General features: G+C 38.2%; 2 protein-coding genes across 6 annotated transcripts; one reads left to right on the plus strand and one right to left on the minus strand.

Moving 5' to 3' along the window:
• Nucleotides 1-11,816: 11,816 nt before the first annotated feature.
• LOC148871185 (uncharacterized) lies at nt 11,817-34,787 on the minus strand. 5 transcript variants are annotated; one of them, XM_088967460.1, is made up of 4 exons: nt 31,092-34,787; nt 22,119-22,290; nt 19,031-19,181; nt 11,817-12,510 (listed from the first exon to the last, which is right to left on the minus strand). In XM_088967460.1, exon 1 carries the CDS (start codon nt 34,525-34,527, stop codon nt 31,234-31,236), a length of 3,294 nt encoding a protein of 1,097 aa, XP_088823586.1. In that variant the 5' UTR covers nt 34,528-34,787; the 3' UTR covers nt 11,817-12,510; nt 19,031-19,181; nt 22,119-22,290; nt 31,092-31,233. The 5 variants fall into 5 exon arrangements, with proteins under 5 accessions (XP_088823586.1, XP_088823587.1, XP_088823584.1 ...); XM_088967458.1 differs by lacking the exon at nt 11,817-12,510 and adding an exon at nt 13,981-14,748 and having other exon boundaries at nt 31,092-34,744; XM_088967457.1 differs by lacking the exon at nt 11,817-12,510 and adding an exon at nt 14,782-17,142 and having other exon boundaries at nt 31,092-34,744.
• A 12,536-nt stretch (nt 34,788-47,323) lies between these two features.
• On the plus strand, nt 47,324-49,426 carry TBL36 (TRICHOME BIREFRINGENCE-LIKE 36). Its single transcript, XM_088967263.1, has 5 exons — nt 47,324-47,759; nt 48,001-48,172; nt 48,273-48,454; nt 48,645-48,803; nt 48,890-49,426. Exons 1-5 carry the CDS (start codon nt 47,431-47,433, stop codon nt 49,188-49,190), a joined length of 1,143 nt encoding a protein of 380 aa, XP_088823389.1. The 5' UTR covers nt 47,324-47,430; the 3' UTR covers nt 49,191-49,426.
• The last annotated feature ends 22,663 nt before the right edge of the window (nt 49,427-72,089 follow it).

The following is a 72,089-nucleotide window of genomic DNA, read 5'->3' on the forward strand; positions in this document are numbered from 1 at the left end:
TTTTGGCCATATCTTTTTCGTCAATATGCCCCGATACACTCCAATACGCACCCGATACGCCTCGATATGGGTCTAATATGCATTAAAGAAAAAAGATGAAACGTCTGATTTTCATATATATATATATATATATATATATATCCTGTATCTATTTTTCAAAAAATACGATACAATACGCCTCGGGCGCATGATATTGAAATTTTAAACCTTGTTCAAAACCACAAGCGAGGTAAATGTCATAGTCAAAACATAGGGAGGTTTAATGATTGTCAGAAAACCCGGTGGAGGTTTTTATATTTTACCCTTTCAAACAACATCCCACTACCCTATCAAGCCGATATTAAATTCCAAAAGTCCCCCCGAACTATGGGGATGTATCACCTTACTATCTGAGCTATGAAGAGTAAATCAACCATATTACCCCCACTAATTTGACAAGTGTGCTGAGAATATAAAATCTTCTCACCACTAAACAAGGAGAAGACTTAGACAATCCCACTGTCTCAAAAGTCAAAGAAAGGAAACATTTCCAAATCATTTCTCTTTTCAGTTACTTATTCTACTACACATTCTTTCGTCTCTATATCATAAAACCAAACAGGCCACTTTTTTCCAAGGATCAATGTATCGACCTGTATCGATATATCATATTGGAAGGATACCAATATGCTGTTTTTAGGGGTTTTTTAAAGGTTTGTTTTAAGCATTAATAAATGTTAAATGCAGCACCCTTTAATTTTGAAATACATATAGTTGAAAGTACCAATACACCCCTTTTACTGTATCCAGGTGTATCCATATTTTAAACCTTACTTTTTTTCCTATTGATTTTGCTCACCACCGCTATCCTCTCTATCATTTTCTGCCCTGAATCTGGTGGGACTCTCTTGGCCTGTGAGTCCTGCAAGAGTGCAAGGAAGAAATTCAGGAAAAAGAGTGCAGAATCAGTGTCTTTTGATGAACCAATCAAGTTCATCAATGGCACCCTTTCTTGTTCTAGAGTTTTCCAAATTGGCGTGAGAATATCGTAGGTGATGAACATCTTCTCCTATGCAACTGTTTGTTGTGAGTTATTCCAATGAGATAAAAGCACTGGCTAGGTTCTATTTTTCCTTTGTATCAATTTAAAAAGGGTTTTATCTGATTAGGTGATGGAGATATTTTACCTTTTTGAAGGATTAAAGAAAGAAAGCAAGTGAAAATACAAACAAAAAAGATAGTTTCTGCATAAAGATTAGCAAGTGAAAGTAGAAACACAACAGGTAAATTTCATTAAAATAAGGCTCCATTCACTTTTCGAGAAATTACTTACTCGGGTAAGTGTTTCTTGGGAAATACTTGTCTAGGTAAGGGCATTTACCCATGTTCTTTTATTTCTAAGTTAAATAAGGCAATGATGTTTTAGCCATAAAAAGCCATTATTAAAAGGGACAATTTTGTCCCATCCAAGTGTTGGCAACTTTCCCCTTAGGTGGGAAAGTTACTTACCCATGTGGGAGACGAGTAAGTGATACCCAACAAAAATAAATTTTCCATGGATCCACATAAATCTTAAAAAAAAAAGAATATGGGTATCTTGGTTAGTGGGAACCAAAATCCATGGACCTACTTTTCCTCCTCTCAAAATCCAAAAAATGAACAAGCCCTTAGAGTTAAGTACAATGGGAGAGATAAGCTCTTAGCTCTCCCATTGAAAATAAACATAAAACAAGCCAGTATCATTCAATACGATTGAGCCCATAACAATGAACCCCTATTCACCCTTGTTTAGCTAAGCCATCAGCAAAAGAGTTGACACTTCTTTTGACCCAAAGCACTTTTACTTCAATTTCCTGTGCTAGCACATTTTCTTTTCATTGCTATGTTCCAAACCCCTTCATATCAATATATGATGGTTTTGTTTTGGTTACCAAGAGATGGAAATTGAAAATACCCTTATTCGATCAATCCACTCAATCTTAGGCTTCTCAACTCTTAGAATCTCATAGAGCCATAGTTACAGAGTCCAAATCCGAACTCACAGTGCTTCATTCGGTAAAAGCCAAAGACGAGACAAAGATAACAATGACACTCAGTCAGGCTGCTCTATTCAAGACTCAACAGATTCAAGCTTAAAATCATTGTAGACGGACAAAACTTGTTCAAATAGTTAAAGAGGGACAGATATCTAGGTTTGCTTCTTCTTCTTCTTCTTCTTCTTCTTCTTCTTCTTCGTCTGCTGTTGCTGCTACTGCTGCTGCTTCTTCTTCTCGTTCTGTTCTTGACTTGGGTTTACAATTCCTTTTATTGTTGGGACTTGAAGGACTGTTTTGGGTTTGCTCACATCGATTACTCATTACCAAAAAATAAATAAAGAAAAGAATTAATGAAGAAGACCTGACATAGAAATTGAATAGGGCAGGTTGTGAAGTTTGGACTTTTGGATTGAGTGGAAATATACGAAAGAATTTGGATTGAGTGAACCTAGTAAAAGAAGAACTTACATTTGAACAAAGCAATTTCTTTGTTTCTTTTTCTTTCACAAGTAAGAGAACCAAGTTTGGTATTTAGAAGTAATGTCACCACCCCAACCCCAAGGTTAGGATGGCATTATGCAATTTCAGCCAACTAGTTTTGATTTTCATGGCAATTACTTTCAATTTTGTGATGTTAATTTCTCCATGGTCATTTTATTATAATCTCAATCTAACAAGTTTAGTGAAGCAATTACAAATGAAAGAGCTAAGGCTCTCTCAAGTTTTAATGTTAGCATAAATAAATATCATGAAACAACAAATCAAGGCATTGTTTGTACCAAGCTAAACTTAATTAAAACAATAAGGAAATAATTGAAAATTTACAAAGTTCTTTTCAATCTGACTAAACGAGATAGTTAATTTCGTATCAAATATAAACTTATACAAAACACTTCAGAATTGCAAGCCTTGATAATTGGAGACTTTTTTCAAAATCTTAAAATTTACATTTCTTCCATTGAAAGTGAAGTTTAATTTCTACAAAAAAAAAAATCCATTGATAATTTTGGTTATGGTTTAGTAGGTACTAGTGTGCATCATCAACTGCCATATTTTTTTAAAACCCAAGCATAAGAAGGATGGGTTTATATAACCCAAAACTTTACTCTAGGTGGAGGGGAGACCACTTTAAAATTTTATAAAAAGGATGAAGGCCTAATCAGAGCACTTTGTTTGAATTCAATCCCATTAGGGCTTGTTTTATTTATGCATTAATCAAATTAAAAATCTACTAAAGATTTTTATTATTTGTTTGGGGTAATTTTTTTTATTAGAATAAGAAGGTAAATTATTCTAGGTAAGTTAGATTCATTTGTCCTTCCTTTTAATTATTTGTCTAAATTTGTAAAATATAGATGCCAATTGCCAAAGATCTGAATAAACGAGAAGCCTTAATTTCGTTTTCATTAAGTGCTAGGGAATTAAAAAAATCATTTTTAAGTGAAAGTATATTCATTTCACTATTTGTAAAAATAATTCTATTATTTCCATTTATAATTTGCCATTTTTATTTGATTTTGTAACCAAAATTCATCACAAGTTCTTACTAACTTAATGGTGAGTCCTAATTGTTTATATGTTTAATAGGTGATTTGACCATTGGGAGAGCAAACCAATGTTTAGTGTAATATGTGTTATTTAACAATTTAACAAATCACAAGGTTTCTTTTTCCGTAGGAATGCCATCATCCCCTACCCATGATCACAATGTTTCATCAACAAATGTTCCATCAATTTCTACAGGACCATCATCTATGTCTAGTCCTTCCCTTATAATCATGATTGGCATTGTAATCTTATTATTGAATAAAACTGAATAACCATCCTTACATAACTTAGAAACTGAAATCAATTTTTTTCTAGGTAAAGTTACATAAAGACAATCTTTTAATGTCACAATTCCTTCCCTAAAAATTAAATCTACTATTCCAATAGCAGTAACTACAATAGTTGTAGTCATCCCCAAGTAAAGCATAACCTCATCATCAATCAACCTTTTACTTTCCTTGAACCCCTTCAATGTATTACATGCATGAGTGGAAGCCCCGGAGTCAATACACCAAGATGCAAAAGTAACCAATATATTGGTCTCTATGACAAAAAATTTGAAATTACCTTCTTTGTTCTTATGGGATTCCAGATACTGAGGACAATTCCTCTTCCAGTGCCCAATCTACTTGCAAAAATGACATTCATCAGATGACTTGCCTCTCTTTTGCTTCTTCAGTTTGCCTCCCTTTCTTTGAGGTTTTTTCTTACCCTTCATTTTCTTCTTTCCAGATTTTCCACCTTCAACAAGCATGGCTACCGGTTTATCCTTCTTAATCAATTTTTTCAACGATATGAAAGCAGTCCTGTAAGAATTGAAAATGGGTGTCCTCTTTCAAATGAGGTTGTTGTTGTAGATGGAAGCTTTAAACTGAAGCTGCTGGGTTTACCCCTTCATCTCTGGCAAAAATCATCCTTGAAGAATCTAGTGCAGGCGATGGGCGGTGTTCTTCTGTCGTATAAGACCACAGATTTGAGGGCAGCACACTTGAGAGTTGCTGGAATGAAGCCTGAGGAAGTTCCAAGGTTAGTACAAATATGTGCATAAGGCTATTGGTATAAAGTCTGGGTGAGTTCGGAAGTTGAAACGTTGTAGTGGCTAGGGAGGTCGAAGCTTGAGGGAGATGATGATGTGGCAAGATGGGTTACAGTTGGCAGGTTTGACAAAAGGAAGTTTGAACATGTGGCAGCCGCTGGAGTGAAGGTTTCTCTGAATGAAGAAGTTGAAAAGTCAAAGGCCAAAAGCAAAGAGGCATTTGTGGAAAAGTTTTCAATTTTTTTTGAAAACCAAAACAACTCTACCACTATTTTGTCCTATGCGGACTTCGTCAAAGGGGTAACCAGGTCAGACCAGGGAGGGGGGTTCGGCCCAAGACTAAGTTCGAGCTACGCACCACACTCTCTGAACCAATTGGTTCATTTCCGGGTCGAATGGTTCTCACTGAGCTTAAGGGCCACAATCAACTTTTGGACTCATGTGACCATTTAAGTGGTCACATGAGTCGAATCTCTACTTAGTTGTTGATAGACAAGAATATGGGTCTATCTTCTTCACGTGGCTCGACCCCTGAGAACCGAATTTTTTCTTCAGGCAACCAGAGGTTATCGAAGAGGAAGTTGGGCTAGTTACCGGTGACAAAACACATAGAAGGCGACCAGGACGGATCAGAACGAGAAAGGCCAAACCCAAGGTACTCCAGGGGGAGTAAGGAAGACTGTGAAGACGAGGATGACAGATGGGTAAGTTGCAACAGTTCAGAGGAGATGTCAGACTCAGATGTTGAAGCTGAACTTCAGTGGGAAGATCATCAAGGAGAGTTGGAAGATGCCATGAATACTGATATCCTTTTCTCAGAGCACGTCGTAGAGGATCCTTTCTTGCATAAATCTTCCACTAGGTGCGGAGGGCTGAATGTTGTCGAGCATGCCTTAGAAGATGAGGGGGAAAACCTAACACCAAGTAAGGGAGAACCAAACTAGGAGAGTAACTCAAGACAAGGGACCTACAAGAGGACTTCGGCTACTCATCATAATTTGAGCAGAGACGGCACAGACGGGGATGAGTGACAAAGCTTTGGATGTACGAACAAGGGTGAAGTTAGCCTAGGTGCTGATCAGATAAGCCCTACACGAAGAGTGAATGGACTTACCCAGTTGGATGTCTCTTCTCCTCCTTCAGTCCTAGGTAAGGCCATGGTTTTGATTTTAGAAACTAATGTTTGCTCTGCCTATGATGTTTGTCTTTCAGATCCCAACCATGCCCCTTTGCTGAATACCCAAGGTCTAGAAGTTGATACTGAAGAGGTTAAAGAGTTATAGGAGGGGGGTGAGAAGGTGGGGAAGGTGGGGAGAGTAGATCCAAATTAATTAACCAAAGGGAAAACTAAGGAGGATAGTGGTAAGATGGAGGAGGAGAAGGAGGGGAAATGGAAGAGGAGGAGGAGGGGGGGAAAGGAAGAGAAGGGAGAGGAAGAAGTGGAGTCATTAGCTGAATTTGTAAAAATGTTAGGTTGTAAGGTGAGAAACCTAAACAAGCTGAAAGGGTATTTATGGCTGAAAAAGATGGTGGGAATAAGAGGAAGAGAAGGCTAGGCGAAGCTGAGAAATTAAATTTGGAAGTGGACGTGAGCACAGAGGCTAGAGTGAGGAAAGAGAGGGGAAGAAAAGGAGGCTACTTGAAGGAAAGGGAGTGGGGCTAGGCAGAGCTATGGAAGGAATGAAGGTTATAAGCTAGAATGTGAGAGGATTGGGGGGTGTAAGAAAAAGAGCCTTAATAAAGGAAGTTTTAAAGAAAGAAAATCCAGACATTGTTTTAATTTAGGAATCTAAACTTATGACTTTTGATAAAAGGTGGGCTAGAAGTGTGTGGAGAGTGAATGGACTGAGGTGGGTTATGAGCCCCTCCCAGGGCTCATCTGGAGGGTTAATTACTTTGTGGAATGATGAAGTAGTGGAGGGAGTGGAAGAATTAGTGGGAAGGTTCTCAATTTCTATCAAATTTAAGCAGGTGTCAGATGGATTTGAGTGGGTCCTCACCAATGTATATGGTCCCAATGATTACAATCAAAAGAATGAGCTTTGGGAGGAACTGGGAGATATTAGAGGTCTGTGGGAGGGGATTATAATGTGATAAGGTTCATTGAAAAGAACAATAAGGTGAGACAAATGAGCACTACCAGTATGAGGAAGTTCAATGAGTTCATTAATGCTTTTGAGTTAAAGGAATTGAACCTTTCTCATAATAGCTTCACTTGGTCTAATCTCCAAACTGAACCTGTCTGCTCCAAATTAGATAGATTCTTGTTCACCACAGACTGGGAGGAGCATTGGAGAGATTTGGTGTCAAGGGCTCTACCTTGGCCAATAATGATTGGTAAGTCTAATATTGGTGGCAGTGGGCCCTCTCCCTTCAGGTTTGAAAATATGTGGCTACTTCACCCGGAATTCAAAGACAGTAAAAACTTAGTGGAATGAAAGTAACTCGAAAGTCAATTGGGAAGGGATGAAATTCCAGTGGAAGCTGAAAGAGTTCAATGTCAAAGGAATGGAATTCTCTCCATTTTGGTAGACTAGAAGAGAAGAAGCAGCAGTTGATAAGTAAAATAGAGGAGTTAGATGCCAAGGAAGAAAGAGGATATTTTGGGGACCAAGATAAAGAAATGAGGTGGGAGTTAAAGAAGAGCCTGGAAGACATAATCTTCAAAGAATAAATAAGTTGGAGACAGAAATCTAGACACAAATGGGTGAAGGAAGGAGATAGTAATACAAAATTTTTCCATGCAATAGCCAATGGTAGAAAAAAGAACACCATATCTAAGCTGGTTGTTGATGGGACAGTTTTAACACAACAACAAGAGATTATCGGGGCTTTTGTAGAACACTTTAAATCGATCTTTAAAAAGCCTCTACAGAAGAGATTAAGGATTGAAGGGTTGGATTGGCCTAAGCTCCCTAATGAGTTGATGTTGTGGTTGGAAAGAGAGTTTGACTTGGAAGAACTCAGAGAAGTCATTTTCTTTATGGATAAATCCAAAGCCCCAGGCCCTGATGGCTTCACGATGGCCTTTTATCAAGATTGTTGGGAGATAATTAAGGCTGGCATTCAAGCAGTGTTCTTGGAATTCTTTGAAAGATGTGTGATAAACCCAGGCCTGAATTCTACTTTTATTGCTTTAATATCAAAGAAGGTTTGGGCTTCTCATCCTAAAGAGTTTAGACCCATCAGTTTGGTTAACAGCCTCTACAAGATCATTGCTAAGGTGTTATCCAGAAGAATTAGAAAGGTGCTCTCCTCGATCATCTCCCATAACCAATGTGCCTTTGTGACGAATAGACAAATTGTGGACCAAATTTTAATTGCAAATGAGACTGTTGAAGACAACAGAAGTAGGGGTGAGAAAGGGCTAGTGTAAGTTGGACTTGGAGAAGGCATATGATCTGGTTGATTGGTCTCTATTGTTGGAAGTGCTAGAGTCTTGTGGTTTTGGGCAGAGGTGGTGCAAGTGGATTAAAGGGTGCATTAGGACTTGCCATTATTCTGTGTTAGTAAACGGCAAGGTGGTGGATCACTTTCTAGCTATGCGGGGTATTAGGCAAGGGAACCCTCTCTCCCCTTTTCTCTTTACCTTAATTGCTGAAGTGCTAGGGAGGCTTGTTGAGAGGACAGACTCCATAAATTTGATAAGTGGTTAGAGAGTGGGGAGGGATAGGGTTCCGGTCACTCACCTACAATTTGTAGATGACACAATTATGTTTTGTGATGGAGAGGAGATTAGTTGGGTGTGCAATATGAAAACGGCGATTAGGGTGTTTGAATAAATGACCAACCTCAAGGTAAATCTGGGTAAGAGTTGTGTGATTGGTATTAATATGAGCGAGGGAGAGGTGAAGGAAATGGCTTGAGTGTTAGGATGTGAGATAACTCATTGGCCACCGAAGTACATAGGGCTTCCTTTAGGAGACAATCCTAGGAAAATGAGCTTTTGGAATCCGGTGATTGATAGGCTCACTAAAAGGCTAGCTTCCTGGAAGAAGAACTACTTGTCTCTGGGGGGCAGGATAACACTGATTAAGGCAACATTGGCAAACCTTCTAGTATATTTCTTGTCGGTGTTCAGAATCCCAAAATGAGTTTGTAGGGAGTTGGAAAAATTAATGGACTTTTTATGGGAACCTGAGGAGGAGAGAAAGGACCATAGAGTTAGGTGGGATCTAGTTACATGACCTAAAAGTGAAGGGGGACTGGGGCTGGGAAATCTATGGAATTAGAATGAAGCTCTTTTAGGAAAATGGTTATGGAGATGGTCCAAAGAAAAAGAAAATTTGTGGGCTAAAATAATCCTAAGTATTCATGGGGAAGAGGCAGATGGCTGGAATCCGAGACTATCATCTAGGGCTTCAAGAGCCTCCTCTTGGAAATCGATTCATACTATCCTGTAGTCTTTTATTCCATTTATCAGGTACGATCTTGGTTCTGGTTTGTTTGTACTTTTTTGGGAACACACTTGGGTGGGGGATTTTCCCTTGAAAGAGCAGTTTCCCTCTTTGTTTGCTCTGTCTAGGTTTAAAAATGAACCAGTAGCAACATTTGCTAACTTGTCTAATTCCACTATTGGTTGGAACTTGGGTCTTAGAAGGGCTCTTAGAGATTCTGAGTTGGAACCCATTTCGAATCTGCTTAAAATCTTGGATGAAGTAGTCCTTGAACCTTCCATTGTGGACTCCAGGGTATGGTCTCTTGTTCCCTCGGGTATCTTCTCCTGCTCCTTCTTCAAAGCATTGACATAGTCTAGTCCGGTACCTGGGCCTCCTTTTCCAGTTCGGGAAGTTTGGGGTATCCCCATCCCTCCTAGGATAGGTGCTTTTTGCTAGGAAGCAATCCTAGAAAAGTGTAACACTTGTGACCTACTTCAAAAGAAAAGGCCTAATTGGTGTTTATCCCAACACCGGTGCATCTTATGTAAGAAGAATGGTGAAAGATGCTATCACTTGCTTGTCTCTTGCCCTTTTGTTTCAGATATTTGGTGTTGGTTCTTTTCTTTATTTGGTTGCAGGTGGCCCTCCCCTTCAAGTGTGCAAAACTTATTTAGCTTCACTCATGTGAAGGGTCTAAAGAAGAGGTAAAATTTTGTGGAGATGCGCTAAAGTTGTTGTTTGTTGGATGGTCTAGAAGAAAGAAATCAAAGATTATTTCATGAAAAAGAGAAAAGCAGGGAAGCCCTCATAGAACTTGTATATGTCAGGGTGGCTCATTGGGTCAAGTCTTTGAAGCTTTTTGAAGCCTATTCAGTAGGAGACATCATTAGAAACTGGGAAGAAGTGGCTCGATCAGCTCTTATGTCTAGTGATATCAGACCTGTTTGGACTCCGCCAGACTTGGGTTTCATCAAATTGAACTTTGATGGTAGTAGTGAAGGAAATCCAGGCCCTTCAGGCATAGGTGGCATTTTCAAGAACGAAGAAGGGCAAATTATTGCTATGTTCTCAGGGCCTATAGGCTGGGGGGATTCACTGAGAGATGAAATCCTAGCAGCTGTAGGAGTCAAAAGAGCTAAGCAGTTGAATATTAGCAAGTTGCTGGTGGAATGTGATTCCCAACTTACTGTTATATGGTTGTAGATGGAAGAGTCCAGCATGTGGAAATTCTCAAATGAAAGAAAAAAAAAATCAAGCAACTAACTTAGAACATGACCATAAGGTTTCAATGGGCCAAGAGGAGTACCAATTCCATGGTTGACTCCTTGGCTAAACAGGGGGTGGGAAGATCTAATTTGTTTTGGGCTATTCTGTAATATTTTTCGGGTTTGAAATGGAGGGTTAAGACATTTTACCCCTCTTTTCTGGTTGTATCTTACTTATCTCTTTTAATAAAAGTGATGTTATTGATAAAAAAAAAAAAACATATTGTTGAGCTCTTGCAAGCTAATTTTTAGTTTATTTATGAAAAACTGATTGAAGGAAGAGGGTAGAGAGTTCAAGATGGCATTAGTTTTGATGTCATCGTCAAGCTGGGAGTCATGATCCTCTAATTCATTTATATAACCTATCATCCGCATGACATGGTCATGAATAAGTTGGCTCTCGGTCATCCTCGTGGTCATCAATAATTTAAGGGCATTTTGTCTTGCAAAACGATTATACTCCTCATACATGGTTTTTAGACTATCTAGGATATCTTTGTAGATATTAATTTTGTCAAACTGTCTCTAAATAGAATTATCGAAGGAAGCTATGACATAACATCAGGCAAGAGAATTTTTTTCTTCTCATTCCTAATATTCTCTCATTGCCTCAAAAGCCTTATCACCCGGATGTTCTGGTGTTGGGTTTTTGGAAACCTTGTCCAATTTTTCGGATGTAAGCACTAGGTTTAGGTTATGAAACCAGTTTGCATAGTTGGGTCGTTTTAATTTGTTGTTGTCTAACAATTTAACGAATTTTTGGTGTGCCATTTCTGATAAAAGGCACAATTAATTAATCCACGACATTTATATTGTTTTATGTTATCTTTCATAGAATAGACTTTTATCTATGTTCCATCTCTATTTGTTCGTCTCTGAGATTTCCCTCCTATCTCAGTGACGATTACATAGTTTGTCCCTAAAAATGTGGAAAATCACATAGGTACATGAAGCCAATTGTTTCAGCTACATAACATAATCACTTTCTATGAAGGATCACATATCCACCCATCCAATGAGCTTTTCCTTTGGCCTCTATCAAACAAAGTTCATTGTCATTTTAGGTTAAACCTTTCTAACCGGTAAGTGCGGACCCGTCATATCAGGAGCCCCAAGATACTGTAGAAGAGTCTTCCATTTTAGGATAGGTCCCTCTCACTAGTCTATGATGCCTCTATCATCTCATGAAACATCCCACTGAGACCTTTAGAGATACTGTAGAAAAGTCTTCCACCCACCAATTGAACCCATTTTTATGTAATGACAGAAGACCTTTAGAGACATCATCTTATGATATTCCCTATCTCTAGGGGTAAGCATAATTCGGTTAAAACCGAAAAACCGAACTGAAATTTCAGTTTCGGTTTCATCAGTTCGGTCTAATCGATTTTTCGGTCAGGTTTGGTTTTGTTATTTGGTTTTTGAATATTTCGATTTCGGTTTCGGTTAACATATTTGTTGAATCGGTTAACCGAAAAAACTGATTTAGTTTTATAATTATATTTTTAAATATTATTTATGTTATATTTTATAATTTTATATTAATATTTAATTAATGATTATACTTTATACATTGAAGATTGAACACGAACATGTAGTTTCAATTTCCAATCCATAATCATAATGAGCAATAAAGTAAATGTTTGACTGATTTGAGTATTACACACGAAAAGTTTTCGTGGAAAACACTCAAAATAGGAAAACTCTTCATCTTCCTTCAGATCCTTCTACTATTCGTCATCTGTTCTATAGTCACACAGTGCATAGTCCGCTACGCTTCGATGCTTCCAAAGTTCCAATTCTAGACTCCAGAAGTCCAAAGCAGAGACAAAGACCAGACTCTAGAGTCTTCCTAGTCTAGCCCCAGGCACTCTGTAGTCTACACTCAGGGACTTCCGATTACCGCAGACTTAGACTTCCGACTTCCGTTGCGCTCTTCCGGTATTTCGATGCTGAACTGTTGCCGTCGTTCTTCTTTGGTTCTTCATCTTCACTGCCAAGCGCTAGTCATAGGCCTTGCAGGCTTACAACAAAAGTCCAGAGTTTCGGTTGTTGTCGAGTGTCGACTCTGTTCTTCTTCTTCTTCTTCAGAAGTCCAGAGTCCCGGCTGTCGTCGAGTGTCGACTCTATGCCGTCGTTCTTCTTCTTCTACTTCTTCTTCTTCTTCTTCTTCTTCTTCTTCGTCGTCGTCGTCGTCGTCGAGTCGTCGAGTGTCGACTCTATGCTCCAGCTGCCGTTGCATCAATGCATCTTCCTCCAACTCTAGGCTACGGTTCACCACAAAACAAAAATATTTCAGTTCTAACCGAAATAACCAAAAAATAATTTCGATTTTCAAATATTTCAGTTTCGATTTCGATTTATCATATAACTAAATCGGTTTTTAGAATTGTGGTTTTTCGGTTCGGTTTTGAACCAAAAAAACTAAATGCTCACCCATCCCTATCTCATTGCACTTATATTAATCATGCGGGAATGTGTATATCAGTCCCTAGGTCAAATTTAGGTCATACCATAGTGGCTTCTACTGACTTTCCTAAAATCATATTCAAATGGGCCTTTAATGGGCTAGGGTTTCCGTGAAGTTCCTCTTGGAGAGGAAGCTATTTAAGGGACCCATTAGAAAAGGAGATCATGTAATGGTCCATGGGCATCATGGTAATCATGTGGACTCAGTCATGATGATCATAGGGAAACACATAAGTCAATACATAGGCCAAGCATTTATATAGCCTATGAATGAATCACATTCATTCAATACATCACAAACACATGCATAATTGATCCATATTAATTTTAAAACTTGTAAAAACCAAATCCATTTAGATTAACATTTGATTAGCCTATCAATGGATCAAATTATCTAATAGTTTTATCTTGATATATGGGCTAAACTGCAAAATTACTTAAATGGGTTGGTCTTGCTTTAATCTAACATAAAAGGGTTTTTTAAGTATAGGTCGAATTGGTTCATGCAATGAGTCATCAAACCCCTAGCCCAAATCGATTTGGGGTCAATCAAATAGTGATCCAATGGGCTGTGATCAGAGCTCAAAGAACCATATGTTCGTGCCAACAAGATTAGACCAAAACTAGTTCAGATCGACCTAGTGTTTGGTATCCAAAACATTCATCAATCTAGGGGTGAGCATTATTTGGTTAAAACCGGCATACCAAACCCAAATTTTGGTTTCAATTTATTTTGTTCGGTTTTTAGGAATTTCGATTTTCGGTTTTGGTTTTCATAGTTAGAAATTGATTAACAAAAAAAAAATCGAATTAACAGAAATTCATTATATAATATGTAATATATAATATAATATACAATATATAATATTCTATATATTTATTTGTTTTTATATTATATAATGTATTATAATGAAATTCGATTTCATAATACATATTATAGGTTATAATATATAATATTATATTAATTAAATTCAATTTTTAACCGAAAATCGAACCAAAAATTCTAATTTCAGTTATTTCGGTTTTCTTGTAATTTGGTTTCGGTTCAATTTTCATCTTTTTATTTTGGTTTTCAAAATTCAGTTTATTTGATTCAGTTTTTAATCAAATAAACCGAATGCTCACCCCTACATCAATCCATATATGTAATGATCTGAAATTCAATTATCATTTACAATCATATCAATAAATAAATAAACAGATAATCAGAAATAAATGGCTATGGCTGATAGTGTGATGGTCTGAATCCAATTCGGACAAAAACGGTATCCCTATGAAACTGCAATCTACAAATCAATCTCCATTTGCAATTTCTGCCTTCTTTGCAAGCTCCAACGATTTCTCCGATAAAAAAATAGAAAATCCTTAATTTCTATTGCTTACACCAGAAAAACTAATACATTCTTTCTAGAAAAGAAAAATAATTAATTATAGACCAAATAATCAAATTAATGAATTTGGTGTACACCAATCTTGCCACCATCAAGAGTTCAATCTCTATCGCACTTTCAACCCAAGAATTCAATAATCCAAATAGAACAATTCTATAATATATCAGAATATATATAAAAAATTCCAGATCATTGGTCCACTCTAAGAACCAAATTCTCAGAAGTTTCTACTAATTACTCAAATCGACTATATTAGTTCTCGCTGATTTGAGTTTTGGTTCAAATCCGGTTTGGTTCAATCCAAGGGTTGAAACTAGTGCTCTGATACCACTGTGAAAAGAATTATAATCCATCTTATGGATGGATGAACCATGCTAAATTGTTGGGTGAATTTTCAAAAGCTACCTAATCCTTTTGGGAATCGAATTCCCTATGTTTTGAAAAACTGCATTTTTTTTAATCGATCTTGCACTGAACCAAACCAGATTTAAAACCAAACAAAGAGGAAGATATATACCTGATATAGATTCCACAAATATAGATCCCAAGGTGGAAATTCATGCACAAATCAGTCTTAAAACCAACATCCACTGAAGATGATGCAATGTATACCTAAAGCCGATTCAACAACAATTTTCTGCAAAACTGAAATGCAACTGCTTAGATCGAACTAAGGAAGATGAGCCTGATATACCTCTGATTTTTCTTGTAAAAATCAGAGGAAAACTTATCTATATTAGTCCTAGATAGTTGATGTTGAACTAACTAAATCTAGGAGACAAAGAAGAGTAGAGAGAATCAGAAACTACAAAAGTATGAAATTGTGGCTGGCTAGTTCACCCCCCTCCTCTTTTAGAATCTCTTATGGAACTATGTCATAATTAAATTATGAGATAATCCAAATCTAAATCAGATATGGACTCTAATTAGAGATAAACATTTTCTTATAAGAATAGTTGTCATGTGTCAACTTAATTAATCCAAGGTGTTGGATGGCCAACATAGGCCTGATTTGAATGGCATGGAACCCCACAATGACCTCGCGTAAATCCATATGGGTTCAGCCCAACTTCTATGAAAAGGCTTGGCCGAATTCACTACTAAACATAGTGAATCCCTTAGCACATCACTATGGATTCAATATGGGCCCAACATTTACATCTAAATGATAATTAAATTCTTACATCTCATAAAGATCCAATGATAATGGATTTAAATAAGATAAAACTCATCAGATAATCAGCCATGTAATTGTCTCTTACACTTAACCTCTCAACCCATATTAACCAAACATTACTCGACAAAAAAAAAACATCTCCCCTGACTATCAGGTGCAATGTCACACTCTCAACTCGAATGGATCCTAGGATTTAAAACCTTTTGCCAACATTTTTCATAAAACATTAATATATATATAAATAATCAAATTTTAAACACGGTTGAAATTCATTGTCGATAGTTTAGGTTTCCATTAAAGAGAGTGTAAACTCTATCATTCACTTTGTTCAACCAAGGGACCAATCCTATCACTATGATCATTCACTCAGATGAATTCTTAGACTACCACAACATACCCAAGTTGTGACCCTTGATGGATCTCACTAATAAACATATAAAAAATAATCCAATCCAACACCTAGTTGAATATCACAATCAAGTTTAGGGTAATGTATAACTTTCCACTTTTTTCCATCAATCACTAAGGTTCAAGGCATAATTATCGATGTTAATGTTCAAATTTGAATCTCAATTAATAACTATCAACACCTCTTTTATTTACACAACAAAGGAGAGATGAATAGGATGGATTGTTTTAGGAAAGCGATCACATTTTTTGGAAAGGCACAGGGATTTCATAAATGTTATGTTGTAGGGATTGTCATACTTGATGAAGCTAACAAAGAGGTGATAAAGGGAGATTGTTGTAAGAGACTAAAATGTTATGTACAGGAGGATGAACTAATATGCTTAATGGGCTCCAGCTTTCATCTTTCTACCATGTAGACATTTGATGCTTAATTTCTTTTGGCAGAAGTTGGCCCAAAGAAAATACAAGACTTGATTAGGGTTCCTCAGTTCCTTGGTTGACTAGAGAAAATGTTGCTAGCCACCTGCTAGTATATATTTTTCTATACATCATCTTCTAAGTATCAACTTGAAGGTGTCTTTGGCTCTGCTTAACACATTATAGTTTTTGCACAGAATCATAGACTACAAATTTCCTTTTCAGCTTCAAGATTGGAACTTACTGGGCCTTAAACTAGTTCTGATGTTTACATGGCCATAACTTTATATAGTTAATATGGATATGGTAAACATAGGAGCCTGAGACACCAGGACTTCAGTACAAATAATAAAATGTTAGATAAAAATATAATCCACACAGAACTCATGTCTATCTTTCAATTTTTTTTACTTTAGATCTTAAACTGCTGCATCCCAAAAACCAGTCAATAGATAAAAATATAATCCACAAAAGTAGTAATACCCAGCCCTTCTACATCCTTAGAATTAAGCCTGTGTACTGAATATGGAAGCAATCATGTTAGAGATATTTCCATGAAGGACAAGGAATTAACTTGTTGTCTGTTCGAGCTGATAAGGATGTAGCAATTAACTTGGTACATGCCCACTGCTACCGGTTCATCACCTATGAGAAATCAAAGCTTTGACCAGATTTACATAAACAACTGGGACTCTCTCCAACCAAGCATAATTCTAAGACGTGGATCATTTTTAGCGTCTTCTCATGAGGATTTGGAACGCTATTCACTCCAAGAATGGTTACCAAGAATGTAGTAAAGAAAGCTGATATGTATATATATTCCCACATGTAGTGAAGATTTCACCCAATTACAATTACAGGTTAAGAATTACTTCTTATGCTTCGATATGAAATGTTTCCCACACTAGAACCAGTCTTTTGGGTCTAAAGTTTTGCTCATTCAAAGGACAAGTGTGCAATGAACCCGTGGAGTAGGGCCTGTAGCTATAGGCCCTGATAACTGATTACGCATTCACTCTTGGTCATTGACCACACTGTTAAGGTTAAAAAAAGTAAATAAATAAGCACAAGAAGGAAATATAGATACGTGACATATGTCCTTTTCTAGAATATAAACAATAAGAGGGTTTAATTTGACAAAAGGAAATGTAGATGCGTCATTTTCTGGACAAAATTGCTTGAATTCGAGCTTGAATAGGCTCAGCTCATTGTCGAGCTCGAGCTGAATCAAACCTCGAGCATATGAGTTCTTCAGTCGAGCCAAATTCGAGCTTGAATTTATAGTTCGAATCAAGCTCGAGCCCGAATTCAAGCCTTGTAGTTTTCTTCTAAGCTGAGCTCGAATACTCAAATATTCAGCTCGTCTCGGCTCGAATCCACCCCTAGTCTCATTTATGGCAAAATCAATTGATAGGGGATGCATAAAGATTAGGAGAAAACTGAGAGGTTTCAGTATTTGTTAGAAGCCACAGGGGAAATTCAAGGCTTCTAACTAATTATAAACTGAGCTTTAACTATCTTTGCAACAACTTCAAAGGAAACTACCGAATAGGCCACAGACATTATCTTTAAAATCTTGTTAGTTATCCAATAACACAATTCTTGCAGCTTTTCATTACCAAAGACCTGCAATAACCAACTTAATGATCAGCAAATAATTGTTCAATGAAGCTGTCTATGGTATGGTTCAATGAAAGGATCATATACACGTTGGTAAGCAGGTCACTGACGGTCTGTTTATGGTGATCTGGAGATATCAAAGTCCCTATCCTTGGGACTGATTAAAGAAAGGCAAAAGGCAAGGAAGACAATCGAAGCTGGAGATAAAAGTCCCCCATTCTAATCATTCTTTTCCATGCTTGCTGAGCCTAAGTTATGCACTAGATAGCCCTTCGAAAGTAGATTAAAAGTCCAGGCTAGTATTCTGTTTATGTACCTCAAATAATAGAGGACTCCTACCCTATGATGAAGTTTTTTTTTTTATTTTGTGAAAAACCTTATGAGGATAATGCATAACAACATTCACACCGCATTGATCTTCTCAGGTATTGGACTACAACAAAAGAAAAAGAGCTAAAGAACCGGAAAAAATTAAAAGCAGGCACCTGATTTTACTTGTTACTCATGAAGAAAATAACTTGTTTTTTGTTGTATTAACATATTCAAAACAGTTGCAGTAGTGGTTTTCTACCAAATGAAAAGGCACAAAAATGAATTAGAGAATTCAGTGTGCAGACGTGCCTGGTAATACCTTCATCCAGAATATTCTTACGAAGATCCAGAGGATCTAGAAACATTTGATGTCCAAGGCACTGGTTTCAAAACCGGACCGGACCAGACAGTCGGACTGGAAAAACCGGGAACCGGTCACCGGTTCCGTTTTCCTCCAAAACCGCTTTTCCCCCAAAACCGTTGATTTTGGTCAGCAAACCGCTGAACCGGCCGGTTAACCGTTCAAACGGTTTTGACCGCTTTCCAATTTTTTAATTTTTTTTTATTTTTTTTACAGAACGGGCCGGCCATTCAGGTCGAACGGTCGGACCGTTCGAACCGGTAACCGGACCCCTGACCAGTTCGTTTTTAAAAACCATGGTCCAAGGTTTCACAATTGCAGAGGAAAGTCTCAATTAAAATGGGCAACACTTCAATGGAGTTCTGATTCAATCCCACCATCCCTGCAGTTTCAATTGTTCCCTGAAAGAAACAGCCTGACCATATAGCACCTAATTTTTAATGCTCACAGATTGCACAACTTCTGTACTTAATACACCGCAAGCTCATGGGCCACAAGAACCATGGCTTGGTTCCACAGCCCAAAAACCTTTCTTCCTTCCAAGAGCCATCAATACTCTGGAATTAAAAAGAGGTGAAAGAAGAACTTGAGACATTGCATTACTAATCTTAGCTTTTCAGTGAACTTACCCAACATAAAGTAGCTGCCACCTCCACTTCTTTGGTCCATGCATGAGAAAGACCAGCAATAATTCCTTTCATGTAAGGGAATAACTACTAATTTCTCAAGAAAATCACATGGCATGCCTTGGAGCTTCACAGCTGTTACATATGAATTTACCTGGTAATAGAAATGCAAACATAGATTAAGAAACAAAGTATCAATTTATTCATTGATGATTACAATAAAAAAGAAATTAATTTGATAGTCCATAGTTGGCACATTCAAATAGAAGAAGCATTATTTTGATATAACATAATCCAGTGTCCAGATATGCTCAATGAATTAATCGGATGCATGGTATTTACCTAACCAAACAAAAATTATCATACTTGTTAAGCATCCTCAAGCTAGTTGTGTGAAATGAATCCATCATGTTTGTGCTAAAAGGAGTCATTGATTCAGGGTAGAAGAAACAGAAGGATATACAAAACATGCAAGTGCTCACACATGCAGTCACATGAGCACACACACGTACTCATAGATAAATACCTAACCATATCTTCTATCACTTACTGATTTGAGAAAACAGAGACAGATGAAAAGAATGGTGACAATTGGAAGAAAGGAGGGTTAAACTGGCTATAGAATTTTATGGATTTACTAGTACATTAGTGTGAGGAAAGCATCACCACTATAATCATAAACGGAAGTGATTCCATACCAGGAATTGGATCAACTCCTTGGGAGAATAAATAAAGAAGCAGATCCATTCATGGGGTAATCACCATCCTGAGACAAAAAGGGAAAAAAAAATCTTTGAGAAATAACAGAGGAAATTGACAGTTCCGTTGTAGAGGTGGGTTGTGTGTTCTGTACTTTGTTTCTGCTTTAGCAGGTGTTTTGATTTTCTTTATTTAGTTGGATTTTGAGGGGCTGGTGTTAAAGTTTGGTCTAGAAAGTGGATGTTTGGAGGTTGGCATTTTGGCTGTCATTAGTAGTGTTGAGTTTTTTAGGTTGTTTTGGTTGGCTGTTGGTGCCTGGACCACAAAGCTCATATACTACTTGTATACATTTTTCTTTCAATCAAGTATCTTTATTTTTACCACAAAAAAAATTCAAGATTTTGTGTCTGAAAATTGATAATTTTCAAATGCAGTGGGAATAAATGATTTTTGACTTTAATGTAAAGAGGAGCAGACAACAACACATGGATATGGTTTACATGGTTCTAACGAATCAAACCAATGTTCAGAGAACCAGATCAGTCATAGAACTGGAGAAGGGAGAGGTTCATGGGTTAGAGGTTAACCCGGGGACGAAACATGATGATGTGGCATATATGTATATATATTACGGGTTATATAAATACTATACATAATATACTTTATAACTTTTAATATACTTAAATATGGTGGATGGATGGCAAATTCTTTAATTTTTAGAGCAAATGACCAAGGTTCAAGTCTCTTAATTTACATTTTCTTTAAAATATGTATGTAACAAAGTACTATATACAATAAAAAGATTAAATAGCATAAGTAAAGAGGTGGATTAGTGGTAATTAAGCAACATATGAAAAATAAGAGCTTATGGGTTCAAGTCTTGTCACATTCATTTTAGAATTTCAATTACTTAGTGACCCAGGCAATCTCATGAAACCGGGACAGGTTCACTGGGTTTTTAGACATTACAGTTCTTGGGGTGTGACCGAACCTTCCAAGGCCCTAGTCATGGTTCAACCAGTCCGACCGGCCGGTCTGGTCCAGTTTTCTAAACACTAGTTCTAACTTTAGTTATTTAAAGCCACTGCATAAGAGCCTGTGGCCTTGAATTTTTGACATATTACAATAAACATTACCTTATCTATCAAAAAAATAACTTCAGATAGAAATGGTTTCAAGAAGTGGTCAGACTGGAAAATGGGAACTTATCAAACGGCAACAGTGGAAAAAAAAAAATGTGTAGTGAGAAAAGAGACTAAAAAATTTTCGTTTTTATATACAAAATGATAGATAATAAAACAATTAACAATGGCTAACAATTTATAATGCAACCAATATTTTAGAGCTTTAACAATGGCACCAAGATCCTCAGACTTCGAAGGCCCTATACCACCACTATCTAATACAAAAAGCTCAAACTTGGACCAGTCACTACAAGAAAAGTTCATTCTCTTCATAGTTATCGAAGCCAGATCTACTAGGCAGGTCAGCTGGTAACCAAGAATCAACTTTTCCAGGTCAGTTCAAATTTTGGATCAAAGTACACCAAAATGGTTGAAATCAGAAGAACCAATCATTATGTGTCAGTCAATAGTTTTATGGGCCAACCACTAACTTGGTCTAAGAAATGGAAAATGCTAGGCAGGTCTCCAGCATCCAAACCACTCAAAACAGTTCCTGAGATCAGAATATATAGCATACTAATCGCAATGAAATAACTTTTGTAGTTCAGATGCCAGGACTCACGTCCTTATATAAGCTTTCACGTAATACATTTGATTAAAGTAAAAAAAAAAAAAAAAAGCATCTGACCAATTATTTTCTGGCAGAGTTTTACAACTTCAATCTGCAAAAGGCATATGGCCAATTGCATAGTTGCCTTTAGAAGAAGAAATCATTTCTTAACAGAGAAGAGAAAAAAGAGAAAGGAAGTAAGAGTAAAGAAAACAAAAATCAAAACGTTGAAGCAGAAGAATCAACTTTAAAATAAACTAGTGTAAGAGCACATTCTATGCACGTGAGCAAGATAAAAGGGTAAAAGCAGTACTTTACCTTTTCAAAAACAATACTAATAAAAGGGTAAAAACAAAAAACTTAAATATATAATACAACTGTGGTTTAGCTTTTAGGGTCTACACAGAAACCAAGACAAATATCTGCATTATATAGCATAGATATTTTCACCATAAACTACAAATAACTTGATTTGACAAGAACTAACTTGGTAAGAGAAGCAAAAGGTCTTAAAAACCAACAACAAATTATCCAGAATCTTAACTTCCATATTCCTGAAACTAATTAATAAAAGAAAATTGGAATTTGATAAATATACCACCACACTAACAGCTTATATACATGCACATGCAAATAGATGGATGAAGTTCTCCATCACCTAGCAGACTTGTTGAGAACCAATCCAGTAGATTTGTTCACTGAAGTACTCCCACCCAAAATGTGAAATTCCACATCCAAGATACTAAGAATCCGCTCTTAGTCTCAAGAGATATTAAGCTGGGACTTGCTGAAAATCTTACTTGGACGCTGATAAGCATGTTTGTGCACCACTGTCATACATATATATCGGATATCAATGATGAGGACACCAAGAAACTGAATACTGCTTATTTAATTAAGAAAAAATCAAGAAATATGGCATGGCTTCTGAACTCAAAAATTTCAGATTGTGATTGGTAAGTCAAAAGCATTCAAACCCTTAGACCAAATATATTCTGATAAAGGCAAAATTTACGAGATGTAGAAGTTGGTGAGGTTGCTGATTTCCTTCAATCCCCTAAGGAAGGTTTAAACCATAGTTGTCAAGGCATATAGGCAATTCTATTTGACAGTGGAGCACCTAGTTGCCTATCACCTAGGCGGGCACCAATATGTCACCTAGGCAATAAAACTTTACATAGGTTAGTTCCCTAGTTTTGTAGGCCAATCAGCATGCATATAAATTGAAAAATAACAACTCTCTTTATTAAGAACATTTAGTTTCCTCCTAAAACATGGCAACTCATCATATCTAAAATGCAAGGTTGCCAATAAGTTAGAAAGGCTCATGAGAGACTTTCTGTGGGAACCGGGTGACTCAAAAAAGGACCATTTAGTGAAGTGGGAAGTAATTTTTAGGAAAAAGGAAGCAGGGGGTCTAGGCATTGGCAATATCAGATTAGGAAATGTAGCTTTGTTAGGAAAGTGGTTGTGGAGATTTCCTTTGGAGCAGGACAGTTTGTGGCACTTGGTGGTGGAAAGTATTCATGGGATGGTAGCTAATGAATGGGATGCTGGCATTGACCCTAGGGCTTCTCATTTATCCCCTTGGAAAGCAATTGTTGGTGTCTTGCCTTCCTTTCAGTCTTTCATCAGATTTGATCTGTGCTTAGGTAATAAAATTCTGTTTTGGGAGGACCTTTGGCTTGGGAACACTCCCCTTAAGGATAGATTCCCAGTATTCTCTTTCCCTAAATAAATTCAACACCATCTCCTCACTTCGTGTGCCTGAGGGGACTTCGGGTTTGAGAAGAGGGTTGAGGGATTCAGAATTGACTTCTGCAGATGAGTTGTTCACTGCGTTGAGTTCAGTTTTCCTAGATCTTTCCTGCCCGGACAGTAGAATTCGGAGAGAGTCTTCTTTAGGGACTTTCTCTTGTTCATCTTTTTTCAACGCCTTAGCTCAGTCTTCTATTGTGTATGTCTCCTTTCCTGCTAAAGAAGTTTGGCATTCTCCTGTGCCACCAAAGGTTAGGGCTTTTTGCTCGGAAGTGGCTCTTCAAAACATCAATACTATGGATGTACTTCAAAGAAAAAGGCCAGACTGGTGCCTTTCCCCACATGTCTATTACCTTTGCTTAAGAAATGGTGAGACGGCAACTCATCTTTTGATTTCTTGTCCTTTTGCTTCTTATTTTTGGGATTGGTTCTCTTCATTGTTTGGTTGCAGATGGAATCCCCCCTCGGGTGTGTTGAACCTTTTTTACTCTAGTTTCTTCCAACAACCAAGGAAAAGAGGTAGGTAATGTGCTGGATAACAAGAGCAACCATCCTTTGGTCAATTTGGGAAGAGAGAAACAATTCGTAGGGCAAGAAAAATCCAAGGAAGCACTTGTTGAGGTTGTCACCATCAAGGTTATGCATTGGCTGAAAGTACATCATCTCTTCAAGGACTTCTCCTCAACTCACTTAATTAGAAATTGGAGTGTTATAGCTGCATCCTCTCCTTCCTCCCCTGTGGTACAAGAATGTTGGGTACCACCGCCTCAGTTCAGGGTGAAGCTAAACTTTGATGGAAGCTCCTTGGGTAATCCAGGTCAGTCAGGAGTTGGGGGTGTGTTCAGAAATGAGGAAGGAAAAGTCTTGGCCCTCCACTCGGGCCCAATTGGAGTGGGAGATTCATTAAGGGCAGAAGTAATGGCCTTACTTCAAGGTTTGAGACTGGCAAAACAATGGGAAATGCAGCAATTAGAAGTCCAAGCTGGTAATAGGGTGGATGCAATCTGGAAACTTGGGAGTTTGGTCTCTTAGACAGCCTCTAAGAGAGATTATTAGCTTAGCAAGGGAAAATAGGGTGCATTTTAAATGGGTAAGAAGGTCAGCAAATGGAATGGCTGACACTTTAGATAAGCAAGGAGTTACTAGGGAGGCTTTGTTTTGGGCTTGTTTGTAAGTTTTGATTTTTTCCATCCATTTTGTGGGTGGTAAGTTTGTAATCTTTTCAATTCTCTAATGAAAGTTACCGTTTCCTATCAAAAATATTATATTTAGAATTTATTAATTTCAACATTTTCAAAAATAACACTACAACATAATAAGAATTTTATAGAGCATTTTCATATCAATTGGAAACTAAAGAAGGCTAGAATTTTATACATTAAAAAGTTAAGATAGAGTAAGGAAAAAGAGAAAAAGAAAATAGGGGTAGAGCCACTGTTTTATTTAATGTGTGTGCATATGAAAGAGAGAGAGAGAGAGAGAGAGAGAGAGTAGCTGAAGAAAAAAAGAAGAAACCACTTTTAACCATCCCATCTTTCTTTCTATTTCTCTTTTCAAAACCCTTGGATCATTTCAATTCAATAGTAAAACCTTAAAATGAAGCATAAGTGATAAATATAATCATCATCATATAAGCCTTATCCCAATTATTTAGCGTGCTACATGAATCCTGCTTCCCCATTCCGTTCTGTTTAGTGCCATATCCACATGAAAAGACAACTCAGGATCTATGAATGTAAGACTTAGGCAAAAGTTTTATGCCAGCTTCCAACTTGACAGAACCCTACTCTTTTATCCGGGCTTGAGACCGGCGGGCAGTGTAAGACAAGCTCACACAAGTGGAGTTAAGTATCAACAAGATACTGCTAAGATGCAGCCATTAAGACACTTGCCTTGTGATTTTTGTCACCTAGGGAAGCACCTTATCACCTAGATGGGTGCCTTTTTGATATAAGTCAAGGCATTCAGGCTAGGAAAGCACCTAGTTGCTTATAGGACTGTTCACAAGATGTTATAAACCGGCCAATCCGGACCAATCTAACCCAAGATGTTCAGTTTCTAAAGTGGTTTGGTCAGCCTTGGTTTAGAAAATGGAAGAACCCAATGACTCAATTCGGTCGCATTTATGCCTTTTGTTAGCTGACTTGAAACCAACCTGAACCAACACACATATATGCCTTATTGCCTTTTGTAAGTACATATGATGCATTGATGCATTTTGTCTCTTTTTTATCGTTTGACAACTGCTACTCTCCATATTCTGTCATCTCACCCATCTCTCCCTTCACTCCTTTTTAACTAAAACCAACTCCTTTTCAACAATAAGTTGGTCATGACTCATGACTTGGTGGTAATAGTGGTTGTTGTTTACACAACAACTAAAACCAACTCCTTTTTAACAAAAACAAACTCCTTTACATGCATATTATTTTTACAAGGAGAATAAAAAGTAATTAATCACTTGGAGCCATTATGTCCAGGTTTCAGGTTTGACCAAACCACATAGATTTAAATCGGTTGGACCAACTTGAACCATCTAATTGGATTTATATTTGGTTTAATCACATCAAGAGTGGTCGAACTGTTTGGATTTGGACCACACCAGTTGGTCCAAACTAGACCGGTCCAGTCATGTGTTGGTTTGACTCGGGCCAGCCAAATCAAGTCAGGCACGAGTTCATATTTAAGACTGAGCCAACCGAGCCGAACCGGATCAAGAAGGGCCAACCATGTCATCTAGACCTAGGTCAGGTTGGTTCAGGCAAACCAGCAAAAAATGGGTTGGGTCTAAACTGCTTGGATTCGGATGGACCGGTCAACCCAAACTGGATCGAACTGAGGCATTTGTATCCAAATCAGGTCGGGTTGAGTCTGAGCAGTATGAATTTGGATCGCCCCAATTGACTCAATCCGGGTCAATTTGAGCCAAGCTGCCCAACCCAACCAAATCGAGATGGGTCAAGCATGCCATCTAGACTCAAATCAAAGTTGGTCTGGCCTAAACAAGTCCAAATTGGGTCAGGTCGGGGTGCCCCGAACGATCTGATTAAAAGTTGGATCTGGTCGACCCAAATCAGGTCAGTCTAGATTGCTAAGTCGTTTGGGTTGATTCAGGTTGGGTACAGTTAGGCCATTCACTCCAAAATCAAATCAAACCAAATCGGGCCATTTGACTTAATTTGGATTCATGTCAGTTTGGGTGAACTGTGTCGACTCAAACCAAAACTAATTTTAGTCAATAATTAACAGAAAGTTAATACATTAATTATAAATTGTTTCACTCAAATGAAGAAAATTAAAGAAAAATGGCCAAGGAATTCACACTTGTATCATTAGTGGTTAACCCAATGGATATCCACAACCTGACCCGATCCAACCCATTTAAATTGATCCAATGGGTGATTCAACCCATTTCCAACCCACTAAGTAAATGGGCAGGTTGGGTAGGCTTAATGGGTTGGGTGAGATATTTTTTGTTTTGGAAAAAGGTAAAGTAATTTATTCAGAATATAAAGAAAGATACAACAAGGCCCAAACCACTAATTCTGCCTGGGCCCAAAACAGATTACAAATTCATCCATGCTTTAGAACAAAACAAAAGAGATACATTCTGGTTTTTAAATTCCTCATTCACCGACAAGCAGGAACATATCTTGCCCACAACTCTCTGCACAACTTCATCCGGACTTTTGAATTGACCACAGAAGATTCTGTTATTTCTTTCAGTCCAAATGAACCAAAGCACAGCTTGCGGAATGGTATTCCAAACAATCTTTCCTTTCTTACTGTGACCCTCAATTCTCCAACACATCAGCAGCTCCTTCACAGATTTGGGCATAGACCAGCTAATCTCCAAAACCTTGAGAAAATGTCCCAGACTAAAGAAGAAACCAGACAATGGATACACAAATGCTCTGTAGATTCTGCAAGATTTCCACACAAAACACAAGAGAGATCCAGAATCTAAATACCACGTCTCTCCAGGTTAATCTTAGTCAGACATTTATCAAGAGCCATTGTCCAGACTAGAAAATTGATCTTGGAGGGACTAATTGGATTTCAAACCTGCCTGGCTAAGTTCTCCTGCCCTGATCTGCACAACTTAAGAAACAGGGGATTTAACTGAGAAGATACCATCTGCATTCCATTCCAAGACCATTCATCCTCTAAACTAATATCAATCCTCTAGTTTTGAAGGAGCCCCAACAGCACCGCATACTCTTCCACTTCCCAATCAAACAAGCTTCTACACAGAAGAGTCCAAATGGTGGAATCACCTAAGATGCTTACATTATCAGCAATTGAAGTGTTTTGATTCACAAAAATTTGAAACAGTAGGGGAAAAGCATCAGACAAGGAACCCTCTAAACACTAGGGATCCTTCCAAATTTTGATTTTGTCCCCCTTACCAACCTTAAATCTGATCCCATTCAGGAAATCATATGCTTTCTCAATATCAAGTTTAAAAATTACACCTGGGGTTCCCTCTCTTCTTCTAGAATCAATTAACTCATTGGCAATTAAAATTGAGTCTACCATCTGCCTCCCTAGCACAAAAGCACTATGGTTATTGGAGATTATAACACCCCTTTCATTCTTTCTGCCAAGACTTTAGCCAAAATTTTGTAAAAACTGTGCAGGAGGCTCATTGGCCTAAAATCCTTAATGTTCACAGCCCCCTCAATTTTTGGAATGAGGGTTATAAATGTAGCATTCAAGCTTCTTTGCAGAGAGACATTAGCATGAAACGCTTGGAGCACTTTCATCAAATCTTCTTTCATAAAATTCCAGCATTTCAGATAGAAAAGGTTTGTGAGACCATCCGGCCCAGGCGATTTATCTCCTTCTAATTTCTTAATTGCTGCACTAATTTCCTCTTCTGTAAAAGGTCTTTCAAGCCATATTTTCTGATTTTCATTCAGCTCCTGAAAGGAAGATTAGAAGGAAAGGATCTATGCATCCAGTTTTCCTTGTAGAGCTTTTTATAAAAGGAAGTTGCAACTGATTTAATCTCTGAATCTAAGTCCCCACTCCTATCTTCCCACACCAACTTATTAATAGTTGAAATTCTAGCTCGGAAATTTGCCATTTTGTGAAAGAAATGTGTTTTTATCACCCCCCTTTAACCAAGTGGTCTTAGCTCTTTGTCTCCATTTTATTTCCTCTTTCACAACCAATTTGTCAAAGCTGTTTTTTGCTTGAGATCTTTTCAGCCTAAACTCTTCAGAAATTGGACACATCTCTTCAGCTCTATCAATTTCTTCAATGATACCCAATAAAGCTTTCTTTTCAATCCCCAAATTTAATTTTTTCTCCAAGCTCCAAATTTTTAATCTTCTTTTGATAGCAGCTAGTTTTTTTTGCCAAGATAAAAGAGCTTGATCCCTCCACCTGAATATCTTCCTACACAGCATTCATCAATGGAATAAGATCGTCTTCCTCATACCAAGTATTTTCAAATTTAAAAGGAGCTTTGATTTTCTCCCAATGCCCACAAATTAGTTGGATAAGACTGTGATCTGAAACAGGTCTGGGAAGGGTGATTTGCCTAAAGTCCGGAAAGACATCATCCCAGTTTGAAGATACCATGAACCTGTCCAACCTCACAAGGGTGGAGTTTCCTTGATTATTTGTCCAGGTGAATCTGTTACTATGAACAGGGATGTCCATAAGTTCCATATTATTGATAAAATCTGCAAGCCGCCTCAACGACCCAATTCTTCCATTCCTTGTATTCTTCTCTTCCACCAATAAAGTTACATTAAATTCACCACCAATGACCCAAGTATACCCAAGTATAGGCCAAAGAGCCTCTCATATCTGATAACTCCTAGAAGCCCACCCTGAGATTTGAGACTGTTGGACCATACACATTTGTGATTTGAATAATATTACCATCTTGAAGCTTCATGACTAAAGAAATTGAGAAATTCCCAATGCTACAAGAAATCAAGCTACATAAAGAGGGATTCCAAAGACATAAAAGGCCCCCTGCACTCCCAGTGGCTACCTTTGCCTTCCATCTAACCTGTCCTTCTCCCCAAACACTTCGAATAATACCAGCATCTATTTTCTCCACTTTTGTTTCTTGAAGCAGTACAATTTTCGATTCCGACATCTTTAGAGAATCGCAAACCACCATTCTTCTTTTCCCCGACCCCAAGCCTCATACATTACAAGATAAAATTCTTAAATCCATAGAAAGAAGAATTAGAAAAAGCAAACACCCCCCACCTCAAATTTTCTTCGACCCCCATCTCAATTTTTCTTCGACCCCCTTACAACCCCTTCGCTGCTCCCCACCTTATCATTCAGGCCCCAAGTAAGACGCATCATTTCCCTATTCCTCTAGGAATTTGTCCCACCTTTTTTTGCCGCCATTTTTCCCCTCTCCATAAGAATTCTTTGTTCAATCTCTTCCAAAAACTTTACTGTTTCTGCTTCCATACCCTCCATCAAAACCCCTAGAAAATTCCCCAAACCTAATAGCTTAGATGTAACCCAAGAGTAAGAATGAGTAGAGTTGTTACTCGACTTACCTTCCTGATTTGTCACGAGGTTTGTTTTGTCCTTAATTTCTTTCTAATGATTGATTGTCTTCACTTTGTTTCATCACAACAGGGCTTTTCTCTCTTTCCTCCGGCATTTTGGGTTGTTCAAGATTGTCAGTTAGATTTTCATTTTGATCCTCTAACTCCAACACTGCTAGTTGCGTCACCTCCAACAGCTTAGCATTCACAAGCACCAAGGAAAGGGAGGTTTGTTGCTGCCGCCGATGATCATCCTTCTTCGAACTCACTAGCCCAGAATGACGAGATAGGGATGTCACCCTGGCCTGGCTGACACCTCGGTTCTCAACATCAAGAGACTGAGAACACAGATACACTGAAGTCTCGAGCTCTCTCCACTCAGTTTGCATAGAAGATTGGCTGAGCCACCCCGGCTCCAACCAAACAGGGCTGCACTGTATCTGCCTGCCATTGGACCACCTAGGATCACTGGCTGATTTGGTAAGTTTATTTCTTCTAAAGTCCTGAGTGGGTCGGGTATTTGGGTTATTTTGACCCGGGTCGAGGTCCTAGATCCGTTTCGGGAAAGTCACACCAACACAATCCCCAAACTCTGAAGGCTGTCTAGCCTCATTGAACTTACTCAACGAATCTCCTCCATGGGTGCCACAGGTTGGGAGAGAAATTGCTACCCCTATCTATGAGACTAGGAGAGAAGACTGAAGAGACAGCATAGTTATTCATCAAGAATAGTGATTGACACTGCAACTAGCTGATTGCAATTGGTCATAAGTGTAGGGAGCATAATTAGAGGTCGGGCCCACTTATTTAGGATTGACCTTTTTAAGCTGCAAGCATTCATTTTGGTTTGCATTAATTAAAACTGATTAAACCAACGTCACGCAAAATGAAAAACTGAGGTCGGTTTTCCCTCCTTGTTGGTTGGTTTCAGTTGACCTCAAAGTCAACCCAACTTTTCAGTTTGTTTGACAAATTAAATGCAACCGAACCGAACCAACCAATGAACAGCCCTAGTCAACTAGGTGATGCCAATGACAACTATGATTTAAACTTTAGGAACATCAAAAGAGAAATTATTTAATGGTGAAGTATTTAATAAGTTATAAACATGTAATCAAAAGGCTTTTATTACTCTCTTACGAATACACATAAGTAGTGTTCATCATGCCTCTTGGAGATGGTTTGTCTAGCACAAAAACAACTAGCAGTCTTCGCAAAAAAAAAAAAAAACAAAAAACAAAAAAAAACAAAAAAAAAACAAAATTTATCACAATGTAGCAGTTTAAATTATGGATACACTTCATGGTGAAAGGTAATAAGTACAAAGTGAACAGGCAACACACCTTTCGTGGGCAATACAAACTCCGTGGCAGGAAGACCCCTGCTATGGGTTTTGACCACAATTGCTTGCACCAGCTGAAAGACCACATCAGGAACTCTTATTTCCCAAACGGATCTTAATGAGATAAATACTCTGCCACAAAATTAACCAGACACTTCAACATCTTCCAACATTTGAACATCATGAATTGGTTTATTTCGCAAATGACTCCTCTGAAGCATCTGGACTGCTTGAACAATCAAGCTATAAGAGCCTTTCTCAGGCAGAAATCCCCTCTGAACACATCTACGACGAAGTTCAAATGCATTCTTTACCAGACCATTCCTGCATAGCTCATCAATTAGAATTTTGTAAGCACAAGTAGAAGGAAACACTCCCTTGTCCAACATTTCCTTGAAAATTATCTCTGCCTTTACTACATTTCCTTGATTGCATAGTCCACAAATCAGGAAACTGGATGACTGAGAGTCCAGTTCCAATCCCGGGTTAATCATTTGGTCCAGAACCCAAAGGGCACAGTCAATCCTCCCCTTCTTGCAGAACTTACTGACAACAACGTTAAATGTGCTTGAATTGGAAGAGTTTCCCTTCCAGAGCATTGTCATAAATTTTTGACTTTCCTGGAGCATATTTCTACTATGAAGTCTAGTTAGAATCTCAATACAAGTGTCGGCATCAATATTCAAGCCATCCGCAACCAGTTGCTCGCAGAATGTCAAAGCATCATGGATCCGCTCTTCATGGCAGCACCCACTAATAAGCATTTTGTATGTAAAAAAACTAGGAGAAAACCCCTGGTCCTTCATTTCAAAGAAAATAGTTTCAGCCTCTGATATATGTCGCTCCTTGCAAAGTGCCTTGATCAAGGATGAATACACAACATCATCAAAAGTCAGACTTGATCTCTTCATCTCCTCCTTCAGTTTTAATGCCTCCTCCAGTTTTCCATCTCTACAGTAGCCATTTAACAGTGCAGTGTAAGAAATTGAATCTGGGGTGATACCCCTTTCCATCATTACAGAAAGCATGTGCAAAGCCTTATCTGTCCTCGAATTGTGACAAAGTCCATTTAAGAGAATGTTATATGTCACCAAGTCAGGGTTAACATTCCTTTCAGACATCTCCTCAAAGAGTAAAATGGCCTCATCAATGGGCCGTTTCTTGCAATATCCATCCATCAGAATGTTATACATGATGCAGGCATCATGTGGTATTTCCTTCTCAATCAACTGCTTAAATATTTCTTTGGCTTTGTCAAGATCTCCACCCTTGCAAAATCCATAAACCAAAGAGCCATAGGTCAGTGCACTAGGTGAAAAACCAACCAGCTCCATCTCCTCTATCAGTTTAGAAGCTCGGTTCATATCACCCTCTCTACAGTAACCATCTACAAGAATATTATAAGAAATCTGGTCAGGGCCCACTGCCCTTCTGATCATATGGGCAAATACTTCCCTCAATTTCCCAACTTGATGATTTCTACAGAAACCACTCATCAAAGTGTTGTAAGTGACCAAGTCTGGAGTAATGTTCTTAAGCAACATTTCATCAAGAACCAGAAAAGCAGCATCTGTCAATTTTTTCTTGCAATAACCATTGATCAATATGTTGTAACCATATGCATCTAGCTTAATTCCACTGTCAGACATCTTCTGAGAAAGTAGTTCTGCCCTTTTAGTATCCCCTTGTTTGCACAAGCCATCCATAACTGTATAGTAAATTGCTTTGTCAATGAAAGCTCCACCAAGTTCTATCTGCTTCAGAATGTTTACAGCTTCCTCTACCAATCCCTGGCTGCACATTCCTTCAATAACAATATTACATGCATAGTTATCCTTGGAAATAAGAGAAGCATATATACCTTGAGAGTCTTGGTTTAGATTAGAACTTGGCGATCTAAATGAATCCATGATAAGACCTTTCCTAAACATTTTTGCAAAGAACTGATGAGCTTCTGCCACCATTTGTTGCTTTAAGAGACCAACTAAAATCTTGGCCCTCATTATTTCACCAGGGCAAAGCCCTTTTTCGTCCATTTTATGACAGAGGTAAAACATTTCTTTAATTTTCCCCTTATTCCAAACAATAGTTAGCAAGGCATCAGACACAACAGTATCCAAACTACCATCACTTAATTGGAATTCCTCCAAAAGCTCTCCCAGTTTTGACACTTCAACTCCACTGCTAAGACCATCGACAAGGTATGAATAAGTAGCAGCATCAGGTCTAATTCCAAAGCTAATCATCTCCACTTCCAGTTTTAATGCTCTGACCCAATTTCCAATTCTACAATGGACCCCGATAAGAAGATTATACAAGACTACATCAGGGACCAAACCATCTATTTTCATTGCTTCTAATATTTCATCTGCTCTCTGGAACATTGATTTCTTACAAAGCCCGCTAATCAAGGAAGAATAGGTAATCTGATCCCGATGGATGCCCACTTGTGCCATCTTATCAAACAACAGTAGCGCTTCTTCTATCAAACCCTCTGCACAATCCCAACTAATCAAAATATTATAAGTACATGAATCAGGTGAGACACCTTTCTTGTCCATCTCCGTGAACAATATCTTGGCTCTTTCAATCTCTCCAATTTTACAAAGCCCATCAATCAATCTATTGTAAACAACAGAATTTGGATTATGTCCAGAATTCCACATCTTCCCTACAAAATCCAATGCCTTATCATACAAACCTGCTTCACAGTATGCAGCGACCACAATACCACAAGTATAAACATCTTCAGCAACACCCAATTGCTTCGTCTCTTCAATAACCCACCAAAAGTCCGTCATCAAACCCGAACGGAGCAATTCCTTCAAAACCACATTAATTGAAAACACCGTCGGCACAATACTGTGCTCCCTCATCAGTGGAAAGATCTGAACCACTTCGGCAATTTTCCTTTGACGAATCAAACATTCTAATAGAATGCTACACACCTTGTTCCTAGAATCCCAATCCAAAAATTCCTTTACGAATTCGAAGAAAACCCAACAAATATCTCCGGAATACTTACCCAAAAACCTATTGAAAATCGACATTGCAGGCCGATAAATCCCCGAAAGGACAAGTATATGTACAATAGTAGCTGTAATGAAAATGGGTTTTTGATGATCAATAGAATCATAAAAACTAAGTGCTATTTTTGGATCCCGAAAAAGAGACAAAAGGGTTTCACGATCTCTACACGACTGTTCAAAATTGTCTTTTAATCCTACTCTTGAAAATGGTTTTTCTGTGAGTAGAACTAGAGGATATTTTTCGGCGATACCGGAAAACTTGCTTACTTGAATTGTAGAAGAGAGATGATTTGCCGGAAAACTGCCTTCTGCCTGAATCTTATCAGAGAACCTGTGAAATGTAAGTGCCGGAAGTCGGCTGCGGGTGCGATGCGCCATTGGCCTAAAACGATGAACACCATGTCCCATTGGCTCCGTTACTGTGCATAACGAAAATGAACTGACGACGATAACTCATTGAGGTAGTCAGGTAGTGGTACTCGCCTTCCCCAAGCTCTACCTTCTTCCGAACGAGGAGACTGCCATGGGGCGGCTGTTCTTAGTTCTTACTTCGCTCGGAAAGAATCAAGGGCCATTTTCACTGAAACCCCCTATGGTTTGTGTATTTTTCAAAGGCAACCTTTGCAAGACACCCTATGGTTCTGATTTTTACAACAACTAACCTGTTTAAGGGCCGGATCGAGCTTTTGCCTCTTTATTAATAAAAAATATCCAGCCCAAGCCTGAGCTCAGCCCTTACGTAAAGCCCAAGCCCGAAGCCTAATTGGACATAAAAATTCAATTCCTAATTATAATATAATTTAATAAATTAATATTATATTAATTTGATAATAATTTAATAAGATTATTTATATATATTATTATTTGTAATAAAATCTGGTCGGATTTGGCCCAAGTCAATTTTATTTGAGAAAGTCCGAGTCCGGCTTAAATCAAGCCTAATGTTTAAAGTTGACCCTGTGCTAGAGCCCACAGACCTATAATTTTGTCTAAACCTCAAAAAGAACGAGCTAATGGAGCTACCTGATCCATGAATAAGTCTATCAATAAGGTTTTTCAACTCATCGTTATGGTCAAACTATTTGAACCGTCACCTTGTCTCATTTTTTGGGTCTAATTTTTCCTAAGACCTGGAAATTGACAAAAAAACCATTCAACTGTCCATTAACCTACTTGACCTGATTACTGAGTGGCGGGTTACAACACATAATGTATTCAAAACTTATGAAGGCCGTAACTTTTGTCGTTAATTGTTTGATTGGGTGATTTTTTTTTTATTTTGGATAATTTTTCAAGATTTATATGTTCTAACGCCAAAAGGACATGAGATTAGCTGCCTATGGAACGCACCCCACAGGCCATCCCATCTGTGCATTGGGAGCATCTACTTATGACAAGCACGGGAGATGTTCCCCAGTGCACGAAAGGGGATAGGCTGTGGGGTGCATTCTGTGGGGAGACCGGATCTGCTCTTCATGTATCGGGAACATCTCCCATACTTATATATTATTAATCATGTGAGATGTTTCCACTGCATGATAAAATGTGCCTGGGAGGTCAGTGTGAAACGTGCTCTGTGAGGAGCAGATCCAATCTCCTCCGTGGGCAGCCAATCCGAAGCCGGCCAAAAGCATTGCCCCTTTTGGCCTCAAATCCAAAATTTTATCTTATTTATAAAAGAAATTAAAAACTGAAAGTACAAATTAAACATAAAATACCCCATTGACCCATAAGTGGGAGGCAAAAGCACTTTACTAATCACACTTTTTCTTAGATGAAAGTAGGAAATGACATTTTTTACTCTAATGTCTATTCAATCAAATTAATCAAAATAAAATAAAAACAAAATATTTGATTTTTCTCTCCAATTTCGTTCCCAAAAGGTTGATATGAAAGATGCAGAGTATTTTCGGAATAAAAAAACCCTAGACTAGTGCCCTTTTACATTTTCTACTCATTTTAAAAGGTCGTACAAGATACAACCAGTTAGATTGAATCACAGGCCTGGGTCAAGCCAGATTTTACCCTCTATTAACAGAGAATGTCTAAGCCCATGCCCAAGCGCAATCCAATTGTCCAGTCTATTTTTAAACTTAAACCCATCCATAATATAAAGCCCAAAGCCCGATATAAGTTATGCAACACCTTAGTTCTATATTAGATCTAATTCTATATTTTTAAACTTTCTACCCAATCACATGTTTTGCATGCCAAAAATATTAATTTCCAAGATACAAATATACACCCAAGTTCAAAAGATGGGGAATGGGAAGGGGAAAATGGAAAAGGTTAGGACTGGATGGTTGGTAGCTTAGTAAATTACTAAAATAGTAATACAGGTTATTACCTAATTAGGTACTAATATATGTTTTCATTAATTATAAATGTTCGAGTTGGGTTTGAGCTCGACCCATGAACTGGCACCAATTTTCAAATAAATGGCCATTAGGGGTGAGTAAGAAAAATTGAAAAATCCAACCGACCGAAATTGAACTGAAATTTGGTTAATCATATTGATCGGCTTGGTATTTTAAAAAATCGAAGACATTGCTTTGGTTTTAGTTAACCAAAATAGAAAACCGGCAGCTAACCGAATAGACGGAATACATATATTTATATATATTTTATATATATTTATGTATATTATATATATTTTATATTTTCTATCCATTATAAATTAATAAATATGCATTATATATATTTATAATATATAATATATTATTTATTATTTAATATATAATATTTTATATATATTTCTAGTGTTTTATTATATATTTATATATTTTTTATAATATACATTGTAAACAATAAAAACCGATGGTTAACCGAACCGGTTAACCAATTGGCTTCAGTTCGGTTTTAGTTAAAAACTGGTAACCCCGATTTGGTTTCAAAAATGAGCCCATGGTTCAGTTAACTGAACCGTAAGCACCCCTAATGGCCATAAAACCAAACACCATCTCAAAAAGCCTAGCCCTAATCCAAAAATAATCAGGCCTAATACTTATAGCCCAACCCTAATCTCATGGGCCTCCAAATATACTTAAGCCCAAGCCCACAAGCAAACTTGTTAAGCTATCTGGCCCATGAACAGGTCCATGACCATAATCTAAAGGATAAAATACAAAAACCTCCTATGAAGTTTTTGACAATCATACAAACCTCCCCTATAGTTTCACTTTAATAAATAATTCCCCTGAACTTTTGAGGAACTGGACAAAAACCTCACTTCCATCACCTTTCCATACGGAAAATGTTAGACTGTTGCACTAATTTTTTTCAAATGCCCATTCTACCCTTTTATAATTTATTTTACATACAAAATTACTAAAATAACCCTATTTTAATTTGACAAGAACCTACTTTGACAATCATCTACTAACATTTTTGTTGAGTTAAAACAGAGTTATTTCAATAATTTTGTATGTAAAATGATAGAATGGAAAGCTTTTGTACATAAAATAATTTATAAAAGGTATAACGGTGCATCAATCTAATATTTTCCATTTGAGAAGGTAACGAAAGTAGGGGTGTAAACGGGTTGAATTCGAATTGAATCAAGCAATATCCGAATTCAAATTTGATTAGAAAATTTGATATCTAAATTCAATTCGATTCGATTTGAATTCGATTAATTAATTATTTTATATAATTAATAAATATATAAAATAAATATTTTATTGATATAAAGTATATAAATATATAAATTATATTTATGTAACTTAATTATTATATATAAATTATATAAAATATTATATATTATATATTATATAAGAATTAAATAATCAATTGAATTCGGATATTTATCAAATCAAATCAGGTCATATCCGAATTCGAATCCAATTAACTATTTGATAAAAATAGGATATCCGAATTCGACCGTTTAAATATTCAAATTATCTGAATTCAATTCGATTATATCAAATATTGAATTCGAAATCGAATTTTTGAATACCGTTAACACCCCTCAACGAAAAGAAAGTTTTTGTCGAATTTCTCAAAAGTTCTGCTAAGGCCCGCGTAAATAAAGCAATTACAAATTATAGGGGGGTGTTAGTGATACCCAAGCCATATAAGTTAGGTTTTAGCAAATGACCCAAGTGTCATAGAATCGAGTGATAATCTTGCAACTCAGGTTGGATTGGGTTGGGATGCAGTAAACCTCACCCCAACTCTAAATAGTTGAACTTTGGGGTGCAACTTGGGTCGGGTTAAGTTGAGAATTTAATTACTTTTCAACGGGTCTCAACCATTTTTAGGAATTGCATAGTTCACGTTACAAGAGAATCAGGCCAGTTGGATCTGGCAAAGCCCAGCCCAAATTAAATCCAACATAGTTAAAGTCGGGTTCGGACTTATACAGGCTGGGGTGAGATTGGATGGGCTTACTTTATATGGGTTTTTTTTTAGCTGAAAACAAATATTTGTTTTGGTTCCGGTGCAAGTCATAGAAGGTGGGTCAGATTTGAGTTGGGTAGGATTGGATCAGACCCGATCTGAGCTCCAGTTACCCAAGCCCAACATGAGTTATGGTTGAGCCCGAGCTTTCAGGTTGAGCCTAATTCATGCAAAAGTTCGGATTGGGCTCAAGTAGGCCAGCTGCATATAGCCTTACTCAAAGTCATCTCTAAACACCTAGGTTTTAAGAGGCGCTGTTTAAATTTTGATTTTTGATGGATACATACCAATTCAATCAAAATAGGACTCCCGATCTCATACCCACAATAATTCTGCCCACTTTTAATCATAAGACATTACCTCATGCATAATAATATGTAGGAGGATGAGATGTTCTCTATGTGCGGCTGCGATAATATGTAGGTAAACATGAACAGAATTATTGTGAGCAGGAGATCCAGACTCTCTCAATAGTAGGAAGGTTTAAGTCATCTAGTTCTAGCATGAGATCAGATTGGCACCCCACATGCACATCTCAGCATGCATTGGGAACAACTCTCATACTTGAGATGTTCACAATACACAGGTGGATGGGGTTGTGGGGTGCCAATCTGATTTCTTGTATATCAAATCCAAATTAATCTGCTAATGGAAATCAAAAATCTGCATTGGGCCTGTCTGTACTTCTAGTTTTTATTGGTATTGACATAGAAATACATGATTTTGTACTATGGATGTATAAAGTAGTGAGGTACTTTGTTTGCGACCACTTTTTGAACCATTGATGAGTTTTGTTAGCATAATGCTCTTACTAGAAAGCACCAGTTGGCTTGATTGGTGAATCTAGGGATCATCAAATCCCACCTTCACCCTCTCAATCACCTAATCCAGGTGTTTGGTATCATTACTCTTTATACCTGAAATGTTTTGGTTTGATTAATATAAATTGGCATACAATTGTTACTTGAGGCTATTTATAATTGAAATAGGCATACCTTAAAAATGCATGTGCGACAGGCCGTTTCTAGAAACATCAAATTGGTGTTTCTTGGTAGGGGTAAAGTCTAATCATTATAGTTGAAGTAATTCTCACACGTGATGTGAAAACTCATACCTTTTGTATTGATCAACCAAAATGTTTAAAGTAGAAATAGCAATTGATATGGCCGAAAGTTGAAGGAAACATTCGGATTATTTAGAGAGAAGTTAACTGCACTCCTAAAACCAGTACTCATTTCAAGCATGCAGCCATCTAAAAAACAACTTCAAATGATGTCCATACTAAACTTTCTTAATTCAAATAAAAGATTCACTGCAAAGACTTTCAATATAGGTCATCAATTACAAATTAAACCTGATCTAATTTTCTAAGTTAATGGTCCATTTGTTTCACAGGAATAGGGAATTGGAATGGTCCAACCATTTGGTTGGGTGGAATCGAAATCTCATTCCCATTCCTGGTGGGATGGCATTCCCCCATTTGAGGGCATGGCCATTCCCTCCCCCTCCAAGTAATGAGAATCCATTCCAACTAATTCTAATTCTGATTTCAATTTCTGTATAAACCAAACATGCGGAAGGAATAGACCATTCCAATTTTGATTCTAATTTTAACTATAAACCAAACAGACCCTAAATAAGAAACCCAAAATTATATTAATCTCAAACAAAAGAATATGCATAGTTGCAATGGAAATTTAAAATTATTTTGCAATAAAGAGATAGTGGTTTCTTAAATTATTTTGCAATGGAAATTTAAAATTTTCAAGAAATTTGATAAAACCAAGATCACGTTAGGAATGGAAATAGGGCGGTGCGAGCTGGTTTTTGCCTACCTCGTCCCCGACCCTAAATTCAAATGCCCTACTCCGAACCTTGGCAGGGCTAGAAATCCTATCTACATCCCATCCCCATGGGGAATGGGGATCCCCAAATTTACTCCACTTCGCCCCAATCATTCCTACTTGTATACTTAAAAATTTATTTTTTTAAATTTACCTAAAACTATTTTATATTATGTAATATAATATAGTATAAAAATATATAATATTATAATTATAACATATATTAACAGTTATATATCTATATAATAGGGAAACTTTCTGAATAGTACTTTATAATTTGGGTCTAGTGCCACTTTGATCCCAAACTTTAAAATGTAAGGATTCAGTATCCAAACTTTTAAAACATGTCAATCCAGTACCTGCATTTACAGACCATCAGCTATGTGTATCAAATGAAATATTTGCCTCTTAAAACTTAAAAATATCAAAATTACCCTTAAAAATAGAACGCTATTCATCATCTTCTTCTAAGAAGTTAAAACAGAGCCAATCACAAACACCAAATCCTACATTCAACTTTTCTTTTGGGACGCTGGGAAGATCGGTTCTGAATACAATTGCATTGTGCATGACGGTGCAGAAGAGATTGATGCCAATGCCAAGGACGACGCCGATGCTTCTTATGTTTTTGTCAATGGAGCAGATTCTACTTCTGATGATCTCGTAGAACAGGATCTTGCATGAAGCAATGGAAACGGAGCCTATTGTCGAGGAAAAACCAGTTCCAGAATACGATGGTGGTTCTTCAAGCGGTGTGAAACTAGTCGAATTTGAAGAATTGAGTGTTCAAAAGGGAGATAAATCTTGTGTAAAGAGGACTTGCAATGTCGAGGAAATGCCTTCCAACCATGGTGATACCATGGAAAGCTTTCAATTGAGGAGAAACGTGAAATACTCAAATAGAGTTGGAATTGGAACAGCTTGGAAGCCATTAATAATTCGAACTTTGAACTCTGATCCTCCTGGCTGCCAAAACGTTGAAGTTGAGGTGTTGAGCTCTTCAACAACAATGAAGAAGAAACCAGTAAAAGACATGGACGCCACGGAAGGCAAAGATGGAGAAGAGGTAGAAGTTGCAAACGATACCTTCGACAGAAATACAGACCTCTGTCAGAGACTAATGGAACGATACGGTAAATCCTCCGCTCCTTAGTACCGTCACCTCTGCGCTTCTACGGCCACCATGAGAGCCATGCTCCAAGACGAAGGTCTCCCCTTTACTCCACCTGCCTATTTCGCTGCAGTGATAACAGCTATTAACGAATGCTTCTGAGACTCTAGACTCCGATGCTATTGGTGCTCTATCTTCGCTACTCTCCATTTTGATTTCTCTTGTTCCGTTGGAATCGGTGCCCCTGTCGAAGGCGAGTGAGGCCGTGATAGTACTTGTTATGCTACTAAATAGACCGCAAGAAACTGTATTGACGGAAACCGTGCGGTATCTGATCAAATCATTGAGGTTTCTGTGAACTGGAGGACTAGGATGCAGTGAAGTAGCCTTTTGAGACAACTCTTAAGTTCTCCGTTGATAAGCGCCCGATTGCCCGAAAGTATGGAATCATGTGCTTTGTTCATCAATTTTTTTTTCTGAATTCATATACCAGCAAAATTAATTAGTGGAAAATTGGAATTGGTTGTAATGCATTGGACGAAATCTCGAAATGTTGGCGTAAAGTTCTATTAGTTTTATTCAGTAAATCCAATCAGGAAACTTACAGAGACTGTTGAGTTGAAATTGCAACATCTTGACAGTGAGAAGGTAGAGAAGCAAAATGAATTAGTATCTTCTGTGGAAGTAGAAGAAAGTCCAAAATCTCAAATTATGGTTAGGGAAGCTGTTGAACATGAATTACAACAGCCCGGTAACATGAAACAATTAACTACAAAGAAGCAATCATCAATCAGGAAACTGTGACCTCTATTACAGAGACTGTTGGGTTTGAATTGCAACAACTTAATAGTGGCAAGGAGGCTGCAGAGAAAAATAAGTTTGAGGAGGGTGTGGAGCAGAGTAAGTTATTAGTCTTCTGTTGAGAAAAAAAAAAATCAGGTAAAACAGCTCGAAGAGGAGAAGCTTGAGAGTCACCATCATGGGGAAGAGACTGAAGAGAAAACTAAACCTGAGTCAGTTAAAGAAATAGAAGAAAATATGAAGATGGATGGTTGATAAAGAAAATTAGATAATAACTAAAGGGCATTTGTATCTTTTTACATGCCACTTAAATGCTAGTTAGTGGCAGGTAATAGATTGGTACCTTTTGAAAGTTGGTTATTGAATTGTCTCCTTTTAAAGTTCTGAGGCCAAATTGGCACTAAGCTCAAAGTATAGATACTAATTGAGAATTTTCCCTATATAATATAATATTATGGTATGCTATATACTATAGTCAGGGCAGGTTTGGGGCCGGGGTCAAGGTGGGGTGGACAAATACCAACCTCGCACCGTCCTCAATTCCTAGAGTTTCGGGTTTCCCCAAACCCCGGTCAATGATAAAAAACCCCGCTCGACTGGGGTGGGGCCTTAAGGGAATGGGTCAAATTACCATCTCTAGATCACATCCATAGTAATACATAAAACCCTAATTAAAATAAATAAAAAATTGTATACCTCCATTTAGATCGATTTCCAATAAAGGTGTGCAAAGAATTGCTTTGGTTCCCTTTTCGCAACCTCACAATTGTTTGGCTTTGAAGATTCTCCACACAAAGAAATAATTGATCAAAGCTCCTAAACCTTTCATAGAGTCTGATCCAAGAGAGAGGAAGAGGGAGAGTAAGGGGTGGCTCCAAAAATGTGCTAGCAATCTATATGTTTCTAGGGTTTAGAATTGCAGCATTAAAAGCTTTTATCTTAAACCCTAAGGGCGCCCCATGCATTCCTTATATAGAGTTCTGTTCTATTTTCAATTAGGAAACTTATCTCATAAGGTTTGGATAATTGCAATTAGGATCATATTCCCCGTCCCCAACGAGTTTGGCTTCCATTAAGGCAACACCCATTTGAGCAGCCTTTAGAGCCTTGCATTGGGAATATCTCCCTACTCAGCCAATCTCTTCTCCAACCCTGATTTTGAAATAAATCCCCATCTTAGATTCCCTATGGAAACCCAAATCTCTGAATTTTTTTAACTAATAGTATTTTAAAAAAATAAATTTACTTAAAATAAATAAAAATTTTAAAACATATATATATATATATATATATATAATCGGGGTCAGGGTGGGGTAGGAACCTCATTCCCCATGCCCGACCCCATTAGGTCAGGGAAGTCAAGTACCCATGGAGGATGGGGAAAATGGCCATTCCTGATTGCAATTAGGCCCCTCCACTAAGACTCCTAGATCTTAGTGATCAGACTCATACTTTGTTTACATTTTGCTCCTTAATGTGTGTGACCTCTTAGGTTCAACACTATTCCACAGCGACACATGATATTAAACTGTTCATTATCCCAAATGGAACTCCTCTTTCAATTAAGTTAAATTAAAACTCTTTTAATTCTCTCTTAAATGTGAACAATTGACCTTTATTTACAAGAGTTTCACATGTCATTAGTGACACTTATCAGTATGTCATGACTAGACTTGTTCAAGGGTTGGGCCAGGCCAAGTTTGGTTCGAACTTTATCTCTTTATAAATAGAAAATAACCAAGCCTAAGCCCAAGCCCAACTAACCATTGAGCCTAAATCTTAAACTCGAGTTTGGCCCTATATAAAGCCCAAAGCCCGATCAAAGTAGATGCTTAATATTATATTAATAGTATATCATTAATAATACATTATTTTATATAATGTTCTATATATTATATTATATAATACTTTTTTCACAACTAATTTTATTATTATATAATATATATCTTATTTTTATTATATATAATACTATGAAGCTTACCTTATTTAGAAAAGCTCAAGTCCAACCTGAAAAAATAGTCAGGCCCAATTTTTAGAGCCTGAGCCTACGGGCTTAAAACTTTATTCAAGTCCGATTTAGAATGGGTCAGGCCGAACAAGCCCATTGGGCTACCCAACCCATGAACTGGTCTAGTCATGACTACCTTAATAATTTGAATTTGGCATATTAAACCTTTCCATGTATAATTATCATGTAATAGGATCTTTCTATTATACAATTTCTCGAAAGAGTAAAGGGTCATGGTAAATATGTCAAACCCTATTGACTCAATTATATGCCCTATTGAATTAATGACGACTCATATAATAACACTTGGAACTCTTTTGCCTTGCCAAAGACTTACTAAATCACATCAATCTTAGTTGCATAGGACATTCTCTCTCCTCATGGATAAATACAAATTCCATTTTGTACATTTACATACTTCAATGTACAAGTCACCATATATTGACAACATGTGTATGCTTATATCACCTCATTAGGGTACAAGTATTTGCTCTTGCATAAGATAGCCATGATGTCTTAAGTCTAAGGATCATCCACACAATTGTAATGATAAAATCGGTTATTGACAAAATATTCCATGTAATTATTCTATTAATAAGTCAAGTTTAGTGAACTTGTTCATTAGGGCTGTTTACGGATCGGGTTGGATCAGTTTATTGATGTTTTTTCAACCGATTCGACCTAGTCGGGTTACCTGAAATTGAAACCAAAACCGACCCTGTGTTAAGCAAAATCGACCTAATCGGTTTAATTCGGTTTCGGCTCTACTTAGTGGTGACTCAGTTGTTGTTCAAGTGTTCATTTATGGCTCTACATTCCCAAAGGAAACCAACATTTCTTCAATGTTTGTGACCCATCCATGGATCCAGTTGTGGAGGGAACAGAGTTTGAGGGGTTAAGGGGGGCGGACCAAGTTAGAAGTTATCAAGAAAATAGAAAGTCAAATTGTATTAGAGAAAGAAGACTGAAATTTGTATATTTCAAGAAGCCTTCTAATATATGTAAAAAATGACACCTAATTCTAATTGTAATTGGTTGCCTATTTGGTGTAAAAGACCTTAGAAACTAGGATCATTTGATTCTTTTCTTTAAACTTTTTCAAAAAATGCAAGAAGCTATCATCTCAAGGAGGAAAGGTGTAGAGAGTAGGACTAGAGATTCCTTGTCTTACAATACTTGCCATTAATGTCATTCCTAACTAGAAAACTAAAAATTAAATTAGGTTGTAACTAGGATAGAGACAACTTAGTTAAGTAGGAACTAAGTAGATTGTAACTACTAACTAGGAACTAACTACTAAATCGGTTCAAATCAGGCCGGTTTTAATTTTCACACATGAAAATTGAAACCAGACTAAATCATCGGTTTATGATTTTTTATAACCCGAAACCAACCGGTGCTGAAAAAAACCCAGTTGACTTGAATTGGGTCGGTCTGTGTTGATCAATTTGGTCGGATTAGGTCGGTCCTTATTGTTCACATATTTGCTTCAATGTTTCCATACAAGTAATTTGAAATTCAAAACCCCGTAGGCAAACATAATATGTATCAATCTATCTAGATTATCAAAGCCGTAACGATAATTTTTCCACTAAGAACTATTTAAAAATCTTGTACCAAAATAAATATATCTCAAATTCTTTTCACACTTAAATAATTTCTTGATATAGATACTTTAGACTATTCATGTAAATTATAAGAAAAATATATGAATGTAAAATGTCCATTTATTAATAATAAATGTAAACAGTACAAAGAGTTCCCCTTCTAATGGTATTACATTATTGGGTTTAGGACACATGACTAACATATGTGTCCTATTATAGGTCAGTACTAGTAAGTCAGGTATCCGATTTGAAGAACTTACCCTACATCGGGCTCGGGATTTCGGGCTTAATGGCCCATTCAAACTTTAACAAATTTCTAATCCTATTCGACCCAAGTTGCACCCTAGCCATTACCTAATGTTGGTCCCAATTATGTGGGTCTTAAGAGAGGTAGATTGGACACGGTCTTAACATTGGCAGTTTTCATATAACGTATAATATTAAATTATTATTTATTATATTATATCATTTATAAGACCAGAAGCCCCACCTAGACCGGTGTAGGGCCAGGCTCGGAGTGTAGCTGTGTAGGCAGGGCCAGGCCTGGACCCAAGCTATCCTCCTTAACGCAGGTGCTAAACTTGGCCCTGGCTCATTGTCGACTCGGGTTACGGGGTAGGGGTGTCAATTGGATTATATTTTGTCTAATCTGGTCCAGTTCAATATGAGTCTATTATAAATGGATCATGTTCCATCCAGTCCAATGAATATTTTGGACCATTTTGGACCGGTCTAATTTAATATATAGATCATGCAATCTGTTCAAATTTATTTTAATTTAGATTGGTTCTAACTCAAACCTGGTCTTCTTATATATCTTCTACCAATGGACCATATATTGGCTCAATCCAACCCAGTTCAAATAGATTCATTATAGATGGACCAGGTCCAATCCAATCCAATAAACACTTTAGACCATTAAGTCAAGACTGGTTCAATTCAATATGCCTTATTGGTCCGTCCAACCCGACTAAATTGATTTTGGTTTGGACGGGGTCCAATCCAAAACCGGTCCATTGACACCCTTTACGGGACCACTGGAAGGTGCCATTAACGTAATGCTTGGCTTGATTAGAATAGAAATACATGATGGATCCCCCGGCCCCATTGAAGGGGCACCACTTCTCCCCATTATTCTGCTGATCATCTTCTTCATACGCTCACAAGTGGTCATCCCTTTCTTTTCTTGACATTGAAAAACAACAATCATGCGCATGCCCTTAGTACAACCTTGTATCACGGGGCTTTGGTAAACCACCTACATTTCACTGTTTCAGACTCTATCTCTCTCTCTCTCGTGGCCAACAAAATCAATTGCAGGAAATCATGGCTTCAGGTAAATAAAGAAAAAGTTGCATCACATGGTCCAGCTCACGGCGTAACTCATGCCGAAATGAATTACATCTAGTCAACTTAGGAGACATATAAGTGGTGAGGCCCTTTGGCCCTTGGTTTGGGTTATGGGACAGGACAGTCTCACACAATATTATTACTCAACCAATCCCCCTCTTAGTTTCTTCTAACAACTTCTCTATAACTTCAATGGGTGAAATTACACCCAACACTTGGTTTCTCTTCTTCGTATTCATCCTCTCTCTGAGATTCTTCAATGGAGAATGCTCTCAGTCCAGCCTAGGGAAGGACTCATGGTTGGAAGAAAAAGACAATGAAGTAAACATGGTTCAAGGTCAGCCGACCTCCATGAACAGCTGTGATATGACTGAGGGGAAATGGGTTTATGATCAATCGTACCCTCTTTATGATACAACATGTCCTTATCTTAGTACTCCGGTGAGCTGCCAGAGAAATGGTCGGCCAGATTCTGACTATGAGAAGTGGAAGTGGAAGCCTCATGGATGTTCAATTCCCAGGTAAATGAAAGATAAGTCTCTTGAGGAGCCCAGAATTTTGGCATTCTGAAGCTTTTTGGTGATTGGAAGATTGGAAAATAATTAAGCATGTATTTTACCATCTTAATTAAGGATTTTAAATTCTCTGCAGAACTGATATAAATTGAAAATGGGTGTTCCTGTTTCTGTTTGCTTGTGTATTACTTCTTGCAGCCTCTGAGAAATATGAAGTTATTAATTAGAAATTGTTACCATGATTCAGGTTTGATGCATTGGATTTTCTTGCAAGGATGAGAAGGAAAAGGATAATGCTGGTAGGAGATTCCATAATGAGGAATCAATGGGAGTCTCTTGTGTGCCTTGTGGAAGCAGTTATTCCTACTGAGCTGAAGACAGTTGCCTATAATGGTCCATCTATGGCCTTCCATGCCTTGGTAGGATGTTTGTGCAGAGATAGTCTCCTGTAGTTTCAGTTTCTCCCTGTACAGATTGATTTTCACTATCTATCTAGTAGTAACATGCTCATACTTGCAGGATTTTGAAATGTCAATTGAGTTTTCTTGGGCTCCATATCTGGTTGAAATGAAGGAAGGACCCCAAAACAAAAGAATTCTGCACTTGGATTTGATTGAAGAGAATGCAAAATTCTGGAAAGGAGTTGATATTCTTGTGTTTGATTCAGCTCACTGGTGGACACACTCTGGGAAATGGAGCTCGTAAGAGGATCCTGCAACAATCACTCTCTTTTTCTCTTATTAAATTCTGTTCTTGTCAAAACTTGCTGCACCTGGATGCTTCATATTACTTTGATTTGTAGGTGGACATGATTGTTGGGGCATATTATTAGCATAGATTGAATAATTGCCAGCCTGGCTATTTGCATCATCAAACTGTGGGTTGTTGCAGGGTGGACTTTTACATGGAGGGAAACAGTATGATCACAAGCTTGAACCCAATGGTTGCCTATGAGAAGGGTCTAACTACATGGGCTAGATGGGTAGACTTAAACCTAGACCCCAAGCGAACCCGAGTCATTTTTCGGAGCATCTCGCCTAGGCATAACAGGTAAGATGCCTCCACTGATTCACTGCTCATACTTGAACAAACATCAGTTGGTTTTTTAACTGGAGGAACACTTGGGTGCCTTGCAGAGAAAATGGCTGGAAATGCTACAATCAGAGGGAGCCATTGAGGAACTTCAATCACCAACCTCATGTTCCTGAACAATTGCCAATTCTAGAAGCAGTACTAGAGAGAATGAGCTTCCCAGTCTACTTGCATGATATCACAAGAATGTCTGCATTTCGAAGAGACGCCCATCCATCAGTATACTCCAGGGCTTTGGATGAGCAGCAGAGGCAGAACCCAACAGGCTACACCTCTGACTGTAGCCACTGGTGCCTTCCTGGGGTACCTGATATATGGAATGAGATGCTGAACGTATTAATCTAATCTTGTACAAAGAAAGTAAAACATAGCTAGGGTGGTTAGAAGAATAACTTGTTCTGCCAAATTAGGGTCTGTCTGTTGTTCATGCCAACTAGATGGAAGTATGGCTAATTAGATCAACTGATCAAAATAGGTGTTTATCAGTGTCTTGAGTTTTGTACTATGAGACTTCCTTAAAGAGCTCTCTGTAATGATGTTCTAAGATGTGATATGAGTATGATGGCAATAGTGCTTTCTTATCTGTTGACCATATATAGAATTCAATTAAATTCTTTGATGCTGTCTGCTATCTTGGACTAGGTACAATTGAGATCCATCAATATTCATGTTAATTAATATTTAGATAGAAATGAAATTTTATCCATTGGATTAGAATATTGCATACCATTAGTAAACTAAACTTTAAATTATGAGAATATTATATGTTGTTAATAAAATAAACTATAAGTGACTTTAATATCATATATAATGAATAAGATGACTTAATACTAACTTTTATGATACTTGAAACTATGACTATTTATTTAGCAATAAAATATTCAAATCAACTTTAGTAATCGATGCATATTAAGTTTTAAGGTAAATATTATGGGATTTGGATTGGAGCAGATCATATTGGGATTGCCTTAACCAGAGTGGGTCTTGGTGATCAGCCAATCCATTCGGATCAGCTGTATACTTAATTAGGTTGTCTCTTAACCTGTCAAAGGGTCACTCATGGGTCAATAACTTGAACCATTTTCCGGAAGACTCATCCAAGTTTCAGGTATATTAGGCTACCAGTGAGACATTCAGCCAAAAATTTAGCAAAATTTTACCTCATTTTGTCCCTCATTTCATTGTATTTGTAACTAAGCACATGGCATAACCAAGTTATCCATTGAATTGCACCCTTCTTCAAACTGAAGATACACTGTTCAGATAGAAACAAAACGCCCATGCATAGATCTCTTGAGAAATCCTCCATGCTTGTAGGGCAAAGTGAGAATAGGGGTGAGGCCAGCAGCGCATGGGACAGGTTTTGACAAGGGTACATGAGGGCCATAGGGCCAGCCAGGGCTTGGCCTGTGGCCAACCAGAACCTTCATAACTATTTTATATAAGTTTAATGAAAGCCCTTAGAGATGGGGATTTCTCCTCACACAATTGGGTAGGCCTCCCTCCCAAAAAGAGGACTAAATAATGTGGGTCACATATAGATATAAAAACATGTGTCCTAATTCAAATTTAAGTAATATATATTATCATGTTTCCATAATTTGACAATGGATATGACTGAGAATAAAATAAACTGGCGTAACGGGGTTCATGTAGCCGACCCCATATAGTTGAGACAAGGCTTAAATGATGATGATGATTCAAATAACAGGGGGTTGATCGGGTGAGGACTGAGAGTAGGTCACAAGTGAGATTCATTGACCTCACCAACCAGCCCTTTTTTTTTGTGAAGGCAAGATTCGATCCCAAGCCTCCATTACAACCGGCAGAATACCTTATGAACCAGCCTTGCACAGATACACAAGTTTGATCTCCTACCTCTTCTTTTAGGCCTATTTCATTTTTCAGGAAGTCATTTACCTGAGTAAATGCACTTATCTAGACAATATTTCCTTGGAAACACTTACTCCAATAAATACACTTATTAATGTTCTTTTGTTTATCAAGTACAGTTAAACAATAATAATTTTATCCATTAAAATGTTATTACTGAAGGGGTAATGTTGTCTCATCATGCATTAGCAAATTTTCCCATAAATGAGAAAGTTATTTAGCAAATGGGTAAAGGTTAATGATATAACCGTTTTCGGTCAAGTACCAATGTTTTGTGATGTAAAATTTTTTGGCTAAGTACCTCGTTATTTGACCCGGTGGTGGCGTGCCTTAGTGAGGAGCTACCTGGTGGTGAACTGCCTACTAGCGAACTGCTCGGTGGAGAACTGCCTGGGGGCGAACTGCCTGGTGGCGAACTGCCTGGTGGCGAGCTCCTTGGTGGCGAACTGCCTGGTGGCGAACTGCTTGGTGGCGAACTGCCTGGTGGCGAACTGCCTGGTGGCGAACTGCTTGGTGGCGAACTGCTTGGTGGCGAACTGCCTGGTGGCGAATTGCCTGGTGGCGAACTGCCTGGTGGTGAGTTGCTCGGTGGTGAACTGCCTGGTGGCGAACTGTGTCAGTCGGCCAAGTCGGCGCCTGGGCCGGGTTGTCAGGGGGGCGCCTGCGTCAGTTGGCGGGTCGGTGTCTGGGCCAGGTCGTCAGGTTGGCGCCTGTGTCAGTCGGCGGGTCAGTGTCTAGACCAGGTCGTCAGGTTGGCGCCTGTGTCAGTCGGCGGGTCAGTGTCTAGGCCAGGTTTGTTGGTGGGCGCCTTAGGGGTGGCTTGGCCAGATCATGCGCTACGCTGGTCCAGGTTGGCCAGGTCGCGCAGGCCACACGCAGTTCGTGCAGGTCGTGTGCAGTTCGCGCAGGCGCGCGTCAGGCCACGCGCAGGTTGCGCCAGGCTGGCCAGACTGGTGCCCAGGTGGGTCACCAACTTCGTAAGTTTGTTGGCTGGGTGTTTTCCTATTTGTCACGAGGTACCACGTATCGCAATTTCACTGGAGGGCCAAATCTGCCCTCATCAGCTGAGTAACTAAACAGCTCGGGAATCGTTCTTTTTCCATAGGGCCCATTAATACCAAAACATGAATACAAGTGAATTGATCAACTCTTCTGTTGACCAATTTACCCATCCCTATTTATTGAAAAACGAACTCGGCCTTAGAAGGATTCTAAGTGACCATGCATCCAAACTTTCAATTACTACGGAATGACTTTCCCTAGAAGTTTAAATAAAACAACTAGAAAATGAAGCAAGCCAATAGCCTTATATAATCAACCATCGTAAATAAAATATAGAAAATATTATGACAGTTTGGATGGCCAAAAAATGTATTTAGTATTCAGGGTAATCGATTTTTTAAAGATCAACTGTTTGTAAGTATTCTAATCTACCGTAGTCTACGGAACTGTTATACAAAAGATTTTAGGCTTGGAAGGACGGCCTGATTTTTTTGTCGTTTTAGGATTCTGTGAGCTTTTTAGGATGCAGTTTTTTCCGGCTTCCCAATATTTGTTGTCAAATGAAAAAAGACTGTTTTCTAGTCTAACAGTCTTTGAAAAAAAAAAAAAAAAAAAAAAAAAACTTTAAAAATACCAAACGGGCCCTAAAAAAAGCCATTACTCAATGTTGAATGTTGGTCCAGCTATCTAAGGTTTTGAGTCTCTCATACTCAAATCCACCATGCAGCGTGTGGACCCCAAATAAATGCACTCAGTCATCATAGTGCCATTTATAATGATGAAAATGCCCCTCAGTGAAAGACAAATTTTTTCCTTTCTTTCCTTTATCCTTCTCTTATGTTTTTTATACTGAATCTCCCCAATTCTCAAACCGAAAGACACCCTAATTCCCTAAAATGACAAAACAGGGTGACCAGAAGCATCTAATGTGAATGTGATGTTGATCATGAACCATATGGTTGATCCTCCATTTCACCATCCGAACGCTATTACTTTCTCAAATTTGACTACAATCATGTAATCCAATGGTCATGACGTGGACATTGAATGATAATAATGATCCATGATTAAAGCTGAAATGATGCATATCTTGTATTTACTTGTCCATTTTCTCTCTTAAAATTGGATTTCGGTATTACATGGTTCACATTTAGGCCCATTGAACACACCACATGCACAGAGAGCCTATGATTTCCTGTGCTTCTCTATTTGGAGGGACGATCATCTCAATATCAACTACTGGGTCATTGACATAATATTTATCTCCACTTTTTTTTAATAAATTTTCTTTTAATTTCTCTCTATCTCACCCCATATTTTCTCTCTCCTCTCCTCTCTTATCATTTAACAAGGCTACAAGTTGCCTAATTTGAAGATTTCAACTATATCATGCTTGGGTTAGGTTTTGGATTCATGAACAGATCCTTAACCCAAACCATATATGTATGTATCTAACAAGAAAGGATTTGAATTAGGAATGAGGCCATCCATAGAAACTTCAGAATATATTTAATATGATAAAATGTGATAAAGTAGACTAAGATTGTTTGATCATATGCATAGAAGACCATCAACAACACTGATTAAAAAACATAAGTTGAAGGGACTAGCAGGGATAGTGGTAGACCAAAAAGGACATGGGCAATTGTAAGAAATGATTTAAGCACTATTAATCTAGGTTTGACTATGATGACAGTAAAATGTGATATTACAAATACTTACAACAAATCAACTGGCATCATAAAAGTATAACTAATCAGATGGGTTTTCATCAAAATTCACAAGGGGTAGTGATCGGTAAAAGCCTTTCTGGTAATATATCTCTTCAGCATCATAGAGTTTTTCATTAATTTAATAGTAGATATTGCCTTTAAAGCTTAAATAGAACAGTGGTGAAATAGGATTCATGTAGCCGACCCCATATAGTTGGAATAAAACATGAATGATGATGAAGATGATGACGATGATGATATATATATATAAAATGAAATTCAATTAATTCAACTTTTTTGTTTAGTCAAAATTTCAAATCCAAAAACCAAAACCCAAACTGAAATAACTAAATTTCAACCCCAAAACTGAATCAACCCAATTGATATCCCTAAAAGTAAAATAACTGAACGGAACAAATTGAAACCGAAATTTCCAGCTTAATTTTAACCAAATAATGTTCGCTCTTACTATTAGCTAGTTACATCTAAAACCCAAGTGATACGTGATTAACATAATGAAACAACGAAGAAATAGCTGGCACAATGAAATATGAAGAACAAATAGTTGGATCTACGGGTGCAAATGGCTCGGGTCATGATCTGATCCAATTTGGTTGAATTCGGATCACCCATGGTCAGATCTTCGGATCGGATTATAGGATTCGATTTGAAATTGGATCGGATTCGGATCATTCTCTACCCGATCCGAGAAGATTTGATAGACATTTATAAATATATATAATACATATATATGTTATTTATTTATTTATATTGTATTTTTATAAAATTTTTATATTGTTTATTTTTTTTATAAAAAAATGCATATATATGATGAAAATAATTAAAAAATACTTATATTTTTTTGTTTTTTTATTATTTAAATTCGTATATTTTATTTTTTATTTTAATAATTTATTAATTTTTAAAGAAAACAAGTCGGATCAAATCAGATCCAAAGATCCGATATGATTCGAATTCAAATTGAATCCTATCAAATTTAATCGAATCGAATCTAACATGAACAGTATCGGATCGGATTCAAATATACCCTGATTTGAATCCGATCCGATCCATTTGCATCCCTAATTGGATCAAGGGCAAATGATACAAAATAGTAGGCAGCCAAAATGTTAACACCCTTTAGATGAGGTCAAATAAAGCATGCCGGGACAATCTGGCAATTTTAGCATCATCCATTCCCTGTAGCTTATCTTTTCTTTTTTCTTCGGGTCTACATTCCATGCACCTTATCACTCTAACTTGGATTATAGCTCCACATTTCTTCACTTCTGCTTCCATAGTTTTGATGGATGCTTAGCACCGATGCATGAGTTTTCCATTTAATCAGCTTACATCAAGAAAAAAAAATGAAAATGTTAATGAAAAACGTTACTTCAATGAGTAGTGAGAAGGAGAGGTTCTTGAATCATCAAAATGACGCTATTTGAATAATCTTGGTGATCTTGAATCACCAAAGTGATTTGTCATATTGAAATTAAAAAAAAAAAACCTGACTTTTGTGAGATGCTATATGCTTGTCAAACCAGGTTTTCTACACACAAAATATCTCGTGTACTTGATGTTGTCATTAATGTGAAGATATTCCTTATATACAGTTGCTGTAAGGTTGGTGTGAAGCATGATTTGTGAGGAGTAAATCTAATTTCACGATCGTCATAATGAAATTATTATAAAAATAGCAACTAAAGCACTTTAAACCAATGTTTTTGTACTGTTGTTGACCAAGGCGGTTGGACTGTTTGGCTTAGAAATCGTTCAAGCAACCAGTTTTGTTTTATCTTAAACCCGTTTTTTGGCCAAAAACCGTTGAATTCGTCAATGACCTACTGACCTAGGCGAACAAACTATTAACCCATTCAATGGTTTTTGGCTGTTTTTTATTTTAATAATTTTTTGTTGAAACAGGCCGCGGTTCAAATTGCACGGTCAAATTATCGACCTAGAAACTAGTGGCCAAAATGGTTCTGGCTCCGGGTCAATTTTTAAAACCTTACTAACACTCAATCAACAAGCATCTCCACCAAATAGATTTTCATAGAATCCGAATTAGTTGATCACTTTAGCTGTTCAACGGGCTGTAAAACCAATGATGAGATTCCACCACAGTAATAAATTGATGGGTCCCAATAACAAATTCTTGGTGAAGCAAAACACCTATGGAACACATTGTTGCCCAATACCATGTTAGTTGTCTCAGTGTAGTAGGTCACTACCAAGCTGGATAAAGTAATAATGCCACCTGCTTTGACAATTTTACCTACTGGGTCTCAAGAGAATTAAGGGTTCATTTGGTTAAGTATCGATTTTTTGGCTAAGTACCTCGTCATTTGGTCTACTTTCAAGAGGCCGATGACTTAGGCCAAAGTGAACTTTGGCTGCCAAGTTGAGTCAAGCTAGGTAGCCTAGGTGGCGAGCTGACTATAGTGCCGAGTTGCCTATGAGGTGTCGAGCTGACTAGGTGTTGAGCTGCCTATGAAGTGCTGAGCTGACCAGGTGCCGAGCTGCCAGTGAGGTGCCGGGCTGACCAGAGGGCCAAGCTACCTGTGGGCGAGCTAAATTGATAAGCTTCGTTGCTCTTTAGAAACCAGCAAGGAACCAAATGTCAGAGGACCCGAGGTGGCTAACCCGGTGAGGTCGCTCCGATGCTTAAGTCAGTACTCTCATAGTAGACTGCGAGCTAAAAATCACAAAGTCTGAGAGATAGAACTTGCTTACTTGCTTGCCTCTGGGTTGGTGCCTTTATATAGGCATTGTTTGGTGTGGGCTTCATGCACCATATCCGAGATTTCTACGAGGTCGTCTAAGTGGTTTGAGATTCATGGAGGTAACCGCCATGCACGTTGACCACCCTCCAGATCATTTTGTAGGTCGCCAAGTCGGCGTCTGTGCCAGGCCGCCAGGTCGTAGCTGGGCTAGGTCGCCAGGTCGTGCCTGGGCCAGGCTGCCAGCTCGTGCTTGTACCAAGCTGTCAGCTCGCGCCAGGGCCAGGCCTCTAGATCGTGCAAGGGCCAGGCCACGCTTGTGCGTGGTCGCGCCTATGCCAGGCCGCCAGGTGGGACACCATCAACTTGGCTAAGGCAAGTTGTTGCCAAAGTGGTTCCGAGTGTCACCTAGTTGTTCTAAGGTGCCATGTGTCACAATATCATTCGAGGGCCAAATCCACCCTCATCATTTGCCCCTCCACTCCTGAGCCAAAAGTAACTCAGTGAAAGGAGTAGATTTATCCTTTTGGCCCAGAATACATAATTCGATGAGCTCATAACCGTCGATTCAATTCCTTAGGCTCTGGGAGTGACTCGTAGTCCGCTCCTTGATTTTGCCCATGCCGAAGAGGCGACTGGGTGTTATGTGGTGAGGAGGTCTTTGCTAGTTCGATATTTTGGCCCTTAGGCCCTAGGAGTGACTCGTAGTCCACTCTTCTTGATCTTGCCCATGCCGAAGAGGCGACTAGTTCTTATGTGGTATTTTAGCCTTTAGGCTCTGGGAGCGACTCGTATTCCACTCTCCTTGATCTTTGATTTTGCCCATGCCGAGGAGGCGACTGGGACTTGTTTGCCCATGCCAAGGAGGTGACTGGGACTTGTATGCCCATGCTGAGGAGGAGACTGGGACTTATCGTAGTGCCAAGGCCTTTTATCAGTTTGTCAGTTCGCACTAGGGCAAGGCCACCAGGTCGCGCATGTGCCAGGCTTCCAACTCGCGCCTGTGCCAAGGCCAGGGCCAGGCCATCAGGACGTGCCTGTGCCAGGGCCAGGTCGCGCTAGGGCTAGGGCCAGGTCGCCAGGTCGCGCCTGGGCCACAGTTGCGTTGCATCAGCCTCGTTAGTGACATTGGTTACCCACTCCTGCAAGAATCTACTAGGAGCTCAACCTACAAGGGCAGCACTACTGAATTTAGGTCACCAGCTCGCACTGGAGCCTTGGAAGGCTCGACCGGCAGGGGCGTCCATGCAGTCTGTTGGCCACCTACTCCAGCGGAAGCCACGAAGAGCTCATCTTTGTAAAGGGTACTTTGCGAAGAGGACTGATGAGGCTTTATCCGAGTTGAAATAAAGTTGGTAGAGCTGCTTAGTTTGTTGGCCATCAACTTCCTACATAGTCTTTGAGTTCATAAAATATGGAAGCTAAAAAGTGAGAGCTTTTAGTAGTGTTTCCCACAGATGGCGCCAATTGATGAATCAATTTTTGGTTAAGTATCGATTTTTTGGCTAAGTACCTCGTCATTTGGTCTGCTTCCAAGTGGCCGATGACTCAGGCCGAAGTAAACTTTGGCTACCGAGCTGAGTCGAGCTGGGCAGGCTAGGTGGCGAGCTGACTATAGTGTCGAGCTGCCTATGAGGTGTCGAGCTGACCAGGTGTCGAGCTACCTGTGAGGTGCCGAGCTGCCTGTGAGGTGTCGGGCTGACCAAAGGGCCGAGCTACCTATGGGCGAGCTGAATTGATGAGATTCATTGCACTTTAGTGACCTGCAAGGAACAAAATGTCAGAAGACCCAGGGTGGCTAACCCGGCGAGGTTGCTCCGATGCTTAAGTTAGTACTCTCATAGTAGATTTCGAGCTAAAAATCACAAAGTCTGAGAGCTAGAACTTGCTTATTTGCTTGCCTCTAGGGTTGGTGCCTTTATATAGGCATTGTTTGGCATGGGCTTCACGCACCATATTCGAGATTTCTACAAGATCGTCTAAGTGGTTCGAGATTCCAAGAGGTAACTGCGATGCACGTTGACCACCCTCCAAATCGTTCGACACATGGGCCAACTTCCATGGATCGTGGGAGTGTTAGGATATGCATGCCAAATTTGTCGGTGAGCACATCTCATAGGTCGCCAGGTCGGCGCTTGTGCCAGGTTGCTTGGTCCAAGTAGCCAGGTTGGCACCTGGGCCAGGCCGCCAGGTCGTGCTTGGGCCAGGCTACCAGCTCGTGCCTGTGCCAGGCTGCCAACTCACACCAGGGCCAAGCCGCCAGGTAGCGTTAGTGCCAGGCTGATAGGTCGTGCAGGGCCAGGCCGCCATGTCACGCCAGTGCCAGGCCACGCTTGTGCCGGGCCGCGCCTGTGCCTGGCCGACAGGTGAGACACCATCAACTTGGCTAAGGCAAGTTATTACCAAAGTGGTTCCAGGTGTCACCTAGTTGTTCTGAGGTGCCATGTGTCACCTAGTTCTCATAGTCTACTTGATTCATACAGGAACCGGGGGAGGGAATGTGATTACCATTCCACCAGGAATGGGAGTGGGATTTTGATTCCACCCAACCACTCAGATTCTGATTTCAGACCCCTAATTACGCAAATCAAACGGGCCCTAAGTGTTTTAATTTACACAGCAACCAGGGCCGGGCCATACTGCAGGGTCCGTTCAAATTTTGGCAAATTCTAAACACAAGCTGTTTTGCAAAATCCAATTCAAAGCAAGCTATTTTTTAGGGGTGCAAGTGTGGCTGGATGGACTGGGTTCAAGGTCAACCTAGGCCCAACTAAGGCTCAAGCATGGACGGGGCCCGATATCAAGCCTGATCTTTCCAATCTAGGCCCAGCCCAAACTGAAAAATGTCATACTCGGATTAGGCTCAGGTTAGTAAATTGGGCTCAAGTGGTCCTGATAAGCCCAATGTACACAGGGGTTCAGCTTGATCTCAGCTTGAAAAAAAAAAAAAAACTTAAGATGTTGAGTCTAGGCCCAGCCCAAAGATAAAAAATCCAAGCCTAATCCATACAAAAAATGCAGACTGGATCGATTTATACTCAGATTGGGCCCACCCAAATTGCGCCCCTAATTTCTTCTTCTTTTAACATCCAATTCAGATAACCTCTTTCTAATGATAAGTTGAAATTCATCGCATCACTTTTGGAAGTGGCAAAAGTGTAGTTTCTCTAGAGAAAGAACCCACCCAAGATGATACGGTCTATATATATACCAAATAGGCGAAAATTTGGAACTTTCACATAAAAAGAGTTCTCTCCACTTATTGGCATATGAATTGTTTAGTAGACAATTTCACTTTGTTTAGTAAATAATTTGAAGTTTAGGCCTTAAGTATTTGCAGTGCAACTTCACTCTGCACTGGTTGCAAAAATATTGCAGTGTAAATGAGTCAAGTGCAAATTCTAGTTCCTTTTATTTTAGGTTTTATTTTGTCTTATAAAGCAGATGGGATAAAATAAAACATACAGGAAAACAAAGTAAAACCCAAGTTAAAAGTAAGCCAGAACTTATTCTTATGCATTTGTACCAGTACAAGTGAACTGAAATTCTGGCTCAGTTTGGAAGAAGTACAAATGCAAATATACACAGTACACTGTGTAAATTATGGCTCAATCCAACCCAATCCAATATAAATTCATTATGGACAGACCAGGTCCAGTCCAATCCAATAGATACTTTAAACCATTAAGTCAGGACTGGTCCAATTCAATAGGTCTTGTTGGTCCGTCCAATCCATTCAAATTGATTTTGGTTTGGATGGATTCCAATCCAAAACTGGTTCATTGACACCCCTACGCCACCCTATTTATGGTATGGAGTAGGTCCAAATTGGGTCTGGTCAAATTGGTTTGAGATTGGATTAAAACAATCCTGTAACAAAACCAATGTTTTAGCATCCCTAGTTAGGGAGTGCAATTTGGGGCGGGCTCAAGTTAGGCTTTTGTCAAATTTTGAATGGGCCTGGCCCAAGAGACCAAGCCCGAAGCAATATAAAATGCTAACTTGGCTCAGTTGCACCCCTATCCTAGTTAAAAACAAATGCTATGGCATTGATCAGAGCTCCCTAGGTCAGTTTGACATTGTAGAAGGTGGTCTGTAAATGATACTTTATCCTCTATTACTAGATATTTTTGGAAGGCAAAAGCTTGGGTCAGGGGACACACGGGATATTTGATTTGTTTGTGCCCCCATTACTTGTTGATGTTGTTTGATCCGAAGTGTTTCGAATCGAGGACACAATCAGATGATCTTGCCAATTGGACAAGGCCAAGGTGAAAAGATGAAACCACACACTAAGATCTACAACCAGGAGAATGGTCAGAGGCCCGAGGAGTTATTCCCCAGATAAGTATTCTGATGCTCAAGTCAGTTTGGTAGAGAAAGAGGTGGCCGGGCCGAATAGGTTGAAATAATGCTGGTCCGAGCCGAAGAGATAGTGTTGAGAGATATTCAAAGAATGTTCTTCCAAAAGTACATTATCTCGAGCGGGGAATACCTATTTATATTTGAATGTCCATGTCCCAGATGGATAGGGCTTTTGGGGTTGTTGAGATGAGGTTGTCCGCCAAGGTTTTAGGGAGGTTTTCTCTTCCCTGACAAAGTCCACATCCTTGTCCCTACAGAACAATCCTTCTTAGTCGTGCTCTTCTGTTACACGTGATGTCGGCATAGCTAAAGAGAAATTGCCACATCACATGTTTAACCAGTTCAACCATCACCCGAACACTTCTCATTTTTCCTAGATTAAGATGGTAATAAACCATCTAAGGGTCCCACCTTGGAGTATTATTATTTTTTAAATTAACTAGATCAATAATAACCTTAAAATGATAAAATCCTATCATTTTTTGTGCAAGATTTGGATGGCGGTTCAAAGTTCTATTTCAGCTCTTTAAATTGATCTGAAAATGTTGCAATGTGTAAGGACAGGATCATGTTGGTTTGGGGTGTAAGACATCTCTTTGGTGGGACCTAACCAATTTTCCTGATCATCTTTTGACTATCTATCATGTCCTAACCTATAATGCAACAAGTGGTCCTGTGTCCCATAACTCGGTCACTTTTCTGAAATATGCTTTTAGATCTTGAAAACACAGCTAGCCGATTCGGGTTTTTGTTCTTTCTCAGCTAGATTTGTAATGGAAATTATGGAATCAACCCCAAATCAACCGGGGAATAATAGAGTCGATTCAAGGAATTAGTTTACAATTTAGAGTTTCATAAATTATACATCATCTTCTTCCCCTAAGCTTTTTCAATCCAATTTCATTCTATTTAGTGTCATATTCATTATTAAATTATGAAAACTTAAATCCTTTTACATTACTTCAATCTATATCTTTTTTGATTTGCTGTTGATGGTTTTTAGAGTTTTGATAAATTATATAAAAATATATATTTTGTTTACAAGCTTTATTTTCTCATAATTGTCACTTGACCTAAATAAGGAAACTTTTGGGTAAATTTTATATTGGAAAATTATATTTATAAGGTTCAGTTTAGAAGGAATACAAATACAAATATGTTGAGTGCAAAACCTTATATTTTGTATTACTTTATATGTATTTATATTGTACATATTTATATTTTTATTCTTTCCAAACTGAACTTAAATAGAAAAACTTGCTGTGGAAATCACTAATACAAGTTAAAGTACCTAAATCTAATGAACATTAGAAAATTAAAAACATGGCTAATCACTGCCCCTATATGATGAATGCTTCAGATCTATCATATATTCATATCAACCCTCCATGTGATTGAAATAGGAAGTCAGAACGCAAATTAAGACCCGAATTCTAATTAATGAAGTGACATTCCATGCCCATCTCCTATCCCCTTAACTCCCCAGGGGCAGTGGGATTTGATCCCGGTTACAATAAATCAAAAATCCTATCAACTGACTCACCATCAATTGGTACATTCAACCTGATTACGCATCCATCGGTATTTTATTAAACGAGTGAACATAAACTACTTTTAAACTGTATTTGGTTTGATAAAAATATGCGATACGTAGAACTATTTGGTTTAAACGAGTGAACATAAATGACCACCAGTCAAATATAGTTTTAAGGAGGTGTTCTTTTTTTAGATTTTGGAGAGGGGGGCCAGTTGGTTAATGGGATTTTGGTTCCTATTGACCAAGAATCCTATGTTCTTTTTTCAGTTTTATGTAAAAACCAGAGAAATTTTATTTTCCTATTATCAACTATCAAGAAAAGTGATATTCATCTTCTAGGTGGATAAATAACTTTTCCACATAAGGGGAAAGTTGTCAATATTTGAATGGAACAAAAATGTTCATTTTAATAATAGATTTCTATGGATAAAATGGTCATTGCCTTATTTATATAAGAAATAAAAGAACATGGATAAATGTACTTATCTGGATAAGTGTTTCCCAAATAATTGCATTTACCTGGATAAATAACTTACCAAAAACAAATGGGGCCTAAGAATTCTACCTTTAAACATAGACCTAAAGGTAAGAGTGAAACTAGATCCAAATTAGGCCAGAATGAGCCTAACCAAACCTGTTGACGTTGTTTCCTTGTCAAAATCCCATTGATATTGTTGAATGCCAAACCCTAGCCCAACCAAACCTCAGCCAACTCTCGGGTTTGATTGAGCATTGAATTTAGGTATGACAGATATCATTACATCTATGCAAATTGTAACTTGTAACTTGTGTGTAAAATATGGGCATTTGATCTAAATTAATGAGGTCTCCCAATTGCTTTATAACTCACTTTTGTTCTCGATAATCTCCCTTTATTATATTTTCCCATTTTTTTATTAAAAAATATTGTCAATCAAATTAACCAAATAAATGAATCCTAGTCCCAAGCAAGATGAAAATGATAAAAAATAAGAGAATTAAATCTGCCATTTACTTTGAGTAGTCATTTACTTCGTTTTAAGAGAATAATAAACAGGATGAGTCATAGAAAGGTATGATACCCGAAAAGCTTTGGCCAGTACTGTTGATTGTTTACCAGCCAGTCAGCCACTATGTTTGCAACTTAGGTTGGTTCAAGTTGCATTTTATGATGTTTTAGGTTGCATTTGGCATTTCTTGTTCAAGAACTTATCTCCTTTTCGTAGGTAAATACTAAGTGTTTACAGGAGAATTTTAACCGTAAAAAGGAGATAATACGAACCTGTCAGGTCCATTCAAATTTTGATAAAACTCCAATACGAACCCGTCTAAGTAAAACCCACAACTTCTATGATTCTAATTGATTGTTGGGGCGGAGCCAAGGGATGACGGAGGGAGAGCCATGCCCCCCTATACCTAAATCCCCACAACACTAATTTAAATCCAATTTATATTTTAACTCCTATCCATATTTAAGTAGCTTTTGGCCCCTATCCATGTTTATTAATTTTGGTCCCCCTCAAAGAAATCCTAATTCTGCCGTTGGTTGATTGGTTATAAATTTTTTCAGTATCATATTCTAACCCTAAATAATTATTAAAATGTTGTGGTAATTGCATATTTACTTGGATTTGAGAGTGGAACCAAATATAAAGGTACGACCATGATGAGCAAAATAGTTTTTGATTAAAGTAGGGATGTAAATGGATCGGATTGGATTAAGGTATATTTAAATTCAATCTAATACTGTTCATATTGGAACCGATTTGATCCGAAGATCTGATAGGACTTGATTTAAATTCAAACTCTATCAGCAAGTTGGATCTTCGGATCTGTTCTGGTCCGACTTGTTTTCTTTAATAATTAATAAACTATTAAAGGAAAAATAAAATATACTGATTTAAATAAAGTAAAAACAAAAAATACAAGTATTTTTTAATTATTTTCATCATATATATACATTTTTTATAAAAAATAATTAATTAATATAATAAATTTATAAAATACAATATAAAAATATATTTATAAATAAATAAATAACATATATATATATATTATATTTGTATAGAAGGACTATCCGAATCCGATCTGATTTCTAATTGAATCTTATTACCCAATTCAATCCAAAGATTGAAACAGGAGTAATCCAAATTCTACCAAATAAAAACGAACCGGATCATGGTCTTATCCATTTGCACCACTAGATTTGACTATTGAAGGTGGCTTGCAGCAATTAGCTACATCCATACAGATACATAACTTGAGGCCATTTGATAGCTTTTTATTTAATCTTCCTCCTAATTATATTTGCATTCAATTTTACCAAAAGATAAATGGTTTAGTAAATATACAATTAATTCTTCTCTTAAATTTTTACCTTAAAAGGGACTATTAATGCTTATTATAATGGTAAAAGGCTGAAAAGCATGATATGCATGTTTAAGTTTTTCTTTTTTTCTTTTTTTTTTTTTGCGAATTTTTTAACAAGGATAAAAAATAGAAATAAGTAAATAGAGGTACATGTGTAGCCAGTGGAGGATTTCACTAGTTATTGACAAACTGTAGAGAACCATATTGATAAGGAAAATTTATTTTTATATTAAAAAGAAGAGTGCTTGTTCTTTTTCTCTTTAGACAAGGGTAGGGGTAAAACTCGAGTGAGGGTTGGGTTGAAGGTCAACCCAAGTCCAACCCTAAATGTGCAAACATCGGGTTTGGGCTTGGCTCAACCCAAGCTTAACACAACACAACTTCGGTTGGGTTTGGGTTCAGCTTGGGTGGGGTGAGAGTTTGGATAGGTTGGTTGGGTTAGAAAATATTTTTGTGTATATTTTTGTATAGTCATCTTTCATTGAATTTTATGGTCCAATTTAAGAATAGAATTGATTGGAAACATGGATAAATTTTATTTGTAAATGTATAGATTTATATTTTATACATGCACACATGCACATATAATTAGAAAAAATATATTTTTGTATAAATATAATACATATACATATGTATTTGTTTGGGCGGGTTTGAATTGGGTTGGGTCGGCCTCAACCCAAATTTAAATCAGGCCCAAATTTTCTAGCCCAATCCTAATGCACAACCTGAAAGCTCGAACTAAACTTGTGCAAAATGTTAGGATGGGCCCACCCTAATTGAAATCCTAGACAAAGGATATGTTCGGAGCATACTCTGGATCTCCTACCCACAAGAACTCTGTCCACGTCTACCCACAACACATTACCCCCCATGAATTGGGAACATATCCTCCTGCATAATACCATGCAGAGGTTGAGATGTTCTCCATGTGTGGCTGCGATAAACATGGACAGAATTTGTGTGGGCAGGAGATCCAGACTCCTCCCCGTGTGAGGAGCAGATATGAGTTCTTAAACGACCAACAGATGTTTAAAATAAACTAGGAGGGGCGGTACAGTAGTTAGTTGCCTATTTATTATCTCTTATTATCAACAGAAAAAAGGGTAAATTACTGAAATTTCTCTTGAAGTTTCTGACTGTTGCTGAAATTTCCTCTAAAGGTTGGTAATTGCAATCATCTCTCATAAACTTTCTGACAGTTGCAATTAGATCTTTTCTGGAAAAGTTTTCTAATAAGAGGCACAAAAATGTCCAAAATACCCATACAGTTACAATTGAGGATGATTTATACAGGAAAAAAAAAAAAACAATGCAAACTTTATAAACAACAAAAGAAGGGAGTTTAAAGTTATAGTTTTACCTTTGAGTTTTATAAAGTTTTATCCATCAAAACCTATACAAGGTTTGTAAACATTTTCTTTCCCTACTTTTTCCTTCAAACTAAACATAACCTTAAGAAACCACTTTGGCTATGACAATGTCCTAGCACATAACTAAAAAGACCAATCAAAGCCTTTGATGTATTGCTATGGCCCCACCTTAAATTAGATAAAGTGACATCTTAATGGGACCACAGCAATACATCTAAGGCCATGATTTTTGGTTTTAGCATGATTCTTTGTTTTATCCAGCGCAACCACAATGTGATAGCAAAAGTGCACTCTTTTCTAAAGTATAATTTCTCTGAACAGGTTTAGGCCACAATTATTGATTACCTGGACTCTCTCTTTTTCTCTCACACAACTTTTTATTTCTCATTTTTTATCAAACCAATCACAACTTTAATGAATATAACATAAGATTTATCTAAATGGATGAAATCAAATATGATGAAAGAATATTTAAATTTGATTCCTTTAAATCCAAGTTCAAGTTGAATTTTAACCATGGAATATATATAAATCGAATTTGGAAAGTAATTGGATATCAAAGCATTGGTAAATTAAGCTAAAAATGTTGAAAATGTTATATAATATTAATAAAAGAAATAAAGAATGGCTTTGATAACATAAACGATATTAAAAATATCTTGTATGAAATTTGAAGTAATTAATCATTAAGCTCAGTTTGGGACGAGTGCACATACAAATATGTCCAGTAGTCTTTTATTTTTTCCTTCATTTTTGATAAAAGAGTAACCCATGGATTAAAAGGAGCCAGCCAAAAGGCTATACAAAACCAAGAAGGCCAAAGACGCTCACGAAGGCTCGAGGATTTGTAGGCTTAAGCAAAAGGCGGCTAGCCCATGGGCAATAGAATTTTTAACTTAAGCAAATGAAAATGATGGCTGTCCGGATTGAAGTGAATTGCATGGGCTGCAGTGGACGAGATGTGCTAGATGAATTATGTAGGACGAGCTGATGAAAGTCGATGATGTGCAAAAACCGAAGTCAGAGGCCCCGAAGTGTCAAAGTCAAATCGAAAAGGACAAAGAGAGAGTGATAGAGAGAAAAAGAAAGATATTTATATTAAAGAAATATAAAAGGATAAATCTGCCCTAGTGTATAAAAATAGTATATAGAGTAATCAGATGTACAAAAAGGAAAAGTAAAAGTATAAAAATAGCCCTTCAATTAGTTCTCAACGTCTCTACAATCTCCCTTAAACTGATATTTAGGAATGAGCATCAATTTGTCCATGAGAAATAGGTATTGGGTTCGAGTCATTGCCTTTGTTAATAGGTCTATAGGTTGGAGACGAGACGACAAATGAGGAAGAGAAATGGTACCTTCAAGAAGGAGATCATAGATGAAGTGACAATCAACTTTTATATGTTTGGTGCATTCATAGAGGTCAGGATTAGAAGCAATTTTGATTATACTAATTAACATTGTCTACATAAAGAGGAACCGACAATGATGCCAAGTAGGAGAGCTTGGAGCCATATAATTTCACCGCACACTAAGGACATTGCTCTATATTTAGCTTCAACGTAGAAGATTTGGATACAATAGGTTATTTCTTTCACTTCCACAAAATAAGAGAGTTACCTATAAATACACACCAGCCGGAAGTGGATCGTCGGGTGTCAAGGCATCCAACCCAATCAACATATACATAGGCAGTAAGGCTAATGGGGGATGAAGAGGAGGAGAATATTCTGTGTGATAAAATTCCTCGCACATAACTAATAATCCGATCAACTGCAGATAGATGTGGTGGTCTTGGGGAAGACACAAACTAGCTCACAAATTGGACTGCATATGATATATCCAACCAAGTAATGGTGAGATAAATTAGATTGCCTACTAATTGACGATAAACAGTAGGGTCTTCAAGGGGAGAACCATCATCCTTGCTAAGTTTTAGATTTGGTTCCAATGAAGTATTCATAATCTTAGAATCATTGAATTTGGTCATTTTAGCAAGATCAACATCATATTTATGTTGGTTAACAAAGTAACCCTAAGAATACCATCAACATAAAGGAGTAGGATTGTCACACCCTATTTTTGCTGGAAGGTGAATAGGGAATGATCTGAAGAACTCTGAATAAATCTAGCATAAGTGATTACAATCCTGAATTTCTTAAACCATGCTCTAGGAGCTTATTTCAAGTCATATAGGGACTTCTTCAAGTAGTAAACAAGCTGTAGATCCATTTAATATCTAGGAGGACACTTCATATTGTCTCCTTCAACTCCCCATGGAGGAATGCATTCTTTACATCCATCTGATGAATTGTCCACTGTTTGGCTATATAAATAGTCATCAGAAATCGTACAAAGGTCATTTTTCCTACATGAGCAAAAGTCTCCTCATAATTTATCCCATATTCCTATATATATATATATATATATATATATGTTTGTGAAAGAGAGATTGGAAATGAGAAGTATTGTTTAGGATAGATGAAGGAAGATGATTTATAAGATACATAAAAATGTTGGTCACCTGCACCCAAAACCAAGAGGGTACATGGGAATCTTATAGTAGGGTTTGGACTACACTCAAATTATGTCTGTTCTTTCTTTTTAACACCCCATTTTGTTATGGGGTACTAAGACAGGATTTTTGGGATTAAATTCCTTGTTATTTCAACTAGGTTTGAAAATTCCCATCAAAGTACTCTCCCCCTAAATCTGATTGTAGCACACATATTTTGGCATAAAATTGGGTGGCAACATAAGATTGAAATTGTTTGAATATAGAATAAACTTCAAATTTCTTGCGAATAAAGTAAACCAACTGCAGCCATCAATAAAAGTTACAAAATACTTTATATCTGAATCTAGAAATAATCGAAGACGACCAAACATCACTATGTATTAAATAAAAAGGAACTCTAGCAAGCTCAAAATGAGGGGTAATTTGGTCCTCAAATGATCACGACACATGGTATTGCAGAACAACAGAGTGACACCTCAACACCACATAAACAAACCCCAGGAGCACCTCGAACAATTCACAACTGCATTGATGACCTCAGTACCACCCCGATAGGCCGAACTACGAACAACTAGGTAAGACCTCAGGTCAACGTAAGAGGTGACCATCTTCCACCATCTGACCTGACTCTGATTAGCGACCTGCCTGACGTGCCATGCAACCTCCCCTTAAGTGGACTATTGCCTCTGAATTCCCCGGGATCACAACGCCATGTTGGAAAAAATGGTTATCACCCTACCCGCTTCAAGCATGATTGGATAAACATTACCTTCTTACACGGAGTCCACCTCTAGGCGTGAAACCACCTCCGAACAAAATGGGTCAAAGATCCTAGACACGTTTTGTGAGGCTAACGACAACTCGCCTATATAAGTGCCTCACCTCCAACCTCATAAGCTATGCGCGATTTAGCACTCTATCTCTCTCTTACTTTATAGCTCTCGGAAAACTCTTGTTCGCTAACTTAAGCATTGGAGTGCCCACACCGGGTAAAGTAGCCCAGGTACTCTGATATTTTCTCTCTTTCCTTACAACTCTACCAAGTGACCTATCTTGTCCGGTATCTGAGATGTCTTCCAACAGGGAGCTACCAAATCGCACACCATCAATTGGCATCATCTATGGAAACACGTTACACGAAAACTAAGTTATCACCCATTCTCTGAGTATTAAGAAATGGGATTAACTAGGGACAATAGTACCAACACATGGATAGAAGGAACCCCCGTAGGGGGCAGAATTAGAACGACCAACCCGAACCAGCCTCATCAGTCCTAATCATGAGGTCGCCTCAACAAGTCAAGCCCTCTATAGGTACCATGGGAGTCGACAACCACTAGACTACGGAGTCTCCCTCGTGGGTCGGGCCTTTCAAGGCTCCCGTCTGGGTTGATGACCTACAGATAGTGGAGCTGCCCCCACAGGTTGAGCCCCCTGTGGCTCCCATAGGAGTAGGTGGCCAACGTCTCTAAGAACTAATGTAGTGCAGCCGTGACACAAATCTACAAACGCAGCAATATGACCACCCACCAACATGCGTTGTAATTAACATGACCACATGAGAGTTGGAGGCAACAGGTTTTGCCGCCCCGCTAGTGGAACTTTAGGTCACTGGTTGGACCATAAAGGGGAGAACCTGCCAAAGCGATGAGTAGAAGAGGTGATCTACACCAATGAAGATGATACATGTGGGATTCGTTACCCTCATAGTGATACCCTTGTAGTCAAGATCGTGATCCACAATTACAAGGTAAAAAGGATACTCGCTGATTCTGACAGCTCGGCAAACATCATATTCCTTGGAGCTTTTGAGCAAATGGGACTATGGAGGAAAGATTTGAACTGAGCCGATATGCCCTTAGTCGGTTTTGGCGGTGGGGCGACCTGAGCTCTTGGTCGGATCAACCTATTCGTGATAGCAAGAACCACACCAAAGGGATGAGGTTGCAGCACATCCTTTTGGTGTTGGCAACAGTGTCACCATACAACACCATTCTAGGCCGACCAATACTGCACACCCTCAGAGTAGTGTTATCAACATACCACCTCACCATGAAGTTCCCCACCAACCACGGGATAAGAGTAGTGTGCGGTGACTAACTTGAATCGCAAAAGTGCTACATTGCGACATTGAAGCATAAAGGGAAGTAGGTCAATATCAACTGGATCCGGCCCAAGAGAACAACGAGGAAAGAACTCGCCCAATGGAAGACACTGTCTTGGTGCCGGTATCAGGTACCAACCCCTCAAAGATAGTGCAAATCGGCGCACACCTCAAGGAACCACTATGCTCTGAACTCGTAAGATTTTTAATTAATAATCTAGATGTTTTTGCCTAATTGGCCGCTGACATGCCTAGCATAGACCCCTCTATGATATCCCATAGACTAAATATAAACCCCTTAGTTAGACTGATAAAATAGAGGAAAATGAACTTTGCCTAGGAGAGGTGGAGAATAATAGACAAGGATGTTAGAGGACCCCTCACGGCAGACTTTGTGAGGGAGATCAAATATCCAAGATAGATTGCCAACCTAGTTCACATGAAGAAGACCAACGGGATGTGACACATGTGTGTCAACTATACTGACCTCAACAAAGCCCACCCAAAGGATAGTTCCCACTTCCCAAAATAGACAACCTAATAGATGCAACCTCATGGTTTGAGCTATTGAGCTTCATGGACACATACTCTGGTTATAACCAGATCCATATGGATCCTACAAACTAAGATAAAACAGCCTTCATGGTCGAGACCGACCTTTATTGTTACAAGGTCATGCCCTAAGGCCTAAAGAACGCTAAGGCAACTTATTAGTGCCTTGTAAATAAAATTTATATCCCTTTGATTGGCGACAAAGTATAGGTGTATGTAGAGAAAATGGTCGCAAAGAGCAAATCCCATGAAACCCTAATTTCCAACCTGACCGATGTCTTCAACATACTTAGAAAATTTAATCTAAAGCTCAATTCGAATAAGTGCTTCTTTAGTTTCATGTCGGGAAAGTTCCTCGAGTATATAGTAAACCGAAAAGGTTTCAAGGCCAATCCAGACAAAGTTCAGGCCATCCTAGATATGCGGCCTCCTAGAACACTAAAATAGGTACAAAGGCTAACAAATCGGATAGTCACCCTAAACCGATTTATGTCTGAGTCGGATTGGCAGTGCCTTCTATTCTTCAGGGCCATAGAAAAGAACCAAGACTTCAAGTGGACTGAAGAGTGTCAGCTTGCATTTGACGAGCTCAAGAGGTACCTCAGTTCGCCACCTTTGTTAACCAGGCCGGAACTCAAGGATGAGCTTAAACTCTACCTCTCTATGAGTGACGAGGAAGTCAGATCGGTCATAATCCGCGAGGTGGATAGAGTGTAGTGACCTATCTACTATGTGAGTAAAGTCCTATATGCCACGAAGACCAGGTACCCTAACATCAAGAAATTGACCTCCTCGTGGTTTTAACCGATTGACCCCCGAGGCAACTCCTCCAAAAGATTGAGGTCTTGGGTGGCTAACAAAATGGGCAATCAAGCTTAGTGAGTATGACATCCGATTTGAGTTGCACCCAATGATAAAGGTGTAGGTCCTGATTGACTTCGTCACCGAGTGAATGATCAGCACGCCGACACATAAAGTTGCCAAGCTCGTGACCACCTCAAAGGCATCAGTCAGTGCGGCACCTGGCCTAACTTGAGACGAGGAGCCTTAGACCCTCCATGTGCATGGCTCATCCAACCAGTGCAGAAGCGGAGCTAAGCTAATACCCTATGGACCTAG

The sequence above is a fragment of the Nelumbo lutea genome, chromosome 2 (genome assembly GCF_056320005.1).
Source record: "Nelumbo lutea isolate HS-2025 chromosome 2, American lotus-T2T, whole genome shotgun sequence".
NCBI lineage: Eukaryota > Viridiplantae > Streptophyta > Magnoliopsida > Proteales > Nelumbonaceae > Nelumbo > Nelumbo lutea.

Coding starts and splice junctions, on each gene's coding strand:
- LOC148871185 (XM_088967460.1), bottom strand. CDS start 34,527: ATGGGACATGGTGTTCATCGTTTTAGGCCAATGGCGCATCGCACCCGC.
- TBL36 (XM_088967263.1), top strand. CDS start 47,431: ATGGGTGAAATTACACCCAACACTTGGTTTCTCTTCTTCGTATTCATC. Junction 48,173..48,272: donor CTATGGCCTTCCATGCCTTG/GTAGGATGTTTG, acceptor TCATACTTGCAG/GATTTTGAAATGTCAATTGA. Junction 48,804..48,889: donor ATCTCGCCTAGGCATAACAG/GTAAGATGCCTC, acceptor GGTGCCTTGCAG/AGAAAATGGCTGGAAATGCT.